Raw genomic sequence first — 72089 nt, 5'->3', positions numbered from 1 at the left:
GCAAAACAGGGCAAATCTAATAAAAGAAGCATGAAAAGAACTCCCTCCAGAAGTGCTCTGGTTCAGAGACATCTTTGCCTCATTTATCTTTTAAGTTTCTTAGAGGGAGATGTTGTTTTACCTGTAAGTGCCATATATATATTGATGCTGCTGTATGTAATAATAATAATAATAATAATAACAACAACAACAAACACAAGTCAGGCACTGTGATTTACGGCTACTAAATGGCTACTAGGTCTGACAAATATCTGCTTCCTCCATGATCAGAGGTAGTCTGCCTCTGAATATCCGTCTCTGGAAACCAACAGTGGAAGAGGGTTATTTGCCCACAAATCCCGCTTGTAGGCTTTCCTGAGGTTTGGTTGGCCATTGTAAGAAACAGGATGGTGGCCTAGATAGGCCTTCGTTCTTATGAGCTGCAGCCATTTGGTGTAAAAAGGAACAACTAACTATTTCATCTCTATTCCACGCCCACCAGATAGACCTTTGAGCTGCACATAAATTCGTATAGGTAAGAGGTTAACATTCTTTGCCTATTTAATACTCTTTACCTATAAAACACCTCTTCCTCTGGGCTTTGTCTCCAAACACCTGGAACTGTTGTTTTACTCTTTCTATTCAAGGACAGCCATTGGGATAAATGAGACCATTTCTACAAAGCTTTTTTCAGATTAAGTGGTGATCCCCTGGAGGGCTATGCCTGAATGCCTGCAAATTCATGTTTCATTCAACACTGTTTCATTACGCCCAAGAATTGCACTTCATTTTTTAAAAAAACCTCTCTTGTTCAGATAGAGTGTCCAATGATTTCATGTATGATATTTGGATGGATTTAACTTTTAAATGACTTATTTAAGCCCCCACTCCCCCACCTCACACACAACACACCCTCTCCTCAGACTCTGGATTCTGAACAATTGAAAAAGCATCAAAGAAGAGCATCAACTGATGACCTTAATGTGCGGGCAAGACATAGTCCCAGACAGGCAGCAAAACTACCATTTATGGCTGGTGGGCTTCATTGAACTCTCTCTCTCTCTCTCTCTCTCTCTCTCTCTCTCTCTCTCTCTCTCTCTCTCTCTCTCTCTCTCTCTCTGTGTGTGTGTGTGTGTGTGTGTGTGTGTGTGTGTGTGTGTGTGTGAGAGAGAGAGAGAGAGAGAGAGAGAGAGAGAGAGAGAGAGAGAGAGAGTATTACAAGTTGTGCACCAGAGTCTGGTCCTTTCCTGCCAACGTCATTCTACATTCATGAAACCACAGCAGTATAAATAATCTGAAAGCTCCCTCCCTCCACATCTGTTCCATTCCATTATGAAGGAAAGTGGGAAATGCTTCTTAAGATAATAAAATGGACTTTGTCAAGGAATGAAGGACAGAGATTGATTATCTTTTGAAAGGCATGTTGAAGGGCATATCACCAAGTCCCTTGTGTGGTCCACATTGGCTAGCATTGATTTAGGATGCTGCCGAGCGACTCCAGTTCTGTTCCACTTTGGGCAGCAACGTCTCTTGGAATGTAATGGCTGCAGACAGAACCCTGATCTGATTACAGGAGGGGGCGACCAGCTCTAATGTTCATATCTCAAAACTTTGTCTCAGCATTTTTGAAGAGGGGGAGGTATTGGCAGGCTGCTGGTCAGCATGGCCAAGGTGACCTGCTCCTACCACAACTTACATACAGCTTTTTGATGTTTCCTATGAAGACCATGAAAACTGAGATGGGCATTGAATTCTGTTTTAAGGAATCACTGTATCTCTTTAATAATAAATTAAAAATAAATAAAATAAACCCCCTTTTTCTCTCAGTTTTTGCCTTGCAGTATAATTTATCCCTTGACTAGCATGACGATTGGCTAGAACACCCAGACAGCCAATTCAGTGGAAAAATCATTAAGATTAAGTGCAAGTCGTCCCAGCTAAGCACTATTTCAGGCTGGATTTCCCCCCTCTCCTTCCAAGCCTTAAAATAGTTTTTGAAAAATGGCTTTGCATTTCAGTGGAGAAAATTACTCTGCCCACCCTAGTTCTTGACTTTTCAACCTTTAAATGGATAAAAAAAAATGACTGCAAGAGAAATCGAGCACACACACACATTCCATGGTGAATGCAATCAGTTGTGCAATAGTCCTGTCCCTGTCATAGGCCACATAACAAAGTAAAAACTGATTGAGTTAAACACTTGCCTCAAAGAGAATGCAAACGAAAGAGCAGTAAAAGCCTGTGAAGACACCCCTATTTGTTGGATGGAGACCACACGGATGCCATCTTGTAAAACCCAGATTACATTTCTAGGCTACCCATGAGGGAACCTACATTCCAAGACAAGGCAGCCATCTTACAAGATGGGACCCTCCTGGGAACCTGGTTAGGATGAGCATATGAAAAGGAGGACAAGACTCCTGTATCTTTAACGGTTGTATAGAAAAGGGAATTTCAACAGGTGTCATTTATATGCATGCAGCTACCAGGACTTGCTCCTACTCTTCACCTTTCAGGAGTGGCCTGTCCATATAGGTGAACTAGGTGGTCATTTACAGCACCAAGTTAAGTGGGGCATCAAATTCAAGGGGGGGGGAATACAAATTTTAAAAAATATAAATAAGATAATGAAGATGTCATTATTTCAATTCCTGTGCCCATATAGATGGAATATGACCAAGGCTGTGGAGATGAGTGAGATGGTGGGGGTTAGCTCAGGTGCCTTTGGGACCCAATCCTCCCTCAGGTGGTGTGGGATATCCTCTTGCTTAGCTGCTGCTCCTAGTTAGAGGAGGAAGGGAGGACCTCCCTCAAGAGCAGCAGTTTCCTTTGCCCTCAGAGGACTGAGCGTAGGGGCTAGTGGTGCCTCGTTGGCCATGATGCACCAAAGATGCAACTGGGACCCTTTTTCCAGGGACCTCTGTTGGATGTTGTGGATGGGTTTTCTGTTCCTTTGCGGATCAGATGGCTGTGTTTGCCTCCTTTGTTGTGTTTATCAGACCCTCAGTGCTGAAAACAACAACGAGCATTTGAGCGCATTTTATTATAAATGATAATATTGCTGGTTCCAAAGACGCAGTGGGGTGGGTGGGGGTTTGCCTCTTCATTAAATGGAAAGTAGGAGCAAAATGTTTCCCAGTTTGCCAAAAAACCCAGCTACATCTGAGGGACACAGATTGCATGGATCACCTAGGGCGCCAGTTGCTGGCAGTTAATCTAGGCCGCCCCTTTCACCTTGGCAACCTGGTTGTTCACCTGTCTCCCTCTTTGATCCATACAATGGCGGTAGAGAGAAAGAAGAGCAGTAGGTGCCCGTTTGCTCCCTGACTCTCTGTGTATCAACCAAGCAAGTGGTAGCAATGATGGGGAAGAGGAGGAGGAGCACTAGAAGCTAATGAAAACAACGGTAAGAAGGTAGACTCACTGATGGAAGGGGACCATGGAGAGTGTTTTGCCTGAGGGCCCTCAGAAACCTGGGCCTACTGCTTTATAATGGTTTATAACTGTCTTGACAACTATTCAGGCCCAGGACACATTACATATACCGTTTTCAAACCATTTTCAAACCATTATACCCTGCTTGGTGGAGATCTGGCCCTGGCACCATTGAACAGGATGCCACTGGACAGGATGGACTGTAGTTCTCTGTGTGTATCTCAAGGGGCTTACTTTCAATAAATTTAGCCCTGGCAAAGTCTCGCAGTAATTCCATTACCATTTCTCCAGAAAAAATAAGTAAGTTCAAAACAAATGACTACTCTAATGTAAGTGCACCATATGTTTGCAGTCATTATCAGTTGTACTGAAAGCAAATATTTAACCATGATTTTCTCCAAATTAAATTACCCTGGATTAGATTAGAGTTTGAAATAGCTATATAATTACTGAGCCATTGTCATAAGCATGACAGAAAGAAATGAGAAGGTATTTCAGCTCGCTAATAAACAGAAAGCTGCAGCTCTCACAAAAGAAAACAAAAATATTTCAGAGGTAACGTTTTTGAAAAAAAGCAAAGTGTGTAAACCTTCCTTTTTACACAAGAGGCTTTGTTAATATCAGCAGGATTATTTATGTGATTTCAGACAAACAGTAGGTTAGTTCAGTTATGAGTAAAGAGGTTCTTACAGTTTCAGATTCATTAAAACCTACATTTCAGTGGCAGTAAACAACATCAAATTTGTTTTACCAATACAAGCTTATTTTCTGCATTGTGTGTGAAATCAAGTTGTTCTTTACTCAAAATAAAAAAGGTCTAAGTAATTGCATGTTCCCTTAGGTACATAATGGTGCATGCTAAAATTGCTTATTTGTAACTGAATTGGAATTGCCAGTATGAGAGTTTTCAGTCTGGGTTTCATTTATTTATTCCTTCTCACTCAAACTGATTTCTTAGCCCTGGCTGTCCAAGGTGAGCTGCCTCCAAACTCTTGTTGGCTTTATGTAGGGTGACCATATGGAAAGGAGGACAGGGCTCCTGTATCGTTAACAGTTGTATAGAAAAGGGAATTTTAACAGGTGTCATTTGTATGCATGCAGCACCTGGTGAAATGCCCTCTTCATCATAACAGTTAAAGCTGCAGGCGCTATACTAGAGTGACCAGATGCAAAAAAGGGTAGGGCTCCTTCAGCTTTAACTGTTGTGATGAAGAGGAAATTTAACCAGGTGCTGCATGATGCATACAAATGACATCTGCTGAAATGCCCTTTTCTATACAAATATTAAAGATACAGGAGCACTATCCTTTCCATATGGCCACCTTATCTTATGGAATTGATTTTGCCACTCCCCCCAGTTAGGAAATTGTTTGGGGATTTCTCATATGCATTTAGATTCATATATATTAACTACAATTGAGGACTGTTTGCTTCACACACAGTAGAATTCTAAACAGTGCCACCCTATGCACATCTACTCAGAAGTACATACAATTGAGTATAATGCCACTTACTCCCAGGTAAATGTGCATAGGATTGCAGCATTAGTCTGATTCACACTTCACGTAGGGTGACCATATGAATAAGAAGTCAGAGCTCCTGTATCTTTTAACAGTTGCATAGAAAACAGTTGCATAGAATTTCAGCAGGTGACCTTTGAAATCATACAGCACCTGGTGAAATTCCATCTTCAGCACAACAGTTAAAGCTGCAGGAGTCCTGCCTCTTTTGTACTGTAATTGTGTAGAAAGGCTCTTAATGGAAATTAAAGATGTGTTGGCCACCTGCTACTTGCCCCCTATTTTTAAGTGGTTGGTGCAGTTGTCAAAGTGTTGACAAATAGCCGCCCAGAGAGCTTCGACTATTGGGCGGTATAAAAATGTAATAAATAAATAAATAAATAAATAAAGGTGGAACTTTTTCCTGCATCAAATAGTGAACTGAGGTGGTTGAATGCTAACAGGATTGGAGCCAAAATGAATCCGCTGAGAAACAAGAGGGAGGTATCAGCATGCTCAGGGGGAACCCTGAGGTTTGCCGAAGCCCGACAAACCTTTAAAGATACTGAAGGGAACAAAACTAACACATAAACAAAAGCACCCCCATGAGCCATAGAATGTTGAGAGTCATTTTTGGGCAGGGACAGAAAACCATGGTAAAGGAATGGAATGGCTTCTGATAACTCCTTATAATTCACACTATCCATGCCCTCATCTTGACGACGTCGGGAATGCTGTGAGGTTCGCCGCCACCACGTTGACATTCCTTCCGACCATCTAGATCAGAAGGAGCGCAGTTGAGGACTTTCCGGGTGCTGTTGCTGCCGCGCCCACCCACCTGCGCACTCACGCGGCAGGTCCAGGGCACCTGGGAGCATCCACGCCCCTTCTTCTAAGGTCAGTGGGATTTTTCAAAAAAAAAAAAAATTGGACTGACTTGTGTTGTTGTTTTTTAAGCTGTAAATGCGAAGGATCTCATTTACAGCTAAATGTGGGGGGAATAATGGGGGAGGAATGAGCTGCTCCCTCCCTGGTGGGATTTTCAACTTCCCCTTAAAAAAAATTTTTTTTCCTTAACAAGGCTCTGCAGAGGCGCAGAGCCTCACTCCAAGCTTAAAAAGTCGGGGTAAGTCCCTGACTTCTTTAGTGCGGAGCTTTGGGGCTTTGCCCCTGGATCGTTTTGGGCTGGTGGCTGCGTCATGTAGATTACCTGCTGCCACTTCGAAGCTACCATGGGGGGAAACGCTCATGTAGATGAGCCCTGGGGTGATGGCATAGCTGGCTGGAACCCTGAACAGGAACATTCCTGTTAGGAGGTGAGGATACACTATGTTTTGTTGGTGGTACAATTAATCTGCATGAATCAGTATGTTTCATGTTTCTGATGGCTATTATCTATTTGTTTGTGTGTATCCTCCTCTTTTGCCAGAGAGCTGAGTTTCCAAGCAGTATAACATCCAGGACCAGATTCACCACTTGAACCTACTATGCTCAACATCTAAGTTCCCCCTTTGGGTGCCTCCTCTGAGGGAGGCTCAGAAGATGTCTACAAGAGAGAGGGACTTCTCGGTGGTAGCTGCCTAATTCTGGAATGATTTCCCCAATGAGGCCCACCTGGCACCAACATTGTTATATTTTCTGCACCATGTCAAGCACTTTCTCTTTTCTCAGGCATTTGGCAATGTACAATAAGTTTAATTTGAACCTGGATTTGTCTTATGGTCATAGTTGATTGTTTGAAGTTGTTTTAAGATATATGTTGTCTCTGTATGCACTGTTTGCATGTGGTTTTTTAAGTAAATGGTTTAATACTTTGTACAGAGTATTTCAATGGTTTTTAAACTTTGCAAACTGCCCAGAAAGCTGCTGCTATGGCATGGTATAGAAATAATAATAATATGAATAATAATAATAATAATAATAATAATAATAATAATAATAATAATAATAATATCATGTAAAGCACAATTTTACACAGAAATAACTCTCACTGTACTCAATGGGGCTTACTCCCAGGTAAGTGTGTGTAGGATTTCAGCCTCAGCATCCTCCAGACTAATTTCTCACAGGGTAAATTTGTAGCCATGTGCTTGATAAGCTTGCCACTAGCTAAATTTGGAGATGTCATACAACATTCAATTTAGGGGGGAAATAAATTCAAATTGTCTGCAAGCAAATTTCCCCTCAGTTCCCCTATCTATTAATTACCTAAGCAAATTGATTCTGAAATGCAGCGATAAGCTAATCTGAGTGATCAATAGGGGGAAAAATGAGTTAACTTATCTTTCCAGATGCAGAAGATAATCTTACATTGAAAAGCTGTTGCTGATGGCAGTAATCCAATTATCAAGCAAGTTTTGATGGATCACTGCTACATGGGAGAAGAGTTATGGCAATCTGTGAAACAGCAGCAGCTCCAGAGAATACAAGCCCAAGTAATACCTGACCATTGTGTATTTTGTAATTCTCATGTTGACTCCTGAGGATAAAAGAAGCAAAATAAGTAAGGGATGCCCCTTATGCTGCCAGAGCCACCTGGTGTTGCAGATGAGTTACACATTTATCCAGAATTGTAAAGACAATCATATGAAGTCTAGAGTTAAGTTTCAGTTACCGTACAAAAGAAGATCTCATAAGCAATAAAAGCAAAGCATTTCAGGTACAATGGATTTCTAATAGAGAACCAATAACCTAGACAAGGGTGAACAACTGTTTCTGAAGGTTTTTGTGAATGATTGGGTAATGAAATAAGCTATCCCAAGATGTGGAACTTACTTTTCTGTTGGTTTGTAATCTCCTTGAGTTTAATTTATCACAGAAAGGCAAAATATAAATGCCCAAGTAAATAGATAGGAAAAGCATCTAGTAGTAGTTTAAGCCTGATGAAACTTGCAATTTGCACTTAATCAAGTGTTTATAAAGTGTTCAAAGCATCATAGAACCATCGAATAGTAGAGTTGGAAGGGGGCCTATAAGGCTACTGAGTCTAACCCCCTGCTCAATGCATGAATCCACATTAAAGCATCCCTGACAGATGGCTGTCCAGCTGCCTCTTGAATCCCTCTAGTGAGAGAGAGACCATGACCTCTCTAGGTAGTTGGCTCCATTGTCGTACTGCTCTAACAGTCAGGGAGATTTTCTTGCTGTCTAGCCAGAATCTGGCTTCCTGTAACTTGAGCCCAATATTCTGTGTCCTGCACTCTGGGGTGATGGAGAAGAGGTCCTGGCCCTCCTCTGTGTGACAACCTTTCAAGTACTTGTCCTCTGTGTGACAACTGTCCTAGGTGCTATCTTCATGGCAGGGGAAGTGGGGTTACATTTGCAGGAACCACTGGGACATTGGTTCTGTAAAAAAAACAACTTTGTATTTTGGGACTTTGAATGAGCATTTGATCTAATTTCCCCACCTTAGAAACAGCTGTTTCCCATTTTAGTAAAAGCATAGTATATAGGTCCATTGTGTGTGGAGACATTTCTGGTTAAAGCCCCCCCCCCCCCCCCCGGACCTGCATTGGTTGTTACACATGCATGCATAGAAGTTACATATTCTTGCAAAGAAAATCTAGATTGAGCAGGGCAATCTAGATTGAGCAAGGCTCAATTCTCTCTATTTACTCTTCGTATGGTAACACCATCATGAGGTGACTTTCACCTATCCTTCTCTCATAATGGACATGTCTTCTGAATTGTACCCCCCTAAAGTGTAATCTAAAATATACCATTTTCTGAAGAATGCTCCTGTAAGGCACAGTAAATATCAGTTCTCCATCTGGAATAATTTAAAATAAAGTGCCATCCCTGCTCAAATGTCAGGTTGAAATCTCCTTGTGGTAATTTTACTTCAGTAAAAATGAATGAGAGAACCTAGCCTGGGGCATGCCACATGTTGTACTAGACATAACTAGATTTATTGTAATTTCTTAATGAGGAAAAATGTGATAATAATAAGAGACGAAGCACATTTGTTTAGGCTACGAACACAATCATACTGAGACAGATTAAGATTATGAGATAATTAAATGGTGAGAACTGCTCATTGAGAATGTTTGGGTCATAGGATGGGAAACCCCGAGGCTACATTCACTCCAGGAGAATCTGCCAGGTGTCAAATGCCAGCAGTCAGCAGGGCCAGAGCCAGAAGGAGGCAGCCAGAGCTACCTCACCCTTCTCTTTCTTGTGAATACGCACCCATCCATTCTTTCTCTTCTTCCCTCACTAGCTGCAGTCATTGGCTCCAATTTTGGTGGGTCTCTGAATCCATTATGGGTTCAGTCAGAACCAGCCAGAACTAACAACATAAGAAGAATCATGCTAGATCCGAACAAGGGTCCATCTAGTCCAGCACTCTGTTCAAACAGTGGCCAACCAGCTGTGGACCAGGACATTTCCTTAGTGGAATCATTAGTGTCTTCTCAGAAGTAAGTTCCATTGAGTGTAATGGTCTTACTCCCAGGTAAGTGTGTAGGGGATTGTAGCCTTTTTAAAAACTGCCTGGAACTTTGGAAGGGGCAGAGTGAGAGACGTTACTGAAAATTTCCTCTTTTCCAGCACAATAATCCTACAATTAACAACTTGCTTACTCTCTGTGTGCGCGCGCCATGCCCCTGCTAGAAGAATCCTCCTTAGAGGAGGAAGCAGAGTCCCCAGAAACCAAGGAGACACATCTGGTCTGGTTCAGACAACACCCTAAACCATGCTGCTTAACCACAAAATGGTTAAGGGAATCCCTTAACCATTTTGTGGTTAAGCAGCATGGTTTAGGGTGTTGTCTGAACTAGGCCACTGGATGGGGCTCAGTAGCCTTTGAAAATAAAAGCCAGCAGTGAGAACTTGCTGGGGAGTCTTATCATGAAAGAAAAGCATTAATATTTTTAAAAAAACACATTTAAAATTTGGGAAAGTGCTTAAGCGCCCAACAGAGCTCTTCTATTTTTCCATGGCTAGAACATGTAGTTTTGTCAAGATGTAGGTAGTAGTCACTTGTTTTTTTTACTGCCTGGGGTTGGTTGTAGTTAAGTAAGATCCCCCTCCCAGTGATGAAAGCCAAGGGAAAGCTAATCTATCCCCTGCATCATTTCCATCCCATAGAAATAAAGCTTCCACCCACACTCTTTCTTTTGTAAAAGTCTGCAATCCAATGCTTGGGTGCAAGATCCTTATTAAGAATGGGAGACTGAGTAGAGGCACTTCAATATTATAGAATGGAAGGAAAGCTGCACAAACCACCAAATGATTGGTGGTCAGGGAAATGGGAGAGGCCAGGTGAAGGCACGGCAATTGGGGAAACCCTGAGGGCTGCATTTGGACTGCAGGCGGGTCAGATTTAGCTCCTACATCTGAGGTTCTCTACCCCTGCCTTAGACAGTGCTTCTTTATGTAATGCCTGCCATACTCAAATGCTCATCAACTCCCTTCTCTGAACCCTAATGCAATGCACACCTCAAACACGTTTGAGAAAAATCTAGAACACGATAGTCCTCGTGTACCTGCTCTATTGATTCGAAAGGAAGTCCTCATTTAACTATGTGACGGAGGAGGATTAGTAGTCCCCTGAATGATAAGCCTGTTACCTTTGTCTGATTTTCATTTTGACGGCGCTGCACTGATTAAAGAATGGCAGCTATAAATAGAACAAGGCAGATGCCAAGCGATGCTAGTGCCGGGGCTCCCAATGTATTTTGACTTCATTGCAGATTGCATTGCTTTATTGTTCAGTGGTGCATAGAGAGATGCATTTCCCTTAACTGTTTTCCACAGATAACAGCATAAAAGAACAAGGCAACGCTCTGCTCCCCCCACTTTTCTGGAAGGCGAGAGGTTCCAGAAGTGTAGGGCTTAACCTGAGTTTGAAGCCAGGATGCTGGGGTTGGGGGGCGGGGCGGAGGCTTTGAAGCGGCGTGCCTGGAAGTGGCTTCCTGGCGTGCCATATTGAAGCCTCCGCTTCCAACCCCAGCGTCCTGGCTTCGAAGGAGCCAAGACGCTGGGGTTGGGCGGAGGCCAGGGCAGTGGCTTTGGAACAGTGCACCCGGAAGCCGCTCTAGGAGAGCAGCTTCTGGGTACGCTGTTCAGTGCCCTCGTTTGCTTGGCGCTCTAGGCCGCCACCTGAGTTGCCTCTATGGCAGCACCGGGCCTGCCTGCAATCAAACACAAAATTTATTAGCAGTACCCATATAATGGTATCTTTCCTTTGTAATTCTGTTGCATTTACCTACCATTTTTCCAACTTTTTCCTGACTGGAAAAAATTGGCTAAGGAAGAAAAAGTGGTGTAAAGGTTTGGGGCCTAGTGAGGGAAGGTATTAAAACCAGGTCTTAGAGGCCTGGAGTTTTTCTATTGGGAGGAGGTATCTCTGAAAGGAGTAGTTTCATTTCTCCAGTTAAGAGTCATCTCCCAGTTAAGTTTCATTTCTTCAAGATTTAAGCAGTACTTGAGGGGGAAAGGGTACAAAAGATTGAGAAAGCCAGCCAGGAGGGGGAGAGAAAGACCAGACAATGAGGAAGGAGTAGACAGATGTAGCTTGAAGAAGTCTAGATGCAGCTTAGGGTAAAAGAACGTGTGTTTTTGCAACTTTCATTTTCTTTTTAATGCCTTTTATGTTACTGAGCTCTACTGAATAAATACTTTTATTGTAATTTGGTTGTAAACTGTTGTGTTAAGCCACAAGTGTCTGGAGTGTCACTCACCCTATGTCTGCAGCCTAAACCCCACATTACTGGGAAGCTAAAAAGAAGGAAGGTGAGACTCTTAAGGAGGCAGAGATCCTTAAGGAGTTGCTCCAGAGGTCCAGGTCACAGGAAGGAACCCTGACAGATGGAATAGCTGCACAAAACTTTTTGATTATTAATGGCAGGAGCCTTTTGGCTGGAAGCACCCCAAGACCCTGACCAGGTATCACCTTTAGCCAAATCCAGAATGCTAGTCCTAGTCAAAGATATCTGATTTCACTTCTAAAGCATTATAAAGTAGGATCAACCAGCAGAGGCCCCAATGTTAATATAGCCTTGCCTTGGAGAGTACCAATAGCCAGTTTATAACTGAGCAGCAGAAGAAGCATACAGAGAATGAGGACTTGCTGGTAACCCACTTTGAGAGACTGTGGGAGGCCTGATCCACCACACCTTATCCTTTCCCTTTCAAAAGTGCCCCTCCTGTGAAACTAGTAAAAGATCCACAGTCAGTTTCCTCATAAAGAAATTAAGAAAAAGTTGGCCTGAGTTTGATCCCAGCGGAAGCTGGTTTCAGGCAGCCGGCTCAGATCGACTCAGTCTTCCATCCTCCCGAGGTCGGTAAAATGAGTACCCAGTTAGCTGGAGGAAAGGTAATAATGTCCCGGGGAAGGCAACGGCAAACCACCCCGCTATAAGGCCTGCCAAGAAAATGTCAGCGAAAGCTGGCGTCCCTCCAAGAGTCAGTAATGACTCAGTGCTTGCACGAGAGGTTCCTTTCCTTTCCTTTCCTTCCTGTTCATCTGGGCTCATTCCTAAGGATGAATGATAGGAGCCTTGACCCAGAGTGTAACCCTCAAGGCTGCATCATACATTACAATACACTTATGTTGTGATAATTGCCATGTAGAGAAACATACGTGTTTGCTGTAACATGGAGAGTGTGACTTCATACTGCAAATGCATTCACTGGACAACTTCTGAAAGTGACAGCCGCTGAAATTATGAGCTGTGGCAGTAAAAACACTTGTTTCACATTGTACACATCACAGTGAACTATTATTTTCCTAGAGAGATATTATTTTTATGAATGGAAATTGCAATGTGCAAAACAGCCCCTCTGTCTGTGTGGGTGGCTGGCTGGGTTGGTGGACAAAACAGAAAATGAAAAAAAGTCTTTTAAAGAGGGACTTTATCATCCCAAAGGCATCCCTCACCTCCAAGGAAAGCAACATCATGTTGTTGTTGCTGTTCATGGTCATCATAGTAGTAGAAATATTTATATCCTGCCTTTCCTTGAAAATGCTCAAGGTAGCCAACAGCTCAAGGTAGCTAACAAAAAGTACCATTTTTTTTCCCCAAAGACAGCAGAATAAAAATGACAAGCAGCCATGAAAACAGGAAGAGGTGATGGTTGCTACCAGCATTACAGAGGCTTGATTTAAGGAAGCAAAGTAAGCGGTGACTAAAGGGAAGCAATGAATAGGGAGCCCAGCCAGCCCCACAGGCCAATGCAAGGGTGTTTGTGTGCTGTTTTTATTCACTGAGCAGAGGGAAAGGAAATTCCTGCCACAATTTTTGTCTGAGTGACAATAGCATGAAGTTTTAATCTGATTCCGTTGTGGTGCATTAGTGTCACAAAAGATTTCGCCTCGTCCTGCCTGAGGCAGCATATGAGGAGATGTTGCACAAGATGGAGCCCTCATACAAGGGCAGACTTGCGAAGTCTGTTTGTGCAGACATAGATGTCTCTCCTATGCCTGAACGCATAGATAAAACGTGAATTGGTGATGCCCTGGCCCGGATGAGGGTGCTTCCAGAGGGATGTTTCCAAGCACTACCAGCCAAAAGGCATGGTGCAACGATACCATTCCCCCCACCCAACTGATTTATTTTTGTGGTAAGAAAAAGAATGGATGTAATGGAGGCTGGTGACCTCACACCTTGGATAGCTACTTTAGAGTTCTGACAGAAACCCGGAGCAGATTCACCGCCCCACTGTCATAGGATAAATCAGCCTCAACCGGATGGAAGGAATGGGGGAAAGGCATGGGAGGGTCACGGATAGAAAATAACGATGTTTAAACCCATCATAACATTCCATAAATGATGCAGGGTAATTTCACAATAAAAGCTTAGGCCTTAGCTAGATCTAAGGTTTATCCTGGGATCGTCTCTGCCTGCTCCCGGGATATCCTGCGTGTCATTTACATGAACAGGGATGACCCCGGGACAATCCCAGGATAAACCATAGGTCTAGCTAAGGCCCTAGTCAGGAAACACCCTATGAAATGGAGTTGTGGAACCTACTATGGACAGAATTGCACCACCACCACGAAGACATAGGGTGTACAGTGGTGGTAGAGGGCTTAATTACTCCCCACCAGGTCTACCACTGGCGCCATCCCCTGACATCTCTCCTTTCTTTTTCTTTTTTCTCTGTGCTGGAAGGAGGCACAGAACTCCGCCTCCCTCCAATGTGGAGAAAGGGGCCCAGGCCCAGGCTGAGATCAGACAAAGTAGCAGGGATTTGGGGTGGTGGGACTTGCCCACACAAGTTCTTGGAGTGGATGTAAACATGTATTTTCTGAAACTTTTGATTCTATAAAATCGTGAGTTTTCTTTTTTGTTCTCAGGTGCCTCTAACTCAGCACTGTTTGGGGTCAAGAAGGGCTTTCTCTATAAGTGAAATTGGCTAGTGAACTGTGCTGTTTTTCGCCATGTACAAAACTTGATTAAACAGATTTATTTAATAGCATTTGTATTCTGCGAGCAACTCTGTCATGCTTTCTCTAGATATTAATTTCTTTGTTGTTGGAAGACTAAGAACATTTCTACATGAGGCTGTTGATTGGTTATTAATCCACTGTATCTACGTTTGGTTTCATTGCAGAATTGAGATCTGACTACTACACAAGAGGGTTTCTTTTCCTGCTTTTCTGTTACATAACAGCTAGGAGACACTGCGGTATAGTGGAGTAGTGCAAATACACAAGAAGAAATCATGCTTTCTTTCACTTTCACAATTTGCTTTCACTTTCACAATTAAATGCCACATTTTCCAAACAACTTGCTGAATGTGCTTGTTAGACAGAGAAGCAAAACTGGGGTGTGTGTGTGTCATGTCATCATTTAAAAAATCATAAACAACTGTGGGTGGGGAATGACGAATGCACTATAAATGGCTCATGTAGAAAAGCTCTAATATTTGCATATGAACTAATCAATATTCCAGGTTGGGAGTGGCTGTTTGATTAGTGCAGGGCTGGAAGATTTCTACATTTTTTATTGTAGCACCACCACAGTTTATTATTTACAGGAAATTTCTGCTTTTTTACAAATTGGGTAAGATTTTGAAGAGTACACAGCCAGTTCTTTCAAGTCTATAATAGCCAGAAGTTCCAACAGCCACCTCAAGCATTTATTTGAGGAGATGGAAGAGAAATCTAACCATTACCAGCATTATGGCCAGGTTTTCTACAGTTTGATTCCATGTCTAAGACATGTGAAACTAGGTTCAAGGAATACCTGGTAATTTATGTTGATAATATATAACTGAGAGCTGAAGCCTCTTGAATAGGTGTATTCCATTTGGAAGTATTAAACTTTCAAGGAAGTGGTTTATGCCATTTCATAAAAGGTTTAACTGTTTGGCTAAGGGAAACATCCAACTATCGCTGTGCTAGAGAGTTTGTGTATTTCTGTGGTGGAACATGATAGTGTTCTGTGAGTGGTGGTGGGGGATCCCAATTTGCAGGCATTCACCATCTTCTTCAGAACTGCTATTTGTTACAATGTTTTGACACCCTCTAGTGGCTGCCATGAAACTCTAGAGCTGAGTGCTTTTGAAGAATTGTGAATGAGACTGCAGATACAAAAGGGAGGAAGGGAGAGAAAGAGAAATGAAAGCCACTTGCTGTGTAAGAGATGCTATTTCACTGTTTCCTGAAAAGCAGACCATCCACTGCTAAGCTAATCAGGGAGTGCAGGAGTCCTCAGTTCCCTTAATTGCTTCATCCTGTTTACTGCCATGGTCATGAATCTTAATACAGTAATGAGGTGAAAATCAGAATGCATAATCTGATCCATAATCTTGTGTTTCTGGAATAAAAGAGGCAACAGCTGTTTAGATACATGTTCTGACCTCTTGCCTGCCCTACCAGCGTAACACCAAAATTCCTCGTTGTCAAAATATCCTGCTAGCTTAGTAGCGGAATTCTGTTATGTTGTCTGGAACCAGTAGATTTGTTACTAAATCCCTAATAGTAGCCGAAAATCAAGTGTTGATGCTGTCGAGATGTTATGACCACATAATTTTAAGTCAGTGTTTGCCTTCGACTGTTACTGTTGGGATATGGAGGGAGGAATGCAGTGGAGGCTGGTGGCTCTGATGTCCGTGGGGCGGTTAATCCACGCTGGGTTTGAGGCAGAAGTCTAAAGGATCTATCCAAGGTGCTGAAATCCACTGGGGCTAGGGTTCAGTGCCTTGGATAGATCTTTTAGACTTCTGACTGATTCACCAGCACCACTGACGTCAGATCCACCAGCCTCCACTCTAGAAAAGGAAGGCATTTGGGGCTTGGCCGAGGAGGATCAAATGAGTACACATCTAGATCCTGATCCCGCCCACCACCACCACCGAGTCCCACTACCCCTGCCTGTGTGGAATTAAGTCAGAAAGAAAGCAATCATAACAAATGCATTAAAATCAATGAAGAGTCTTCTTACCTCACTTCCAGCCATGATGGACGGTAGGCTGCCATTTAACTCTGTTGTCAAACAAGGCACTCCAACCATGAAAAAGAAAAACAAGTGGGAAAGACACATAATAAATAGTGACATTCTCACTCGCTTTGCTTTTTGCACACCACCACAAAGACTGGAAAAGACTCACCCAGGAAACTCAGTCCCTGGGCTTGTCTTGATTAGGGGTTTGCCCCGGGGTGGATCCAGAGTGGTGGCAGATCATCTATATGATGCTGCCGCCATCGTGGAGCCATCCGGCAGAAAACCCTTGAAGCTCCGCTTTTAAAAAGTCATCTACTTACTCTGACTTTTTCCTTGGAGCAAGGCACAGACGCGCATTTGCTGTCTGTTGCCTTGCTCCGGTGTTGCAGCGGAGGCATGGCTGGGGCAAGGGCACCCCCTGACTGGGCACCACGCCATCCGCTGGGGAGGGAGGCGGTCCACCAAGTGGAATGGCTGCTGGTTCACCTCCACGGATCTTGGGGAGCTTCCCAGCAATAAATACAGAATTCAAAAAAATGGACCATGGGGCACCAGGACAGTGAGGAGGTGGCGGTCCATCTCCACGCCTCTATAGAACCATGAAATTGTGTGCTTACACACAAATGTTAAAAATACCGGCACTAAAACACTGGTAAAAAAAGGGTTCTCCCTTTCTTTTCAGCCATGGGGAGGAGGAGGAGGGAAACACTGGAAAATATTGGGGGTGCAGGAACAGCTCACTCAGGCCGTCTGCACCCCGTGAAGTTCCAAAGAATTTTTTTAAAAAAGTGGAGCAAGGCTCAGGTAACTTGCGAAGCATCGAATATGTTTAAAAAAAGAATGGAGGAGGCGTGGGCCCCCGTCCCGAGCTGCCGTGCATGTTTGCACCTCCTCTTCCATAAAACCAAACTAGCTCCTTCGCATCATGCAGACAACATGACAAATGGGTTGGGGGGCTGGGGTTGAGGGATCACGGGACCAATGTGCCTCCGTCAAGACATAGCCCCGATATCAAGGCAGCAACATGGGGTGCGTTACTCTGTTCTTAAATCTAGAAAACAGAGCACAGAGCTCTATTACCGGGGGGCAGGGGAGAGTAAAGGCAAAGGGGACAGAGCATTAGGAAAGGCATTTCAACCTTTTTGAAGAGGACAAACACACACACATGCTGGAAAAATCACCAAATGATCAGTAGTTGGAGAAAAAAAGGGGGCCAGGGGAAGAGGTGGGGCTTGCTGTTTTAAATTTGTATTTTAAATTTGTATTTTTGCATTGCTGCTGTTTTTATCTTGGTTGTGCCTTTATATTGTATTTTATATTATGGTTTTATACTGTAGTTTTATACTTGAATTGTCTTCATTTTGTAAACCGCCCTGAGAGCTTCGGCTATTGGGCGGTAAAGAAATGCAATAAATGAAAAAATAAATAAATAAATTCTGGGGAACCCCAGGTGGGCCAAATTTGGCCCACATCCTGAGGTTCAACACCCCCTGCTATAGTGTATTATCAGGATCTTCAGAATCTGAAGAACATGAGCTTTTCTACGAGAGGCAATTTGTTGTGTGCTTGTCATTCCCCACTCATGATTGATTACAGGTTCTTTAGATGATGTCATGACCATCCAATTTTGCTTCTGTTTGTAAACAGTACTTTAGGCAAGCATTTCTAGAGCAGTGAAAATGGGGTATTCTGATGGTGAAAAAAAATGCTGATTTGACTCATGTACTTGTGCTATTCTGCTACCCCACAATGTCACCTAGAGGTTATTTAGTGGAAAAGCTCTTCCTGTAGTGCTCTGCAATGAATCCAGAAGTAGATACAGTGAACTAACAGCTGTGAGAAAAACATGGTCTAGGCTTGCTTTTGGAATACCCGAGCGATCTGTTATTTTCTGTCAGAAATGTGCAGTACCCTGATCTGGGACCAGTGACTGAAACAAGCCTGGGCCGAGGTGTGATGAGGCTTCATAACCCCTGGCTCAAGACCGAGCAGTGGAAGAGACAACATTTCACTTCTTCTTCTTTGTCCCTTTTAAAAGGAACAGCAGCAAACAACACTTGAGAGTAGAGGCATCTGGAAAGCAACATTTCTGGGTCTCCTGATTATAGGCTTTTGAATTTGTTTAATTAACCCAAATGCTCCCTTTGGGGCAAGTAACAACGTCACAGCCATCGTTGACGTCCATATATGGTGTGTACTTGCCTCTTAATGCAAAGCACTACTGCAATCCTTTCAAGCTGATATTTTTTTTCATTAACATGAAGTTCTGATTCACTTCTAAGGTTAATATGGGATTAATCATCTAAGGTAAGTTTTTTAAAATACAAGGACTTGAGATTAGAAACATGACCTAAAACTCTCTGAAGAGAAAAGAAAAAAGGTAGCACTTTGATTCAGAATATATGAAATATGATGAGAGCAAGAATAGCCGTGGCTTTGAAGTCTTAATGAAAATACTGACTACTGCTGTTCCACTAACTTGTCACAACTGAACTAAATGAAATACTTACCTTTCAATTCTTTTTTTCTTTTTCTTTTTAAAACATAATTGTGACCACTTTTATTTTGAAGGAAGAGCACCCACACCAGATTCCTCCAGAAAATCGCTCCTTCCTGACAGAGAAACAGGTAATGTATGATGTAAAAGCAGCATGATTTATGTCATTCTAAAATGGTGGTGGATATGTATATCATCATTTGGAGAGGAGGCTGTTAAACATAGTCTTGCTCTAAAAAAGACCATCTTACCAACGGGATCATTTGCCCTACCATCTGGGGCAAATATTATACAAGCCCAAGGGGTTGAGATTCACCAAGGCTGGGTAAAACAAACAAACAAACAAGCAAACTACACACAGGCGACACAGATTCTGTCTCTTTTACCCTCATCATGCAGTACACACTTGTGTCACAAACACAAACAGTTTTAGTCATTTTAAGAAAATTTTAAGAATTAAATATTAAATTTAATACTAAATAAAGGGCCATAAATCATCTGCTATCTTGGGGGGTGGGGCTTAGGAGATTGAGAGTAGGTAGACTTTTTTGCTACTGATATACATAAGGTGACCATATGAAAAGGAGGACAGGGCTCCTGTATCTTTAACAATTGTATAGAAAAGGGAATTTCAGCAGGTGTCATTTGTATGCATGCAGCACCTGTTGAAATTCCCTCTTCATCATAACAGTTAAAGCTGCAGGATCCCCATCCTCTTTTGTAGAGTGACCAGATACAAAAGAAGGCAAGAGGCAGCTTAGGCTCACTCGCCCTCCCCCTGCCCAGGCTTCCGGCAACCAATCATAGGTCACCTTCCACCTGGGAACGCCTCCACATTGACACCGGAGTGGGGTTAGACAGTGGAAGGGCCATGTTCACCTCGCTCCAGTGTATGCAGAGCTTCATGGGAAAGCCCTGTGGTGGCTGTGAGGTGGCTGCTGCATCATATAACTGATACAGCACCACTCAACAGCCACTGCGGGCTTTTAACTCGTATAGACAGCCACTATGTCTACTTATGGCAAAACAGACACTCTCATGTTCTCCACATGGTGAACAATCTTTTACACCATTCCTCCTGCTACACCGAGATGATAACCAACCCCATAGAAGTGAAGATGGGAATGAAACAACAATGCCTTACAAACAAATGCAGAAAACATAGTCTGAAATTATGAGGAATACCAGAGGGTTTGGAAAAAAATGTAATTTGGTACCTTTGGGAAAGCTTATTTTCCTGGATGTCTTCAACTGGGTAATAAGTATGATGTGAGAGTTGAGAACACATACAAATTAATTCGGCCTTTTTATGTAGAAGAGAAATCAAGGGAGATACTGATAAAGTTAATACACTTTCAAGGCAGGAACTACACTACTGCTTTATAAGAGTTTATAACGGTATTGACAACTCTTGGAGCCCATGACACATTCCATATACCATTTTCAAACCACTTTCAAAGTGTTATATCCTACTTGGTGTATATCTGCCCAAGTAAGAGAAGCCATTAGCCTCGTGTGGCGCAGAGCGGTAAAGCAGCAGTTTCTGCAGCTGAAACTCTCCCCACGGCCTGAGTTCGATCCCAGCGGAAGCTGGTTTCAGGCAGCCGGCTTGGGTCGACTCAGCCTTCCATCCTCCCGAGGTCGGTAAAATGAGTACCCAGTTAGCTGGGGGAAAGGTAATAATGTCCCGGGGAAGGCAATGGCAAACCACCCCGCTATAAGGCCTGCCAAGAAAACGTCAGTGAAAGCTGGCGTCCCTCCAAGAGTCAGTAATGACTCAGTGCTTGCACGAGGGATTCCTTTCCTTTCCTAAGAGAAACCATTACAGGGACAGTGAGAAATTCACAATAGAAGCCATCTGGGTTGAAATGATGGTGAGTCTACACGACCCAGATGGGATTTTATGTTTCTTGCTAGAAGCCTTAGAGAAAGTAATGTTCAGTATAACAGCTCAGTTCCTTATTTGTTACTGGCTTTATTAAAAGAGAAACCAATGGCCATTAAGACAGTGGAAGAAGTCCATCAAATAGAAGAATCTTTAAAAACATTTCAAAGCACCGTGCACAGAATCAAATGTATGCGAGCAGACATCTGTTCATGTGACAGGACTTGCTTCTCATGTCCTCCTCCTGCAGCCCTCCTCCCCAAATCCTCTCCGGAGGGTCTCCAAACTCCCCCTGCTCTGGAGGGTCCCATCTGCAGGGGAAGGGAGAAATCACAGTCTCTCTGTCAGCAGAAGGACTTAATTGGATCCTACTTTTTGGCCAGAGCTACACCAAGCAGGATATGACACTTTCAAAATAGTTTGAAAACTGTATATGGAGTGTGTTATAAACTGTTATAAACCATTTTAAAGCAGTAGTGTAGATCCTGCCTTTGTCAAATGTACATAGGTGAACATAAACTTGTAACTCAGTCTGTAAGTCTCATCATTTGATTAAGAGTGGGGGCAATGCTCCTTGGCTCAAAAATAGGATAGTTGAAGTTGTTGGGTTATTGTGCCAGAACTTTTCTCTCTCTGGAACTCTGTTTGTGCTCAGAAACAAACACACATCACGCAGGTCTTACACAGCAGAGCTGGTTTATTTCCTTCAGGCTTCTGTGCAGTTCAATTCAGATCAGTTCAGATCAGCACACTGAGGCATACACAGAGAGTGATCAGAGAGCAGTGATCAGTTCCATTTTACACAAGTGAGAAACTATATACAGATCTACACAATTCTTATCTACATTACATACAGCTGTGATGAGGCTAACTTAGAATCTTGGCAAGGTTCCCAGAACAGCCTCTATCTCAAGGTAATTGCCCACAGATAGTCTTTCTCTATTTAACCCTGAAATAGCCATACACACACAATTTTAATGACTAAGCAAGTATTTCTTTTCATATACTTAACAGTCCTCCTCTTGCGCATGTTGTTTAAATTGTGTTACAATCTGAGACCCAGCTTTAAAAGCATCTCTTTGTGTTTTACCATTGATACTGGTTTTGTGAATAAATCAGCCAACATCATTTCAGATGGACAATATTCAAGCTTAATCCAGCCCTTCTGAATTATATCTTTCACATGAGAATAACGAACATCCACATGTTTAGTTCTTGGTTTACACTTTTCAGATGTAGCCATACTAATACATGCCTGATTATCCTCAAATATGGTTACTGGTGTCTCAATTTCCAACCTTAGATCAGCAAATAATTGTTTATACCACTCAATCTCATTACAAGCCAGAGATAAGCTGATATATTCTGCTTCTGCACTAGAGGTTGCTACACAATTTTGTTTTCTTGTATACCAATCAATCAAGGATTGATTGTAAAAGAATGCTGCTCCACTGGTAGACTTTCTATCAATTGCGTTAGCCCAGTCAGCATCTGCATAAACACAGAAATTTCCATCTTTGTGTGTAGATATTTCCAATTTGTAATTGATTGTACCTTTTAGATATCTCAATACACGTTTTACAGCTGTCCAATCAGTTACAGAAGGTTTTGTCATTTTTCTGCTTAAAAGATTTACAGCAAATGTAATATCTGGTCTACTTAGGTTTGCTAGATAAAGTAAACTTCCAATCACACTCTGATATTTCTGTATGTCTTCCATTTCAGTACTGTCTGTCTGATTTTGAAAATCAGTGACCATAGGAGTGGCAACAATTTTACAATTCTCCATGCTGTGTTCTTCCAGCAATTTTTTAATTTTGCCACTTTGTTCAATCAGAAATGACCCTGTGTTAGAATCTTTTGAAATTTGCATTCCCAAATAACTTTTCACTGAACCAAGGTCTTTTAACTCAAAATGTCTTTGCAGCTGGTTTACAAATGTGTTTTTCTGTTCTTCTTCATTAAAAACCAGTAACAAATCATCTACATAAATCAGCAAATACACTACATTTGAACCATCCTGTTTTGTGTACAAACAATGATCAGCTTTGCTTTGTTTAAAACCCATTTTGATCAATACATTGTCCAGTTTCTTATTCCAACACCTTGCTGCTTGCCTCAAACCATATATGGATTTTTTCAATTTACAAACTAACCCTGGATTTTTAACAAAACCTTTTGGTTGAGTCATGTAAATTTCCTCAGTTAAATCTCCATATAAGAAAGCTGTTTTGATGTCAAAATGAAATACATTCAATTGTTTTTCTGCTGCAATTTTTAACAAAAGTTTTACACTTGAGTATTTTGTTGTAGGTGCATAAACTTCTTCAAAATCTATTAGATATTTTTGAGCAAATCCTCTTGCTACCAATCTTGCTCTGTAACGTTCCACCTGTCCTTTCTCATTTTGTTTTACTTTGAATACCCATTTACAGGTAATGGCTTTACGACCTTCAGGTAAAGGTACTAGCTCCCACGTTTCATTTTTTTCCATTGCTCTGATTTCCTCTGACATTGCTTCATGCCAGCCCTGAGCTTCTGTAGGTTCCATTTCCTGAATTTCCTCAAATGAAGTAGGTTCATAGGCTATTAGTAAAGCTCTATGAGAAACCTGTTTGCTTTGGTATTCATCTGAGTAACGAATTGGAGCTTTGCGTTCCCTTTCTGATCGTCTTGGCATAGTTACAGGCATAGTTTCCTCCTCTACAGTTTCTTCCCCCTCCCTCTCTTGCTGAGATTGTTCAGGAATTTCTTCTGTTTCTACAGCTTTCTGTTCTACAGGCAAACTTACATACTGTTTTGTTTCCTGCATTTGTTCATGAAAAACTACATCTCTGCTCACAATTACACTTTTGTGATATGGAGACCACAAACGATAGCCTTTTGTTTGTGTATCATATCCCAACAGTTTACATTCCAAACCTCTTTGAGCTAGCTTTCCTGGTCTGTTTTCTTTCTGAATATGAGCAAAACATTTACTTCCAAAAACCCTTATATGTGACACTCTAGGTTTTCTTTTGTAAAACATTTCATATGGAGTTTTTTCATGTACAGAGTGGTAAAGCCTGTTTAACAAATAATTTGAGGTGGACAAAGCTTCTGCCCAGAACAGGTTAGACAATCCTGACTCTTTCAATAGAGCTCTTAACATGTTCTGCAAGGTTCTGTTTTTCCTTTCTGCAACTCCATTTTGAAATGGTGAATATGGAGCAGTAAGGTCATGTTGTATACCCTCATCACTGAGGAATTTTTTAAATTGGTTGCTAAGAAATTCACCTCCCCGGTCCGTTCTTAGATTAGCTATAGGTTCTTTAAATCTATTTTTACTCCACTTAACAAACGCTTTGAACTTTCCAAAAGTTTCACTCTTCTGTTTTAACACATACACAAATCCAAATCTACTGTAATCATCAACAATAGACAAGAAAGATCTGTTTCCTCCTTGACTTGTCTCAAAAGGACCTGCAAGATCTGCATGAATTAATTCAAAAATTCTTTTTGTTGTTCTCTCACTATGTTTTGGAATGTTTGACTTATGACACTTGGTTTCACTGCATACCTTACATTCTACATAGTTAGAACATGGTTTGATTTTCACCCCTTCACACAATTCTGGAATCTTAGAAATTGTTTTATAGTTAGCATGACCAAACCTTTTATGAGTTAAATGGATACACTCTTGGTGTGGTTTGCAATTGGCTATTGTTTTTGTTGTGACTTTGCTGGCTACAACTTCATTTTCTGTACAAGTATTAATCACATACAAAGATTCTTTCATTATTCCTTGCACACACACCTTGTTTCCCTGTTTTATAGTACAATTTTCTTCAGTAAAACAAACCTCATACCCCATTTCTGTTAACTGAAACACACTTAGAAGGTTTGTTTCCAATTCTGGTACATATAAAACACTTTGTAGTTCAACTCCCAGACAATCAAAATATACATTACCCACACCACAAATCTGGATTTTTGTTCCATTTGCAAGGGTAACACACTTTTGCTCTGAAGTAGAAGTTTCCAAGGTTACAAATGAAAGTTTGTCTTTTGCCATACTTATTGAAGCCCCAGAGTCCAAAAACCAAGGATTCATTGTCTCTTTGACTCTTGCTAGAAGACACTTCTTTGTTGATTCAGCTTCATTCATGTTGTTTTCTTCTCTCCACTTTGCTGTTGACTGCTTTTTCTTCTTGTTGTTGCAATCCCGCCTTAAGTGTCCTGTGGAACCACAGTTAAAGCATTTCCTTGCCTTTAATGCAGCCACCACATCAGAAGATTTATGGCTTTGTTGAAATTCAGCCACAGGAAGTTTAAGGCTCTGTTGTTTTGAAGCTTGTCTTCTTTCATAGGTTTCCAGTAGTTTTCCAGCTACATACTCGAGGGTTAAATTTTTCTCCTCTTGACTTTCCATCATGGTGACAACCGCGTCGTACGATGAATCAAGACTTGACAAAATCACATAGACTTGGTGTATAGTTGTAAACTCCATCCCTCGTGCCCTGAGTTGATTGAAGATTTCTCTCATGCTTTTCAAATGGTTTGACATAGACTCCCCTGGTTTCAGCTTCATTCCATACAGCTTCCGGGTTAGAATTATTTTACTGCCCGCTGTTTCTCTTTGATATACAGCTTGTAGTGCATTCCAGCACTCTTTTGATGTATTCAAAAACTGAATGAAGGAAATTTGAGAGTCTTCCACAGCTAATGCAATAACTGCCATTGCTTTTGCATCGTCCTTAAACCATTTAGCATTCTGTGGATCTGCTCTATCTGGTGGATCCTCTGTGACTACATACCACAGTTCAGCCTGAATCAGATACATTTGCATTTTGTAAGACCATAATGCATAGTTAGAGTCATTCAGCTTTTCCAACAATTGATGCAAACCAGACATATTAGCTCCTGCCATTTCCTCTGCTTTAGGAATTTGTATCTCACCGTCCTCCTGCTCAGAGTCCTCCTCAGAGTCAGCCGACTGAGATTTTTCCTCACTTTGCAGCACTGGCTTCAGCTTGATGTCTTCCTTCATCAACAGTTTTCTGTTTTAGCAGACTCCTGGTTCTGATACTGCACCGTTCCCACCAAGTTCTGGTTCTTCTGCCTGGGTTAGGCTGGCGTAGGCTGGTCTAGGCTAGACTGGTCTAGACTGGGCCCATAACCTTTGTTGGGTTATTGTGCCAGAACTTTTCTCTCTCTGGAACTCTGTTTGTGCTCAGAAACAAACACACATCACGCAGGTCTTACACAGCAGAGCTGGTTTATTTCCTTCAGGCTTCTGTGCAGTTCAATTCAGATCAGTTCAGATCAGCACACTGAGGCATACACAGAGAGTGATCAGAGAGCAGTGATCAGTTCCATTTTACACAAGTGAGAAACTATATACAGATCTACACAATTCTTATCTACATTACATACAGCTGTGATGAGGCTAACTTAGAATCTTGGCAAGGTTCCCAGAACAGCCTCTATCTCAAGGTAATTGCCCACAGATAGTCTTTCTCTATTTAACCCTGAAATAGCCATACACACACAATTTTAATGACTAAGCAAGTATTTCTTTTCATATACTTAACAGAAGTAGAATAAGGAAGAAAACTATAACCCTGTTCAGATGACAACACGCTAAGCCATGGTGATTAAGCATTTTGAGCTAAACGTTATGGTTTAGTGTGTCATGTGAACCATTCCTAACCACAGTTTAAACATGCTCACTAACCATTTACTGCAAAAGGGTTAGTGGCCTAACCATGGCTTAGTGTGTCATGTGAACAAGCCCTATAATGAGTTGGATCCAGGCTGATTCATACTTGGATTAGACCAATTGAAATCAATGGGACTTAGTTTAAGTCCCACTGATGTCAGTGAGTCTACTAAGTATGACTTAAGTCCAGATACACATTGATTCTGATGATGGAAGTGAATGGAATGGTTGCTCAAGGTACTTGACATCGTGGAAATGGATAACCTAACACATCAAGATATGGAGGGGAAATGGTTTTGCAGTCTCAGCAACAATTGATTCTTTAAAATTGGAAATAGTCATGGTGGTTATCTAAAGCCTGGAAGACATCTTTTGTAAGGATTTTTTAAAAGAAGAAAATCACATAATCCTTCTTCCTCCAATCTTTATCAAGTTTGTCCTCACAATGACTCTGGGGTATGTATTAAACCTGCGGGCTTTTTACAGATGGCTTCCTGTGATAGCTCTTCCTGATAATTCATGTGCAGATAAAAGTTGGTTCTGTGCATTTCGGTTCAGCAGGGAAAGACGACCATCATTCATGCCCAAGCAGACACTTTCTCTGTATGTATGAGTTGCCTGCTCTTTGTGGAAGTAGGAGATAATTTTAAGAGGCACAGCTTGACCTGCCTATAAAGAGGAAATTTCAGCAGACTGAAGGAAACACAATTTGCATCGTAAGGGAGATGCTAAAGAAAGGCAAGCTATATTTCAAATCAGCTGTTTTGGCTTCTTCCCTGCCACCAGTCCCCAGAGAAGACTTTTATTTGAATGTGCATATGAGAATTTAATTAAACTTAGCCTGGTTTTAATAAACTGAGGCACTGTGGTGGTTCTGTGAGGTTGAAGTGCAAGGAAGCACAATTGGTTCAAATAAAATAAGTTTTAATAGGAAATGGACTTGAAAATATTATGAGCTGTCTTTGCTTTGCCTTGCATTAAAAGACTGAACACTACATTCCCTCAGGGAAAGGAACATATAAGTTATCTTAACAGTGATGTCATTGGACATGATATGAATGCAAGGGAAGTGGGAAGCACTTTGTGGAGTAGACAGTATGGTGTAATAGTTAGAGGGTCTGACTAGAACTCAGAAGGCCCAGATTCAACTCTCTCCCCTGCTACGAATCTCACTGGGTGATCTTTGGCCAGTTACTATTTTTCAGACTAATTTACCTCACAGGATAGTCATGAGAATAAAATGGTGAAGTGCGAGAAGGAAATACAGGATATAAATATAATAAATAAATAAATATTTCCTGTTCTTCCACATCTCTGTTACATATAGGATTTTTTTCACCTTCTTTACCTGAAAGATGTGCAAACTACAGTTGCGAGGGATAGCTTGATATCTCTTTGGTCTGGAAGATACAAAAATTCTATTTCTCGTGTGAGGGTTAAGGAGGAACAGAAAGTTCAAGGAACTTGCTGTCTAATGCCAACTTTGCAAGAGAAAGGATTGATCATAAATAGCAATTGTTATAAATGTAAGTAGATAGATTGTTAAGATGAACGTTGTGCTTGCTACAGCTGTTTTCTTGGTTGTAGACCAAGGCCACAGCTAGACCTAAGGTTTATCCTGGGATCATCCAGGGTTCGCCCCTGCCTGAGCACTGGATCCCCTGTGTGTAACCTAGATGAACAGGTTTGACCCCTGGACGATCCAGGGATAAACCTTAGGTCTAGCTATGGCCCAAGTAAGTACCAAGAACCGCTGTAGATGGCTGTCCTGTTTGATTTACTCAGCTTTTGATTTGCCATGAGCAGTATCTGTATTTTTGAAGAATTTCACCACCCAGCATATGTTGAAGAGCTCTGGTGATGGTTAACTGGGAGCAGGCAGCAACAAAGACACACAAAAAGAAGTGGCTCCTATTAGCAGGGCAGCCATGTGCATCAGCAGTGATTTGGCCAAATGGTACCTATACCTGTGCCCTAAACGTACAGATAAGTCTCACTGAGTAGAAAGGGATTCAATGACTTTCTAACGGATAATCCATAGGATACTTTACTATGAGTTGTCTCAGCTGCCTTCACTGGCTACTGGCCCTCAGTACCAATCATAATGGATGGTGTCCTTTATCCTGCCCAGTCACTGAGGTCTTCTGAAGAGGCATTCCTGGTGGCCCCACATGGATCAGAGATCTGCTTGGAAACCACGAGTAGGGCCTTTGGCATGTTCAATACAGATCAGGCATGCACCTAGCTTATTGTGTTTTTCAGCATTTGCTGAAGACTTCCTTTTTAAACAAACATTTCCTGACTGATGAGAAAATTCCAGCCACTGTATTTATTTATTTATCTATTTATTGTATTCAGTGTTTAAGTTGTATGCCCCTCTTAAATCCTTTCATGTAGCGCAGTTTATAAATCCTATAATAAAGAAAGAAAGAAAGAAAGAAAGAAAGAAAGAAAGAAAGAAAGAAAGAAAGAAAGGTTCACCTCAGTGTGGTTCACTTACTGTGGCAGAGTCATTTCCAGTTTTTTATCCTGTAAAAACGTTACTGAAGGTTCTAACGTTGAGGTAGAGTTGGCAAAGGTCTGATGAACTCAGAGATAAAATAAACAGACCTAGCCTTTGGAAGGGATCCATAAATTGCTGGAGGTTGACGAGTAAGTGATCTGGGCGAAAGGTTCCTGGTGGGAGGAAGCCAAGAACTCTGAACGTTGCTCTTTCTCATTCAGTGCATTGATTGGCCCCTTCTATGCTTATCCTTCTCAATCTCGTTAAGCCTTTGGTGTATTTTTCAAGGGAAGCATTGGTCCCTTGGGGACTTGGGGTACTTTCCTGCACTTGAAGCCCTGTGACTATGGCCTTCTCCTCCCTCACGGCAGTTTTTGTAGCAATAATCTGCATCTTGATTGGAATAATACTGAAAGGCAGCAAGAAAAGCAGCAACAAGGAGCAGAGCAAAACCAACAAGAAGGCAGAGGCTCGCCCGTGGGTGGATGAAGACCTAAAAGACAGCACTGACCTTCATGTAGAGGAAGAAGGTATGCAAAACAAAAGAGAGGAGAGGACAGTTCAGCACTTGAATGCCAAAGTTCTTCTAATCTGGACCGAAAGGGAAAAGTCTGTTCCTTTAGATCAGAATCCCCTAGCCTGGTAGCCTCTGGATGTTTTGGATTAGAACTCTCATTGTTCATGACCCATGGCCATGCTGACTGGGGCTGTAGAGAGTTGTAATTCAAACATCTAGAGGGTACCTGGTTCAGAAAAAATGGTTTAAAGCAAGGGTTGGTGGGTCATGATTTGGAAGTCAGCTGTGGCTCCTAAGCAGTTTATGCCATGAGGTGGTTGAGGAAGTCAGTAAAAACTTCCTGCTAGTGTACATTAGATAGAACATGGCTCTGCCTGATGGGCTCTGAGAGGAGAAAAACAAAGCGGCAATGCCAGCATCGCTGAGGTCTGTGGGGCCTCCTATGAGGTCATCGAACATCTTTAGGAGGTGATGGGAATGCCACGGGCTGTGGGAAAGAGAGGTCACCCCTGCGTTGGTGTGTGCCTCACTAATCAAAAGTGCTCACATTCTACACGTCAGTGATTAACAGCGCAATCCTATGCATGTCTACTGAGAACTAAGTCCCATGGAGTTCACTGGGGCTTACTCCTAAATAAGTGGACATAGGATCGCAGCCTAAACTACATTAGAGAGATTTGAAGCGTTGTGCAAATAGAGACCCTATCCAGATACAGCTTCTAGATATGTCCGGCCATAGCTGAACTGGGGCTTTTCTTCTTGCTTTAACTAATAAAGAAGCACAAAGAGTTGGGGATTATGTACTGAAAATACTAATAGGTCTGTTTATTGCAGACAATGCACATTCAAGATGCAAGACAGTTTCATGTACCATCCAATGCCTGCCACAGTGTCAGACTTTAAAAAGATGTTAAATAGTAATGGTGGATAACCTTATCCCTAAAAGAAACACCAAATGCAAACAGATGTTCAAACTAGGGAAAGTGTCCAAAGCTAAATAAGGAGCCTCAGTTTCAGATACTGCTTTATGCATTCTATTTTTCTACAACATCTGCTTTTTGCTTCTTTTTTATCTTCTCAGTCTATTGATTGAAACAATCCAAACTGAAAATGCTGTCCTTAATATTCACCTTCAGGTTAGAATCATCTTCAGAGGGGCAATGCTTTGTAAAAAGAACTCAGTGGGGAAAACCCCAGTTTACATAGGCTATGGTATGAACAAACAACCCCCAAACATACCTCTCATCCTTTATGCATTTCCCCTCCCCCACTTTGTTTCTTATCAACAAAATATGAATTTCTTCTTGCGCAGCACTTGATTAAATTCCAGGGTCTCTGCCAATCAAGCACCTTTTATCTCTAAGGAAATTAAAACAGCGAAGCAAATTCTTCCATGAGAAAATGCTATCCGTGATTGCAATGCCACAGCCTCCAAAGACACTGAACAGTGCCTTCCAAGCAATATATTGTGCTGCATAATGGTTGATGCAGGAAAGTGGCTGCTCAGAACAGCCACTGATGTTTTTCTGTGCTCACCACAGCTGCCGGCTTGTGCCAGACAGATGGCCTGATCTGTTTACAACAGGCTGTGTTCACAAGATTGTGGTTTGGGTTGGGTTGCATTATATGTTAATGGGCTGGATCCAGATTCTTTTTCTCCAGACCAGGACCGGCACTACCTTTAGGCAGAGTGAGGAATCTGCCTCAGACAGCAGAACAGATAGAACTGTATGGGTGATGTGATCTCCTGTGCACTCCCTAAGCTCCCTTGCTGTCTTCAACTGTAGTTGAGGATGTTGGCCTTTTGCCCAGTTTGTTTCACTTTAGTCCATGGAGATGGAAGGAAGCACCATTGTGTCCAGGAAAATGTTTTCGGCGGTGCCTGCTCAAGAAGGGGCATTGCCTGAACGGAGTTCAAATCAGAATGCTCCCCCAACAGAAATGGGGGGAAGGTGATCTTCATGGATTCTCCCTTCCTCTACAGCCCCCAGTGTCAGCTCCTCCACTCTTCTGCAGGGTCCCCCAATCCTACAGCAGATGGGGGCATAGGGGGCTGCAGAGGAGATGGGAATTGATGAAGTTTGCTGTCTCCTCCATTCCATCAGCAGGATTCCTATGGGTTGTTAACAACTATGGCTTGTTAACCATGAATAACCCAGGAAAGGACCCATGGTTTGTTGTTGGGTTGTGAACTCTGGGTTGTTCATGTTAACAACCCATAGTTAAACCATAGTTCACACATAATGATAACCCATGATTCAACAGCAACCCCAGATTCAATGACAATCTGTGCTCAACCTACACTCAACCCATATTCTGAGGCCTTTGCTAGACCACGCTATATCCTGGGGTGATACCTGGGATCGTCCCTGTGTGTCCAGGGGATCCTGGGCTCAGGCAGGGATCAACTCTCCCTGGCCCTGGGATATAGCCTACCCTTTGGCCCTGCTTTTTCTTGCGGTCTCAGGCTCAGCCCGAGACCGCAAGCATGTGGCCCATTTCCGCGGCTTTTCCCGGCTCCACGCGATTACTCGCGTGGAGCCGGGACCTGCGCCCATCAGGGGCAGGGTGGGGGGAATTATTATTATTATTTTAAAAAATACTTACTTTTTGTCGCTCATGTGCAGCCGGCCCTTTAAAAGTTAAAAAAAATGGCGGGCGCGACTGCTCTCTTATTGAGGTCGCCTTGCCTGATGTATAAACGAGGGCAGGATCTCGCGTTATTCAGAATGCGAGATCACCCCTCCTCCATCCTGGAATACGCGGCAGGTCTAGCAAAGGCCTGGGTTTTGTTATGTGCAAACCAAGTCAGTGTATGTCAGTATAGAGCCAAGCCAAAGCTTCCATGTTGCCAGTTCAAGCCCCAGAGTTCCTGAAGCAGTTCCTATGACTGATTTTGATAGCTAGATAAATGAAGATGTATGGCAGCCTTCCCCAACATGTGCCCTCCACATGTTTTAGGTCTATGAATTCCATTAGCCCCAGGCCAGGATGCCAGTTTTGAGGATTGTGGGAATTGTAGTCCAAAACATCTGGCAGGCACCAAGTTGGGGAAGGCTGATGTGTGGTATTCTCCTTTGCCATTTCAATAGTTCTAGGCTTGGGATGTAAAGGTGGCAATATGAACCAAATGAATCAAAGCCACACAACCAAGAGTGCTTCCAGATGAAGCTTTTATTGTGCAATTGCCCTGCCTCATTCATTGTGCAGATAATGGAGTCTTCAATTTCTAACTCTCCCATGTTTTCCCACTGCTTCTTTTGTCTTTTTCATGCCAGAAAAAAACTCCATCAAGGAGGAAAAGTTGGAATATCTGCAGGAGCCCTCTATCTAGAAATATTCTTAGTATATTGACTAAGCCTATATGATGCAGTGTTATATTTTGCATTTCTTTACCTGCATTCAGACTTGCTCAGCCTCACAGGATTAGGATAAGGAGAGGGAAAGTGAGATACTTAGATCATTACATACTTCTGACCCAGCAGTCCCTTACATTGAGTCTACTGAGCTGCTTGGGTGAATTCTCTAGAGGCCCTTGATAGAGTTAAATAGACTGGGAAATGTTAAACTTGCTACAAAGCAATTTTTATGATTTTGTCTGCAACTAAAGAAAACCTTCCTTTGCAACATCAGCAAATCTCTAAATGAAAAGGGTGAAGAACATACCAGTTTAGTGTTATAATGTCATGGCTCTAGGTCAATTTTATTTTTCTATTTCTAACACACCATTTTTCTCTTTTATATTATTTTGAGAAAAGTGCTTTTCTTGGGGATTTGTAGACACTAATTATTTGACATGTTGCACCCTGAACGACAGTGGATCAACGGCGTGTTTGGTCACCAAACTAAGATGATCAGTGTTTCAATACCATTAGCAGTGACAATAAAATGTATTTATTTTACTCTGGAATGAAGAAAACAAAACAAAACAAAACCATGGCCACACATAGCCTCTGTTTGCCTTTGTGAAAAGGATGTTCTGTAACTGGCCACAGCTATCGTGGCAGTCATTTTGTGGATGGGCAAGCTCCCCAGGCAGCCATTTTGTGAGAATACTCATGACTCCAGCAAAGGAGATCGTTACCTTGTCGTGGTGCTGGAGCTTGAGCACCTCAAGGATGCCATGAGCTAAACTGTGAAGGGACACCCAAGACGGGAAGGTCAAAATTCCAAATGTGCCCACCAACTCGGGGATCCTGAGAATACATAGTTAAATACACTGTGACCCCACTAGTGTAATTTATAGCATTTACTATAGCTAGTAGCATTTACTTGAGCTTTTCCACTATACCACAATGCCACCTAGAGGTTATGTAGTGGAAAAACAGGAAAGGAAATGCTCCTTGTGTAGTGCTTGGATCTCAATTCTGTGTTGAAACCGTAAGTAGATAAGCAGATCAACAGCAAGTTAAAAGCCTTGTGTAGAAAAGCTGTTGGTAACATTGGACTTGGTTGTATCTAAATGGAGTCAGAAGTTTCTTGATGCCATTCTGTTCTTGTTGGAGAGAGATAATGAAGTTTTTGTTTAGTTTCTTAACTGATATGTCCTCTAAGCCTTCCATCACAGTAGTATACTGGTTCTATACATAGGTGATCATATTTAGTTGTCTTCCACAAAACAGCTAGCTGTACAAACATAGATTTACGAATATAAAATATAATGGCCACAATCTAATACAGAGTTATTGCTTGACAGCACAATTTTATACATATCTACTCAGAAATAAACCCCATTGATTAGATTTACTCCCAGAGTAAGTACAACTGAACTCAGTGAGAGTTACTTCCAAGTAGACGTTGATAGGATTGTGCTGCACATCTCTGTTAGATTGTGGCCCTCCCAAGCTATAACCACCCTGCAAAACAGAATGCAAAAACTGGAGATCCTTGCATTTTCTCATTGTGTCAGAACAGCTCTGATAAGATTTGAATTTCAGACTGGTTAATGCTAGCTACTAATATTACTCATGCAACATATGTGTGCCACTCCTTTTCCTAATGGATTTTAAACAGCTTACACATTAATGGAGATATCTCTCTAATATTTTAATGGTTTTGCAATGGCTCTGGAAAGAGTGTTTACAAAGCTGACCGTCATTGATTTTATAAGGAGCCAAGGTCAGAATTGCAACCCTCCTTCTGCAATTGGCTTGCTTAGAAAACACAACCGATAACATGTACTTTTTTCCCCAAGCTAGGAATCCAGATAATCCTACAAGCACTGGATGCCTCACATACAAAGAAAGATAGGACTATAGCATTATAAGAAAGATAGGACTACCTCAAAAAATGGTGGGCTCTCCCCTCCTACTCCGTAGGAACAGTAAGAAGCTGCCTTATATTGAATCAGACAATTGGTCCATCTAGTCCAGTATTGTCAGCAGTGACTGGCAATGGCTCTCCAGGATATCAAGCAGTTTTTCCAGTCCTGCCTGGAAATACTGGGGATTGAACCTTCTTGGGACAGAAGGACCTTCTTGGTTCTTGGGACAGGGGAAGCCAATCTATGGGGCTCCTTTGGTCAGAGAGGTACAATGAGTGGAATGGACTAGAAATAGAGGCATTGAGCAACAAATGTGTTGTAGAGGGCCTGAGTAAGAAGGGGGAAATCATAGTAGTACTGTGCTTGTAATATATAGAAATAGTCAAGGATGCATTCTGTCAGGCTATCAGGCAGGGCAATGAAGAACACTGCACACTGTGGTAAAGAAAGTACTGGAAGGCTGAATAAAAAGGTTAATGTTACAATGATAAGATGATGTCAGGCTGTTTATGAGAGACCAGAGATAGAACAGTGATGAAGAATCATATGCATTGTAGAAGAAGAAGCTGGTAGGAGGCATGCAGAGAGAGCACAGGGGCAGATACAGACCCAGTAACTGAGGAAAGACAACAGCTACATGCAGCAGACATGGCACAATGAAAAGTGTTTAAGGATAGGATAAGGGACTTGTATTTCAAACCATTGTCCAGAAGTAGCTTATTTTTACTTAAGCCCCATAAATAAAGTTAGGTGGAAAAAATAATAGCAATGACTTCTTACAATCAAGGTTCTGGAAATTTAGCAAAGAAAAAACTTTGTCAATGTGCAACTAATGGTTAATACTGTCAAAATCTAGGAATTGCCTTTTTCTGTGGGGGAAAAGTTGATGAAATTCTTTACCCTGATATCAAACAGGTTTGTCTCTCCCTTCATTCAGTTAAGCAAACCCCTCAATGAAAGTGTGTAACTTTCCCTTCTGCTTTCCCCTCCCCTCTCAGATGATGGTGAATGGCAAGGATTAGACGACAGCATTGCTCACGTCCCTTTTTCAACTGAGCATTACTCTGAAGAAGACATGGTCAAAAGATCAAAGGATTTTTACGAGCTTCTCAATAAGAGAAGATCTGTCAGGTTTATAAGCGACGAGCCGGTTCCAAGGGAGGTAATTGACAATGTAATCAAAGCAGCAGGTACTGCATTGTGTGAATGGATCCCCTGTGAATGACTAAACCTTTGGGCAGCCATCTTGTTAGATTTAGCTGCAAATTTGTCAGTCATCTCTAGGGATCAGTGAGAAATTCACGCAGTTCGCATTCCAAGGCAAACTTACCCAAATTTGCTCTTTATCTTTGCAAAAACAAACAAAAACAAAGCACACACAAAAATGCAAATCTTGGCAATAATACAGATACATGATGCTTTATTTATTAGGAGGAAATGTGTACATTTGCAAAAATGCATACATTTGGAAAACATGCATACAGAAGTACAGAGGTTTTTTTTAAAAAAAATGTGCACAAAAATGCATGCAAATTTTCATGAGGACTAAAAAAAAAATGCACTCCAGTGTGGAATTGGGATGAAATGAATTTAGCATGTGAAAAATGAGTTTGTTGTTTATTCGTTCAATCATTTCCGACTCTTCGTGACTTCATGGACCAGCCCACGCCAGAGCTTGAGTGAAATCAAGCTTGACATATTCACCCATCCCTAATCACCACTATAGTGATAGTAATCATGCTTGCAGTAGGAGTCAGCAATGTTAGTGAAGAAGAAGAGGAGCTGAGACTTCACACCATGATCCCTGACTGGTTTCAGTGGCCCTCAACAGCCATGTACCTGTTCTTACATGTCCTCATGCGTACCTGTTCTGTGACAAGCCGTGGACCATATAGGAAGAGCCACAGCCCAGAAATGGGGTAATGCTGTTGTTAAGATCTGCAGCATAAGCTCCTCCCACATGGCCTGAGGTTTCCCACATTACTCTGGTGGCCTGGACAGGTGTTGCAGCAAGTCCCACACCACGAGCTTCATGTAAGAAAGGGGCCTGTGCTAGTATGCCTAGACTTTCTTGGAAACATCTGGGAGTAGAATCAAGATAGGGGTTTTGTAATGTTGAAGAATGATAAGTATGGATGTTTGCTAGCCATACCATGCACGCTTTGTAAGGCTGTCACCCAATTAAAGTAGTCATAGTTGATCTAATCATCTGAGCTTTAATAAATTAGGCAGTAACCCTAGACCCTCTTACCTGGGAGCACTCCACTAGAATTTGATGGGTCTGAGTAGACACTCAGAGGACTGCACCCTTAGTTGATTAAATCTGCATAAACTGTTTATATGCATAACGTAATAGTTTGGAAGAAAAATATGTATAATTTATCAGTTTTTATGTGGTGCATGTATAAATCACAGCATTTTAGAAAAGGCTCTTCCCTCCGTGTGAAACTAAGTAAGAATGTTTCTCTGAACATAGTGCCAGTCACATGCTGTTTATCCTTGTTCTTCTTTTAAAATCAATAACCTTAAAAAATAAAGTCATCCCTTTCGTTGGGGGCTCCTTTTTAGTTGATCAAAATTTTTTAAATATGGTCAACCAAGGAATTAATAGACTAAATATTACAGCCTTAGTGCTTGCGGTATCTAATTTGCCTTTTATAAGAACCTGTGAGATCCACCAATTGTAGCCTGGTGCAAAAGGCATAAACTTAGAATTAAAGACTTCTGAGCCCCAGAACTTGTTTGACCAGAACAGGAAGGGAACTTACTGTCCTTCCACACACAAATCCATTCCTGGTTACCCCAATGTTTTCATCATTTCAGCAGTATAATAGGGAGGAGGCAAGGAAGCCATGTTGTTGCTGCTGTTGTTAAACAATTGAGAGTGAGAAATCCTTGCCAATCTACTGCAAATCACCAAGAGATCCACCAAATGATCCACATTTATCTTCTGCTCACCCCTGATGTATGTAAAGTCAAATACTGCTACATTATATGCGGCTGTTCATGAGTAATACTTCTGCTATGTGCATTCAATATGACAAAGATTGGGCTTCCCATTGCTCTAAGACTCCCAATAAATGAAAAAAAATCATTGAGATTGAAGAAGTAGGCTGAGATCTGATGGGTGTCCAAAGGTTTAAAACTCATTTTCTATATACAGCACCTTTCTTTCATATGAATGTTTCTTTTTCATTTGATTAAAGGAACATCTCCTAGTGGGGCGCACACTGAGCCTTGGACCTTTGTGGTAGTGCAAGATGTAGAAATAAAACATAAGATCCGGGAGATCATTGAAGAGGAAGAAGAAATAAACTACAAGAAAAGAATGGGAGATAGATGGGTTAATGACTTGAAAAGACTGAGGTACCATTGATGCTGACTGCTCCAGCTTACATTGCTAAAAGAAGGGTATTACTATATACTGTTTGGGTAAGCCCATGATCTAAAGGTGTGAGATCTATCTTGGACAGGATATTATAAATATATCCACCCAACTCAAGATGCTGGTTTTTATCTCGAAAGCCTTACTCAGCTTAGAACTGCAATACATAAAGAAGCACCTGTCCCAATATGAGCCTACCCATACACTATGATAAACATCTGAGGCTTCCTCAAGGGAGAAGGCCTTCTCAGTGGTAGCCCCTGACAGTGGAATGCTCTCGCAGTGAGGTCTGCCTGGCACTAACATTATTATCATTTTGTAACCAGGTTAAGACTTTCCTCTGTTCCCAGGCATTTGAAAGCATAGGCTGGGGGTTTTCAGGTTTTTTTTTTTTTCTAATCAGGCCTTGTAGTTTTATTGTTAATTTTTAGAAAACTTTTTTGCAAACTGTTTTATTTATTTTTTTAGGATTAAAGATTTTATATTATATTTTTTCATACTGTGAACTACCCAGAGATCTTTGTCTATTGGGCAGTCTAGAAATGTAATAAATGAATGAATGAATGAATCCAGGTGCAATTCAAGGTAATAGAATCATAGAATCATAGAGTTGGAAGGGGCCTATAAGGCCATTGAGTCCAACTCCCCACTCAATACAGGAATCCACCTCAACACATCCATGACAGATGGCTGTCCAGCTGCCTCTTGAATGCCTTTAGTGTGGGAGACCCCACAACCTCCCTAGGCAATTGGTTCCATTGTCATACTGCTCTAACAGTCAGGAAGTTTTTCCTGATGTCCAGACAAAATCTGGCTTCCTGTAGCTTGAGCTCATTATTCTGTGTCCTGCACTCTGAAATGATGAAGAGATCCTGACAACCTTCCAAGTACTTGAAGAGTGCTATCATGTCTCCCCTCAGTCTTGGTTCTAACTTTCGGAGCCTGAAACACTGGGCCCAGGCATCATTTTGGGGTGGGGGTGGAGATTAATACCAATGTAGGACATGGATGTCCTCCCATACTTAGACAATGGATGTGGCTCAGTGGCATTAAGAGCTTTAAGATAAAATATGCTGGGTTTGGGGGAGCTCTGACTACACCCATTCTTGCCTCTGGCTCCACCCCATTTTGACACTGGCCCTGCCCACCATTGGAACGTGGCCCTCGACAACGTTTCCAAAATTGAATTCAGTCCTCTACTACTCCTGATTTATGTTTCATTTTTATCTGATTTATTATGTGATTTTATTTATCCATTTTAGTGCTCCATTATTTTATTATTCTAATGATATGTAAGCACTTTTAAAGCACAGTCCTATCCTGTATATGCTTACTTGGAAGTAAGTGCCACAGTTTTCAATGGGATTTAGTCCCAAGTAAGTTTGTATAGGATTTCAGCCTAAGAAACTATTGTCTGAAGGATGGCATATATATTCTCTAAATAAAGAAAATACCAGGATATTAATGATTTGGGGTTAAAATTTATGCATACTGTTTTAAAGTTTAGGATGAAAGTTTCCAGATTAGATGAGGCGCCTCTGGGATGAATGTTGAGAAATTGCCAAATTTTAAAAGCCTACCTTAAACAGCCTACTTAACTGTTTAAATATACATTTAGCAAATATTCAGTTTCTAATATATTACCTCCTTTCTGAAGCTGAAATGGGATGCCCAAGAGAACACTTTTAATATCAGAATTTGAGTGTTCACTGTACAAATATAGACCTTTCTGTCTATCTAGGCCCCTTATCAAGCCAAGAAAAATAAAAGCAACAAAGCAAAATGTAGCCTGTGTGTGGTCTTTTCTGAGATTCTGACCACATACTTTGTACATGCTCCTCTCTAGAAAAATGACACACACTGTCGCCTGGCAGCTTTTCATAGAACATTTTTGTGGAAAAAATTCAACCAAGGTTTTTGTTTTTTAACCCAGATGCAGAGTTATCATATATTTTCAGGATTTTTATAGCCACTGCAAATATTTTACGTGAGGCTACCAGTACATAACCCTTTAAAAATAATCCTGTTGTAGGACCAACTGGATCAAAGAATACTTGGATGCAGCTCCCTACCTGATCCTTATTTTCAAGCAGGTGTATGGAACGCTTCCAGATGGGAAAAAGAAAACCCACTATTACAATGAGATCAGTGTTTCTATTGCCTGCGGCATTCTCCTCACTGCACTACAGGTATGTATGCAATTTGGGTAAGAGCAAGACCAGCGTGAAACATAGAAAATGTGCAGCAGTATTCAAGACAGCATCCTCCAGATAACTAGCACAAGCTTTCACCTTGCTATAAGGTGAGTTTGGGGCTACACTGGCTGTGATGGGGAAGGAAGAGATCCCTCACCCCATGTGCCCAAATATGCTAGTGTAGAAACACAAATGGGAGAGGAGAATCCAAAGGTGACCACATTGAGAAGCATATGCTGAGGCGCAAGTGCTGTGGCACTCCTGTTCATTCCGCCATGCCTACAGGACCCACTGCTTGCGCAATGGCGAGTTAAGTGCTTCGTAAAGAAACCCTAGAAATGAGTGGAAATGCTAATTTGTGGATCCAGACAGATCAGTAGAGCTCCCTTCTGTGAGTTCCACTGACATGCCCTAACCCAAAAAAGCAGTTGGTCCTGCTGGTGTGCAGGAGCACAGGATACTGGCCTGACTCCTTGCATCTGAAACCAGCTTGTTGTTTTTGCTGCAACAGACTGACAAGGTTACCCCTCTGGAAATATGCATAGTGTACTCCAGATCTTCAAATGTATTTTAAAGATATTTTTATTAACTGCATAAACATATTATATATAAAACCAACTGAAATAGACTAATTAAACTTAGTATAACTAAACGTAACATAAGAAGAGCCATGCCAGATCAGACCAAAGGCCTAATTCAGCATTCTTTTTGCACATTGACCAAGTAAATGCCCATGGCTCCCCGCAGGACATGACTGCAAAGTATCCTCCTCTTCATGTTCCCCAGCAACTGGCATTGAGAGTTTCCTCTGTTACTGGACATAATATATAGCTACCATGATTAGTAGCCATTGCTAGCATATTATCTATGAATTTGTCTAATCCACCTTTAAAGCCATTGGACTGAAACTTAAGCATTATTTATTTATTTATTTATTTCATTTATATACTGCTCCATAGCCAAAGCTCTCTGGGCGGTTTACAAAAGTTAACACCTTATGAAACAACAAAAAAGAAATGATCTGTTGTTGATTGAAGAACATATCATTCTATTTCACTTCAAGAGGAAATGATTAAATTTCAGGTTGAGTGGATATAAAACCATCCAGTGCCACCACTTTCTAACCAATACAAATTCAAATGTGTGATGGAGGCGTGTGGTTCAGGCCTCTAACAACTACAGATAATTTCAGATGTTAATTTAGGAAATCTATGGAAAACTAGCTGTACTTGTGATATGGATTTATGGTGACTTGCATTGGTGACATGTATTATGTTAATTTTAATACTGAATATTATGTCAATATATGTTGATATTTAACAGTGTGTGTGTGTGTGTGTCGCATGTGTGTGTGCATGTGTTTTACATATCCTGATGATAGTATTTCTTTAAAGTGTGATGGAAACTTGAAACACATGGGTACCTAGGAAGTTTATTGAGCACAGGTAATGAGCGTGAAGAATGCTATTCTTACAGTATTCCTACAGTATTTCAGTATTTCTCTCCTTTCCTTTGTTTTAGAATGTGGGCCTGGTGACAGTTACCTCCACACCCCTGAATTGTGGCCCACGCCTACGAGTGTTGCTCAAGCGCCCAGTGAATGAAAAACTTCTTTTGCTGTTGCCTGTTGGGTACCCCAGTAAAGATGCTACTGTGCCAGACTTGACACGAAAGCCACTGGATGATATTATGGTGGTTATATAAATGTGGAACAGTTGGGAAGAAACCTTTGGCCATATATTGCTATTGAGAGAAATCCAGTGGAGGCTGGTGACTCTGATGTCAGTGGGGTGTCCACTCTGAGTTTCAGTCAGAACCAGTCAGAGCTCTAAAAGATCTATCCATAGCTCAGAGCTCTGACTGGTTCTGACTGAAACCAGGAGCGAATTCCCCACCCTGCTGACATTGGAACCACCAGCCTTCACTGGAGATGTTCATTTTCCTTGACTATTTACAATGCCCCCATTGAAACCCGCAGCAGCTTCCTCTATAAACAGATTCTTAAGCTCACATGAACCCATAAACACATGGAAAATGCTGTGAATAACACACTGAATGTACTTATAGACATGCTTACATGATATTGCCACAATTCTCATAACATGTAACTGCTTCATAGGTGGCATCCACCAAAAGTTGTAGTCATGGCCAAAGGCATCCACTTACAAGAAGGCTGCAATGAACCTCAATTGATACATAGTACACACTCTTCAGCTACATTTTATGTGCGTCTCTCCAGCATTTTATATCCAGACACCTTCAAAGCACTAATAATGACAACCAGCAGTAAGCAGTCAGAATAAGTAAACTTCATCGGGGTAGTTATTGATGAGGATTATCGATTATTCCAAGGACACACATGCAATGGCATTTAAATGGTCTCCCTCACTTTAATTACTGCACTCCCTGCTTTGAATTGCAGAATACTCTTTCTTAACATGTTTGGTGCTTTTCTGTATGCGTGTGTTAGATTAGGACAGTCAGTACCCTATGCTCACTCTGAATATAAATATGATTTTTAAATTGCTTGGTGAATCAGATTGTCTGCCTTAAGTTTAGAACAGGAAGCAAATATTTACAGGGCTAGTGTTTCAATATTGGATGAGAAACAGAAATAGGGAAGTGGGTTCTGGAGTATAACCCTTTCCCTCCTGACCAAATAACCACAAAAAAGCACCCACAGTACAGCTGGGATAAATCTGTTTTAAGCTGGAGAGCTAGCACAGAGCAAGGCATGATGAAGCTCCAGCACCTCTCTTGCTAGAAAATAACTACTAGACATGTTTAGTGCCACCTCCAGATTTTGGAGAGCTCTTGATCAAGGCTCCCTCAAGGGCCTCCATCCCTCAATGAGTCGACCTTCTCATCCCCATTGTCACCAGCTGCTCTTGCTCCTCACCTGTTTTGTCTTCATTGCTACCACTTGCTTTCTTGGCAGGCAGAAGGCCAGGAAGAAGTAGGCAGGGGGCACCTACTGCTTCTCGCCATCACTACTGTTATCTGTGGCAGAGCGAGAGGCAGGTGAACAAGTAGGTTGGAATGGCGAAGAGGAGCAGAAACTCCAAAGGGCTCATGTCAGTGGGCCCCTGCTAGGATGTGGGTCTTGAGCAGCTGCCCAACTATGCCTACTCCTTGATGCGAGCTTTGTATGTACTCTTTTGTTCAGCTCCCAACTTGCCCATTTTCCCAGGACAGACACCAGTCCAGGATCTGTTTCATTGCAAGGAGAGTGTGCTGGAGGGGTGGAGGCTGTTTATATAGAGGGGGGTGAAGCCTGTTTATATAGAGCCAGTGTGGTGTAGTGGCTAAAGTGTTGGACTGGGAGTTGGGAGATCCAGGTTTAGTCCCCACTCAGCCACAGAAACCCACTGGGTGACTTTGGGCCAGTCACAGACTCTCAGCCCAACCCACCTAACAAGGTTGTTGTTGTGAGGATAAAGTGGAGAGGAGGAGGATTATGTACGCCACCTTGGGTTCCTTGGAGGAAAAAAGGCGTGATATAAATGCAATAATACATACATACATACATTTACAAATATGCATGTTACACATTTGAGATCTGGCAAGTATCAAGACATACCATAACTACTTGGAAGTAAATGCCACTTGATTCCATCTGATTAACTTCCATTTAAATGTGCATAGGACTGCAGCCACAGTCACTGTGTCTTGAGATTTGCTTGTGTTGCGGCACTCCCAAGTTCTGCTCTGAACAAACAGAAGTACAATATGAAATATTTCTGGTGGGGAAAGCTAAATGTTCTGGTATTTTTCAAGATTTCAAAGAACAAAACATTTAGGCTGCAGACCTGAGCACTCTCACTATGGAGGAAGTAGGGACAGCCCTCCCATGAGACAGGATGATACTTTCACCTCTTTGAAAGGGGGTGGATTGGACCCCCATCTACTCTCTGGAAGACCACCTGCTGTCTGCCCACTCAGTGATGCACCATGCCTCTCAATGCCTTGTGTCACAGCATGACAACAGCTCATATAGTCCTCCAGAGAGCACCCCAGGCACCAAATGCCTCACTCTGAGGGGATCCTTCCTCAGGGCAAAGCATTGTGGGTGAAGTGACCATGGAGACCACCTTACTGGATTGGGGCAATGATTTGTAATGTAGACTGCTTGAAGAACACCCATCCAAATGCAGGGACCACAGTAAAAGCTCATTTATTGGCCTAGACTGGTGTGGGCATTTTCTCCCCTGCCTTTCCCCCTCTTTTACAATGCTTTTTATAATGAAATAAATGAAAAATAGACATTTGCTACATTGGTGCTGCTTCAAACTGGCAATATTCAGGCACGAGAGCAATGCTAACAAGCAAATAAAATTTAAACATAAAACTTCCTTGCTTTTGTATTTCCTCCTGCAGGAACTTCTTAGATAAAATGAAACAATCCATTTGAAATTGTCTTACATGTGTTCATTAAAGACTTTCCATTTCTGTGATTGGAATAACTCTGTACTTTGAACTGAGATTAGCTCAAGACCTGATGGCAGGGATGTTCCATGAATGTGTAAACATGGAAAGGAGATCACTGGGTTGTGTAAACGTTACTTATCTGGGGAGGGGGGGGCACATTCTTTTGATTTCTAGCCTAAAGGTGCATGAACAAGATCAAACACACTTTTATTGCTTTGCTTCCATATTCATAGTCACTAGTAATAAAACTGCCATATGTGTTCTTTATTTTATTCATTTTTTATTTTAGAAAATTTCTACCCCATCTTTCAGCTTCCAAAGAGGATCCCAAGGCAGCTTTTAGAGTAAGGGCTTCTTTAGATTAAATTGAAATTGTGTTTGCTTACTGTCCTGCTTCTCTTCTGCAATTGTAATGAGCCGAATTACACAATGGCAACCACGTGGCCTGAAATTTAAATCTTCCCTGCTCATAGTATTGAATAGGACAGCACCCTCTAGTAGGTGTTTTGTAGCACAACTTCAGCTGTACACACTAGGAAATCCCAGGCGATTCCAGGAGAATCGGGATATCCATTTTTAATCCTGTGTTAATGTATAGGATCCCCCCTTTTAATCTGTTACAGTTTTTAAAAAATTAAACATGTTTTTAACTTTACTATAGGTTTAATTCTATTTTAACTTTTGTAATTTATATGTTTTAATTGTCCTTTTTTTAATCTTATAAACTGCCTTGAGTCCCAGTACTGGGGAAAAGGTAGGATATAAATAATAATAAATAATAATAAAAACAACAACAATGGAATGACTAGGGGAAGGAGCAGGAAAGGTTCAGAAGGCTCATGATGTCATCAAAATGACCCGCAACTTCCATGAGTGGCCAGCTACGAGTATGCTATAAATCACTTATTTAAAGAAGCCCTAAAAGATAGATATATTTTCTTTATTTATTTATTACATTTCTATACTGCCCAATAGCCGGAGCTCTCTGGGCGGTTCACAAAAATTAAAACAATTCAAAGTATAAAACAACAGTATAAAACCATAATATAAAATACAATATAAAAGCTCAACCAGATAAAAACAGCAGCAATGCAAAATTACAAATTTAAAACACCAAGTTAAAATTTATTTATAGACTGTTAAAATGCTGGGAGAATAAAAAGGTCTTCACCTGGCATCTAAAAGCATATAATGTAGGTGCCAAGCGAATCTCCTTAGGGAGTTCATTCCACAGCCGGGGTGCCACAGCAGAGAAGGCCCTCCTCCTGGTAGCCACCTGCCTCACTTCCTTTGGCAGGGGCTCGCGGAGAAGGACCCCTGAGGATGACATTAGGGTCCGGGCAGGTACATACGGGAGGAGGCGTTCCTTCATACATATATGATGGAATGGAGCCAAATTTGATTCCGACCTGGTTTACATCTAACACAAATAAATCCATGAAATATACTCATTTAACACAGGGGTGCAGAACCTGAGGCTTGGAGGCTAAATCTGGCCTGCCCAGGGTTCCAATTTGGCCCTCCAGGGTTCCCCAGATTGCCATGCCCCTTCCCCATACCCCAACCCCTTTTATCTGACCACCAATCGTTCTGTAGTTTCCCAGGTATTGTGCAGTTTTTTCCCACATTCTGAAAAGTCAAAATGCCTCTCCTAAGCCTTAGCTACTGGCAGTAAAACCTTTAAGCTAAAATGGGGGGGGGGCATTTTTGGCCCCATCCCTTTGCTTTTCGTCTTGTCCACCACTGGAATACAGCCCCAAGAGCTTCTCTTAATTGGAATTCCACCCTCAGATAGAAAAAGTTTCTGCATCCATGGTTTAACTGATGGTTAACCCGTGGTTTGTTGCCCAACCAGGATCTATCTGGCAGACAATTGAACAAAGCATGGTTTCTTTTCTCAATCCCTGGGTTGTTTGTTTCCCTCCTCTTTTGCCTGCTCCCTCCCAGTATCCCAAATGCCTCTGTGGCACTGCTGTAGTGGCATGTAGAATGGCTGGCTTGTTTTATCTACTCTTGCCTGTTGCCTCTGTAGCCTGGCGAAACAATCCATGAGCATCCCATGGTTCTGGGCCACACGTAACAACAACTCATAATTTAAATAACCCAGAGTTCACAACCCAACAACAACAAAAATCATTTTTTTCTTTCTGGATTGTTTTGGGTAATAAACCATGGTTTGTTAGTGCAGCTAGATTTGCACATCACTAAACACAGAATTCAACAACCCATGGGTTAAGTAAACCATGGGTTAACGTTATGTGCGACCTAGGTCTATGGCTGCAAACTTATATCCATTTACCTTCGAGTAAGTCCCATGGACCTCAATGAAATAAGACTGAGTAGGTATGTATAGTTGCACTGTAAGTCACACTTAGAATGCTCCTATTGAAATCAATGAGACTTAAATAAGTAATTTTAAATCAGTCTGTTAGTAACCACTAAAACACTTTTCCTGTGAGAAATGTTTTAATTAAAGAAAGGTATTGCACTATAACAGCATAATGCTAAAATGCTAACTTAAATAAAATTTAAAAAACGTTCTGTTCACTGCCAGACTTTTTTTTAAAAAACACACACCACACAATTAAAAAATGCATTATTGTTGTATTAAAGTAATATAATACCATAATAGCAAAATTAGCACCATAGTATTATGATGCTATAATTTAGCATTATGTTTTAATACGATACCTCCCTTTTTCCTTCCATGAAAAGAGATGTAAAACTACAACATTATAATGCTATTATTACACACACACACTGTAGCCTTTTGATGTAATAGCATGATGCCTCTTTTTCATTTAAAAAAACCAAAACCCTATCTCTCCAGAAACGTTTTAGCAATACCTAAAAAATCATTAAAAACAAATCATAAATAGCACCCACTATTTACATGCGAACTGAGTTGTGATGGCTTGACTTTTCCAATATGTCGCTGCCCACATCAGAAACCTGCCCTTTTAAAATGATGGAAGAGTAGTACTAAAGGCACCTACATCATTGTGCTCCTCTTCCATCCTTATTTTTAAAGGCAAGACTTTCTTCTGAGAAAACACAGAAGAACCACCGGGAAAATGCACAATGCCAATGATTAGATGATAGCATTGTGGGGATGCCCTGTAACAAGTGAGTGAACAAAGCATTTGAGGCTGCTGCTGTGCTCTCTGGCCACAGGGGTGGACACCACTGCCTCTGCCTCAAAAGAACAACCTGGCATTGGGCAGTGGTGCCGGAACACAAGAACCTGTGTAGGAGGTGAGCAGGGAGGCATGATGGTGGAACTGAGTAAAGGTGGCACTGACCAGGAGACTTGAGACATTTGAGGGGGTGAAAGAATGGCGGCTTCTTCCTTCTCCGAAGGGAAAGGGCCAGAGGGGGCTATGAAGGAAGAGAGGTAAAACATCCTTCTTCTCTGGGAATAGAGAGGAAGGTGATAAGGGAAGGAAGCAATTATAAGATAAGGTGACCATGCAGCACCTGGTGAAATTGCCTCTTCATTATAACAGTTAAAACTGCAGGAGCCCTGCTCTCTTTTGTATCTGGTCAAGAGGGCAGGGCTCCTGCAGCTTCAGCTGTTGTGGATGAAGAGGGAATTTCACCAGGTGCTGCATGCATACAAATGACACCTGCTGAAATGCCCTTTTCTATACAACTGTTAAAGATACAGGAGCCCTTTCCTCCTTTCCATATGGTCACCTTATATAAGGGGAAGTTAATGTAAAAGCAGCAGGAAGAAGGGATGAAAGCAATTGGCAGTTGGGCATACAGTAAAAGAGGTGTGTGGAAGGAGAAAGAGAGAAGAAATGACAGGAGATAAGTAAGAAGACTTTGGGAGGTGGGAGAAAGTAAAAAAAACCAAAAACCCTCTTCTCAATTTAGCGCTGTCTGAACAACATACAGACTGGGAATGACTAGCAGGGGTCAGTTTGCATTGTAGGCATTAATAACACCAGCTGAGCACAGGCAATCCATCACATAATTCTGCAGTGGCTACCATGACAAATGAGTGTGTGTATTCTTTGGTTTAACTTTGCTGAAGGTTGAAATAAATTACAGAGGTAAGTAAGGAGTACAACACTGGTGCAACGGAATTAGAAAGCAAGCTTACTTCCCAATGATGTTCAGGAAGGCAGCTTATTTGACAAACCAAGGCTTTGATTTTGTTTAAAAGTTTCAGCAACATCCCACCCGTCCTGCCAAATGCAGATGAGAATGGCAGGCATGGGGAAGGGGGGGGGACACATTCCCCCCGGAAAAAAACTTGGAAGTGAATTATTCAGGCTATTGTTTTTGTGGAATGTTTAGTTTGGTCATGATCCAGCTGAGCTTAAGATCCACTGACTTCAATGGGAGAGATTTTAAACAGGTGCTTTATCTCCCATTGCTACAAATGGAACTTAAAATAGTTTACATTTGGCAGAATTTAATGGACACTGCAATTTACCATATTAGGAAAGACATTATCAGTCAGGAATTTTTTTTTAACCCTCCCAAATCCCTGTCTGGAAATATGTATGTATGTATGTATGTATGTATGTATGTATGTTAGAAAGAAGATTATTTTAGCCAGGATAGCTAATCATGCTGGGGGCAATGTTTCAAAAGATTTGCTGTACCTTGTGCTGGGCAATGACATCATCAGAAGCAGCACTGAGTCTTGTGAAAGCTGCACTACCTTGAGGCTAGAACAGACATTTTTTGAAATGTATATTTAACAGCTATATCTTCTTTTTATTTATTCTACAGCAGGCATGGGGCTCCTGATCTGCATCTTTAAAAACAAACAAACCCTATCCTCCATGCTAGGAACACAACCCGGATCAGGGGCACAGCACCTACTCTAGAATAAAAATCTAAAAAGATATAGCTACGGAAACTACATTTAAGGTAATGATTAATTTCACATAACACAGTAACCCATGATGCGGGCTTTTTTCCAGACCAACCCATGATGGGTTAATGTGCTGTCTGTGGGATGTTTCTTCCCACGATGGGTTATTTCCCATAAATAAGCCACCCTGAGAACCTACAGTCTGCAGTAAGAGTTATTTTACCTGAGGTAGATTTAACATGTTGTCTGTCATGCTGTGTGGGTTATGGAGATCGCCTACAGAGCAACTCAGCAAGAGTAGCCAAAAACATGCTAGAACCACTCTGCTCCTCTCAAGCAATCCCAAGTCCCACTTCAAAGGAATCTGGGACACCTGCCCGTCTGGAAGAGGAGGGGTGAGGGAGGTTGAAATAAACTACTCTGTGTAGTTTGTTTGCCTGATCATCTGATGGGCATAACTACCTCCCTTTTGTAGCTTGCCACCCACCATGGGTTAGCATGATGTGTGAACGCTGCCAATGTCTTTTTTGGCTCTTGCTCTCTCTGGCACTCGTTTCTTTTCTGCTGCTTTCTTGGGGGATGAATCAGTGTGTAGTAGTGGTGATACCTTTGGGGAGAATATTGAGGGGTGCGAGCCACTAGTCTGGAATGAAAGCAAGAACTAGCTCTATTCAGACATTCAGAAATTGTATCTGTGGACGGCCGCACACGAAATAAATCTGTTGCAGAAAATGTTTGGAGACTAAACTGCACTAACTACCAGAAATGACCATTGCCTTTGGGCATAATCCATCTTTTGCCACCGCTAACTATATACACACACCCTTGCTCATAAGGGATGTGGCAAGGGAGAACCTCTTGGATGCCTTTGTTCAGGTTTATTTCTAGGCCCTGTAGTCATGGATACCCCTGCTGTGATGGAAAAAAGGAAGCAGCCAACCTCTAAATGCACTAAATATGTTGGGGGGGATGGGGGGGAGGAGGAAGGGAAACACTACTGCTGTGGTGGGTTTTTCTTCTTAGCTATGAGAATCTTTGAACAAAAGACAACTATTTGGGAAGGATTTCTGTAAGCAGGCTTGAAAAGAAAAGCTCTTCAGGTGCCACATTTCTCTGTAATGGTAATCCTCTCATGTAATAGGCCTTGCTGAACAAGGGAGAATGCAGAAATGCTGTTGTAAGGAGAACTTGGATTAAAAAAAAAATTCTACCTACAATAACAAGCCTAACATGATTCCATAATAAGCCTGGGTGTGACAGAAAGATGTAGGAGCCACAGGCTGTTGGAGCAGGTGGGTGGACTGTAATAACCTGTGAAAATTGGGTCACTTTCCATAAATTAAATCATGTCAAAGTACAAACATGGCTGCCGTTCACAAAGGAAATTATGAGATTTTTCTTTTAAATGCCACCTTTCAATGTTATATGTTGTTAGTAACTAAAGAAGTGTTCAGTAACTAAAGATGCACTGCTGGCTGGGGAGTGCTGGGAATTGTAAGTCTTTTTTCTGTTTAAATATGAGAGGATTGCACCCATAAATAGCTGATATAGTTTAGACAGAATGAAATATGTGGTGTAGTGGCTAAGGTATTGGACTGGATTTTTTTTGTGTATATGGGGCTCACCTGTGACTACATTGTGGTCTTTTTGGCACCAGGTGAAGATCTCTTTTATTTTCCCAGCCTTTATAGCCCTTCATTTTTTACAATTGTGTTAGTGTGTTTTTAGATCTTTTCATTGCTGCTGGCTTTTATCTTGGTTACTACTTTGGTTTTATTCTGTTTTAAACTAATGGTTTTATATGATATTTTACTATGTTATTATATTTTATGGTTTTAAGTAGGGCTGTGCTCCACTTCTCTTCGGTTTGGAGAAGCAGTAGCGAGGCAGCCTGATTCGCCTCCAGAAAAGGCGGAGGCGAAGAGAGTCGGGGCGGGGGCTGCGGATTGAGGCGAAGAGGATTGCCTCAATCCGGAGCTCTGGATGCAGGTAAGTGGGGGTGGGTGGAGGACTTATCTGGCGCTGGTGCCACAGGCCCTGCGGCAACGATGATGGAGCCAGGTAAGGGGGCAGGGAGGAGGGAGGCTTATCTGTGTCCGTTGCGGGCTTCAATTGAGGCCCCGGCTGAAGCCACAAATGAAGGCCGAGGCCTCTTCTGTCTTCAATCCGGGGCCTCAATTGAAGCCCGCAACAGATGCAAGTAAGCAGGCTGGGGGTGGCTTACCCGTCCATGTGGCGACAGCGGTGAAGCCGGATCTCGTTCCCCAAAGCAGAGCGGGGAACACGCGGTTCGGCCCGAAGCGGATCGGGCCCAATCCAGATTTTCCGGATCAGGCCATGAAGCAGATTGGGAGGTCCACGCACAGCCCTAGTTTTAAGCTTTGTCTTATAACCACACAGAGTGTTTCAGCTATTGGGCAGCATAGAAATGCAATAAACAAATAAATAAATAAAATAGAATGTTGAACTCACTATGGAGTGCAAGTCTCCTGCCCTTGGCCATTTTAAGACATAAATGTGAATATTTAGCTAAAATACAGTACTTATCAGGGTTGGCCCTACCATTAAGCATAATGAGGCTGTTGCCTCAGTGGCAGTTTCTGGGAAGTGGCAGCAAATTGTTGGGAGGAGAGAATTGTTTGCCAAGTGACCTGCCTTGGGCCCCCTAAGACCCTGTTCAGACAACATGCTAAGCCATGGTGATTAAGCATTTTGAGCTAAACATTATGGCTTAGTGTCTCATGTGAATCATTCCTAACCATGGTGGCTACATAACCACAGTTTAAACATGCTCAATAACCATTTGCTGCAAAAAGGTTAGTGGTCTAATCATGGCTTAGTGTGTTGTCTGAACAAGTCCTAAGTTAGCCTGCTGCCTTCAGGTGTGGTGAAGATGCCGTCCCATTGCCCACGTAGGGTGACCAGATCTCCCAGAAAACCCCAGAGACCTCAGAAAAATGGAGATCTCCGGGGCAACCGGGTCTGGGCCCCAATTTACTGGGGAAAAGGGCTGGAAGACGCAATCCTGGACTTTCAGGAATGCGTCGTCAAGTCCCTCCCCCAGCGCTGATCTAGCCTTCTCCTGGGCTGGTGAGATCACCAGCCCAGGAGTAGGAGAAAAAGGAAGAAGCAAGCAGCAAGAAGAAGCAAGCAGGAGAAGGAGGAAGAGGAGGAGAAGGAGAAGCAAGTAGGAGGTAAGACTGAGGTGTGTGTGGGGGGGAGAGTGTTTGGGTGAATCGCGTGCATGGGGTGTTTGAGTGAATGAATGTGTGTGTGGCATGTGTTTTGGAGTGGGTTATCGTGAGTGTGTGTGTGTGTGCGCACGCACATGTGCTGGCAGTGTGTGAGTGTATTGATGTCTGAATGGGATGCCTGCTGTAGTTTTCTGTGAATTGGGGGGGGGGATGATTTGGAGGTGATATTCCTATTAATGCATTTTGACCCATAGACCTTCCTCTTCAATTTGTTTGCTATAATTGGCATGACCTATATTTTGTAACAATGGCTGATAATTGTTCATCCTTCTTAAAAATCATTTTAAAAATCAATAGGGTTGCCATTATTATTATCATCATCATCATCATCTATCTCTCTTTCCTTGCTCGTGGTGGTTTTTCTAGATGAACATGATGGGCTTTGCCAAGCAATGATGTCTTTTACCGATTCAGAAATTTCCTGACTATTGAACATGTTTTAAGTATGACTGCTTTCTGGATGTTGGCATGCATATATTTTGGTAAGCCTAATTTCTGAAGGTTTTCTGTAAAAATATATATGATGATGTGGTGCTGGTAACTGATGTGACTAACAGAATAATTGTAACTTTCCCCTGCTTTTGTACATGGAATAGGAGAGCATGTCATCTTGTTCTTTGCCTCATGTAGCCAGGGCAGGCCCTGCTGCTTATTATTTCTGATGTTTGGGGAAGCTATACTTTCTGTTTGTAGAAGACCTCCCACTAATACTAGATGTATGGGACCTGCTATTATTGTGTTGGAGAATGATAGAACACCCTGAAAAAATCCTGTGGTATATTTATTTATTTATTTATTGCATTTCTATACCGCCCAATAGCTGAAGCTCTCTGGGCAGTTCACAAAAATTATTATTTATTTATTATGAACTCCCTACAAGGGCAGAACATGTACTTCTGTAATCTTTGTTTTTTAATGGAGCCCAGAACTGTTGTTGTTTAAAATGGATACTGTATACTGTTGTTTTTATATTTTTTGATGGTTTTAAATTTTGTATACTTTTTAATGTCCACTGTTTTTTAACTTTTGTAAACCACCCAGAGAGCTTCGGCTATGGGGCAGTATATAAATTTAATAAATAAATAAATAAATGACCTATATCTGGCTAGCTTTCTCTCTCTCATTTTTGGGTATACCTCTGAGTCCTGTGTCCATAAAATTATGCGGGGAAAAATAGCTTTTGCATGACAGCAGTATGTTTATCTACTTAATCCAAGCACTGCAAATCTGCTTGGATTTAGCAGTGATGTAGTGAAGCATTAAACATATGAACCTGCATTTATATCGAGTCAAAAATTTGATCTCTTTAACTCAGTATTGTCTACACTATGATGGCTCATAGCCATGTGGCGCTTCAGAAGTTGTTGGACTGCAACACCCATCATCCCTCACCATTGGCTATCCTGGCTAGGGCTGATAGGAACTGCAGTCCAACAACATCAGATAGGCCACACATTCCCCAGCCTTGGTCTACACTGACTAGCAGAGGTTTTCTAGGGTTTCAGACCAGATTCTTTCTTAGCCCTGAATTCTGAACTAGGACCTTTTCTTCACAAGTCTGTTAACCACTTTTCTACTTTCGGTTTCACGACAAAATTGAGATCCAAGCACTACAAAAAAGAGCTTTTCCTTTCCTGTTTTTTGGCTACATAACCTCTAGGCAGAGCTATGCTATAGTGGAATAGCGCAAATACACCAAAAGAAACACTGTGTTCAGAAGTAATTCCCCATTTTCTCCATTCTAAAATAAACAAATAAATTAATTAATTGGAAAGTGCTCTGGAAAAACAGAAGCCAAACTGGAGGATCATTGTGTCATCTAAATAGCCCTTAAACAAGCGTGAGGAAGAAGTCACAAGTGCGCACCAAATGCCTCGTATGGAAAAGCTCTGTAAGTTGAACTAAAACAGATTGTTCTCAGGTGGATGAATAGATCTGCCACTTTGCAACTTGAACACTGGACACATGCCCTGATGCTTCAGGATTCAGAAAATAAGCCAGCCAACATGGGTCCACCTCCATATTCCTACCTTATCCCATATGGTGAGCAGGACTCCAGGTGCCAGGCCACACAGCAGGTGAAGGGAATTGCTGTCAATGGAACATAATGGTATGTGCCTGTGGCACGTTAGGAGGTGGGAAACCCAGAGGTCATTTAAATGAGGCTTTTACCTTTTGAGGCTTTTATCTGTTTTTGACAATATCCTTGCATCTTAAATGCTTATGATCACTACTGAACAAACCTCTTGCTGTATCTGTGGAAGGCTCAATCCACACCAGAAGTCCTAATCATCTAAATATTTTGGGTGTCTGTCTGCAGGTAATTAGTACAACCTAATTATACTGTACTTTGTTAACATGGAGAAGCATTTATGGATATTGGTTATTGTGCTTTTGAAAGGCAATTATCATAAGATTTATTTTAAAGGAGAGAGAAAGAGATTCTGAGGACTTTTATGCAACTCAAAGAACTATTTTCATTATCAGCACGGAATGTGCCACATGCACTGTGCCCAAAATATAACGGTGAGATGACATATATTATATACCACTAGGTGGCACAATTACTCTGCTTGAAATGCATATAGCATAAAAAAATCAAAGCCTGTGGAACTTGAGAGTATCCCACCAACCCAAACAACAACAGCCCATCAGCGTGGAATTGTGGCATGGCATACCCTTGACAAACATCCTTGTGTGCGTGTGCATGCATGCAATTCCTAGGCAGGCAGCAGAAATAGAAGGTTTATTGGGATCCTGATGAGGCACCATAAATAGGTGGTGGGCTATTTTCAGCTTGGTAAATCACATGTTGTATAGGCCTGCTTTAGAAAAGCTGATCTGCTGTTTTAATCAAACAATTCCTTGCACTTTCTTTATGACATTGTGCAGCAAACAGTGTAATTCCAGTAAGTTACCTGTAATACTTGGAAGTAGTGGAGGCTGGTGGCTCTGAAGTGAGTGGGGCAGTGATTTAGTCAGAACTCTAAAGGATCTGCCCAAGGTGCTTCTGCAGAGTTCTGACTAGTTCCGACCAAAGCCCAGAGTAGATTCATCATCCTGCTGATATTGCAGCCACCAGCCTCCTCTGCTTCCAAGTATTAAGGGTGACATTAAACCATTTCCTTGTGCAAAGGAAGGATTGGCTATCATTTCATATATGATGCCCTTTCACTTTTTATTTGTCGTTAGCTCCACTGCTTGGATTTTCCATACACAAAGAGCTGTCCAAGGCCAGAGAGTTGGACTTTGTATGAGAACTTCAATTTGTACTTTTCAATTTGTACAGCCTGATGATGTGGACAGGATCCTTGGAGAGGTGAGAGCCACTTGCTAGATCCTTGCCCTTCATGGCTTATAAAAGCAGCCAGAGGAGGACTGGCTGAGTGGGTAAGTGGAGTGGTCAATGCCTCCTTTTGCCAAGGCAGGGTGCCAACCTGCTGGAAGGAGCCAGTGGTGAGCCTCACATTGAAAAAGCCCTCCTTGAATCCCACCATATTGGATAATTACCAGCCAGTCTCCAATATTCCATTTTTGGAAAAGGTATTAGAGCATGTGGTGGCCTCCCAACTCCAGGGATTCCTGGATGAGATGGATTATCTAGATCCATTTCAATCTGGCTTCAGACCTGGTTATGGGACAGAAACAGCTTTGGTCACCTTGGTGGATGACCTACGCTGGGAACTGGACAAGGGAAGTGTGTCCCTGCTGGTTCTGCTGGACCTCTCTGCAGCATTTGATACCATCGACCATGGGATCCTTCTTGGCCGCCTTGCTGGGATGGGACTTGGAGGCACTGTTTTACAGTGGCTCCATTCCTTCCTGGACGGGCAGACCCAGAAGGTGGTGCTGGGGGAGTCCTGTTCAACTCCTTGGCCGTTGGCCTGTGGAGTCCCTCGTGGCTCTATTTTGCTATTTAATATATACATGAAACCATTGGGAGAGGTTGTCTGGAGTTTTGGGGTGCAGTGCCACCAGTACGCTGATGACACCCAACTCTACTACTCCTTTCCACCCATTTCCAAGGAAGCTGTTTCTGTGCTAAACTGGTGGCTGTCGGAAGTAATGGACTGGATGAGGGCAAACAAATTGAAGCTTAATCCTGACAAGACAGAGGTGTTCTTGGTCAATCGAAAGGTGGATCAGGGAATAGGGAATCAGCTTGTGCTGGATATGGTTACACTCCTCCTGAAGACACAAGTGTGTAGCTTGGGTACACTCTTGGATTCAGTCCTAGCCTGGATGCCCAGGTTTCGGCGGTGGCCAGGAGTGCATTTGCCCAGTTAAAGCTGGTGCGCCAGCTCTGCCTGTTCCTTGAGATGTCGGACTTGGCCATGGTGACACATGCCTTAGTTACATCCTGTTTGGATTACTGTAACACGCTCTACGTGGGGCTGCCTTTGAAGACTGTTTAGAAACTTCAGCTAGTTCAAAGAGCTGCAGCCAGATTGTTGAACAGGGCTGGTTACAGGGAGCATACAACTTCCCTGTTAAAACAGCTTCACTGGCTTCCGGTCTGTTTCCGGGCACAATTCAAAGTGCTGGTTATCACCTAAAAAGCCCTCTACGGCTCGGGTCCAGGTTATCTGAAAGACCGTATTCTCCCATATGAGCCTGCCCATGCTCTGAGATCTTCTAGGGAGGCCTTTCTCTCTCAGTCCTACCAACATCCCAGGCACACCTGATGGGTACACGGTAGAGGGCCTTCTCGGTGGCTGCTCCAAGCCTCTGTAACTCCCTTCCCAGGGAGGCTAGGCTGGCTCCCTCTGTGCTACACTTTCGGAGGCAGGCAAAAACTTTTTTGTTGCAGCAGGCTTTTGGAGCTAATCTGGACCTGTGTTAATGTATTGGATTTCCCCTCCCTTTTGATCTGTTACTGTTTTTAATTTTTATAACATGTTTTTAATTTTACTGTAGGTTTGCTGCTACTGTGTCAGCTCTGTGGAGAGCTACACAGCTGGAAGAAGTGGCCATGGGGAGCTCATGAGACCAGGGAGAGTTCTCACAGGAGCACAGCCACCACTTCTCCATAGAGCTAACATGGTGGTGGCAAAGGTGGGAGGGGTTGTGGTTCAGTGGTAGAGCATCTGCTTTGCATGTAGACGGTCCCAGGTTCAATTCCTAGCATCTCCAGGTAGGACAGGAAAAACTTCTTCCTTAAACCCTAGGAACTTCCATTGAGTTATCACGGCAAAGTACCTTTGAATAGTGAACATTTTTGTCACTCTATTAATGTCATCATCCATTGCATGTGTTGGGTGTGGGGTTTGTCCTGGGGCTGATACAGTTAATAGGGGGAGACTAGTAATTATAGAGATTTTTATGATTTTATTAGCTAAATAACAGAAGCCCTTCTACTGCAAATCACCTAGAGATCTACCCATCTCAGTCTCCTTACAGGGGGAACATTGCTGCACTGTCCTTCCTGCCCTCCCAAAATCCCCTCTTGCATATCAACTAGGCATAACACCATGCCGTTTTGGCTGTAGCAGCGTGAGGATGGTGTTACAATCTGCAGCACTTGACAGCAGTAAGGATAATGCCCATTCTATGCACTTTTGAGGACAGGCTCCACTTTAAATAAATGATGCCTGGGCCTACAACACAGCTATTATCAGCTACTATACCAACAGCTTTCATTAACCCATCAATCTGTTTAAGTTACTTGGGAACTCAAGAGCTAATTCAGTGCTTTTAGAGTTCTTTAGGTTGATGGATTTTATATTATTTGGCGTCAGAGAAAGACTGGCAAGGGAGGTTTTCTGAGATGCCAACTGCTTGGCTGGGAATGAAACAGTGCACCAAATGTTTAATTACTCCACCAATCCCCAGAGACAGAATGTTCTTGGAGGATTTTTAATTCAAAAGGGGGAGAGGAAGAGGGGAAAGCCTAGGGGTGACCACATTGTTGGGTAAGAAAACAGCATTTGTTTGTGTTTGAGTTCTTAGCTTTCAGATGAACTAGTTGAATACATTCCTCAACCTTCCCTATGATTTAATACTGGCCTTCCTTGTATTTTCTAACATTTCTTCCCAAGTGGCCATGGAGTATGAATAAGGACTATGTCTCCATTTACACTGATTGGCTGGAAATATGTCCTCTGGGGAAAGAAACACAGGGATGCAGATTCATAAAGAATGGAACAAAGAACAGGTCTGTCTTGTTAGCACAAACCACCTCCTGCATATGGGCTGGGCGGAGAGGGGGAGGTCACTTTCCTGTACAGTTTTGAAAGTTTGTACTTCCTTTTCTGTTCCAGTACTTTTTTTGTGGGGGGTGGGGATAGGTGTGTGCAATTGGATGGTATTGCTGTCTTTTGTGTATGTAGTTCTTATGCTGAATTATAAAAACATGAAGTAATAAAATAACACATCTTGAAAGTCTCCCTGCTCCCTGCTAGTGATGCACTGCTGTTTCTGATGTTGCCTCTGGACAGACATTATATCTCATGCCATTTTAAATTAAGTTTTGTGACAGATTAGCTAGAATTGAACACAGCTTCTTAGCATGGAGTCAGACTTGTATTATTTATTTATTTATTCTTTAACAGAAGTTTAGCTTGCCTTTCAGGGTATTTACTTCACAAGGAGGCTGGCAATATAATAAGAGAGAAAGAACAATATACTACAGGTGACTTTCAGTGTCATGTGAGTGGATTTCCCCTTGCTCTCATCCACCCTGCATCCTCCTCAGATCTGCTCTGGTGGGTCTCCAAGCTTCCACAACAGATTTTGGGGACACCTGGGGGAGGAGGGAGGCTGCAGAAGGGAAGGAGAATCCTTTCTGCCAACAGTGTCTGTTCTCACCCTCAAATTCCATATTATTAAAAGAATACAACAGGAGAACATTAAAACTTAACAGCAACAGAAAAAAACAATCATTAAAACACAGAAATGTAAGTTACCCAAATGTGCATTCGAACAAAAAGGTCTGTAAGGTGCTCCTAAAAGCCAACAAAGAAAGGACCATATGTAATTTCCCTGAGGATTTTCGCCTTCGGGACTGATAGGAGACTTTTACGATAAAGGAAATTATAACAATTATGGTTTTTTTTTTAAGATAGGTGGGTAATTTCTTTGACTAATGTCTTCTGGTGAGATTGTACAAGTTTTTTAATAAATAAATAAATAAATAAATCCAAAGCTCTTAGAAATCACTAAATTGGTTGAAAATGTATAAAACAATTTAATTCAAGCGTCTAACAGCCTTTCGTATTACCAAGGCTGTTTTGATTCCAAACCACACCCCCACAAAGGTGAGAGAGCAAAAAAAGGTCTGCTATGCAATCCACAAAAGCTTTATTCAGTGATAGACACCTCATAACACCTGAAAGGATTGTGAATGTTAGGAGCTGTCCTCTAAGCTTAATTAGCCTAACAAAGCAAGGCAGTTGCCTATCAAGTAAATGCAGTTTCCCACCATGCCTGACAGGCTTTTACCAGACCCCTCCTTCAGGGACGGTCTTCAAGTTGTAACCACTGCTAGCAGACCGCCTCCCACCTCCGCTCAACTCTGCCTACTTGACCCTGCGGCCGACTCTGCGAGCTGTCGATTCCCCCTTCAACAAAGACTGAGTTTCTAGGGAGAGGGAGAATGGCGAAGATGATGTCTGAGCCTCAGAAAAGTCCCTGGGAAGATTTCTCCTTGACTCCTAGAGAGTCTCGAAGAAATTTCCTCCCCACACCCTTCCTGTCTTGACTGGTCTTTTTCAGCCTTAGTCTGATTTGGCATCCACATGATGGAGACTGATCCTGATCCTGACAAAGCTGATGATTTCATAAAATACAAATGGCATTTACAACTGGTAACCTAAAATAGGAACCTCAAAAGAAAGTAGTGAAGTCATTTATTTACACTAACTACTCACATTTCCACCAATACAAAGAATCAAGTGAAGAACTCTTACAGATCCTGTTTAAGATGAAAGGAAATGAGCTTCTTTCTCTATGACTTACAGCACGTTGTAAAAACCAATGGGAAGGAAGCTGGTCATTTTGGTTCCTTTCAGCTGATCTATGACTAATGTGGAAGTAAGTGACAACATTCACTTAATATAAATGCTTGTCCATCACAGACACAGATGACAGAAACTCTCTAGAACTGGGAGGGTAGTGCACATAAAGACTAGCAACACAATCTTATGGATGGATGTCTGTTCACAAGTAAGCACCACTGACTTCAATCCTATATATACTTATTTCCCCAGAAAGCCTCTATATGGCCAGAGGAAAGAAAGTACTGGGGAGCAGGGAGAGAGATGGGAGGGGGGGAGAGAAGGGGAGAGAGAATGAGGAGAGAGCAACTAGAGGGATGGATTGCCCAGGAATAGAGGGGCAAAGGGTACCTTGCCCAGGGCCTCAACCTGTTACTGATTGCAGGTACATTGTTAGGCTTTTTTTTTTTCTCAGCCAGATGTCAGTTTCTCCTTCAGTGCTGACTTGAAACTTGCAAAGATTTTCCACTCAGCTATCTGATCTGTAGTTCACTGAGAATTAAATGTTGAATTTTGTGATATCTGCCACAAAATTATGCTAAATCTAATAGCTCCCAACAATGTATTAGACAATATAGTTGTTGCTAAATGTTCAATTCTGACTGCTTCTGAAAAGACAACCCAAGTATGTCTGGCCATATGCTGACATCTAGCAGGTCTACCCTCTATTGATTTTAAGTTTTTGTGGATTCTTTGCATTCATCTTCACAGCAGTTCAGTAATGCAGGGGGGAAATCACAGTAGAATAGTACATTTTAAAAATGTGTAATATTTATTGATGTAGTTCAAACGATTTAGGAACATAAGAAGTGCCCTGCTGGATCAGACTGAGGGTCCATTTAGTCCAGCACTCTGTTCACACAGTGGCCAACCAGCTGTCGACCAGGGACCAACAAGGCAAGACATGGTGCAACAGCACCCTCCCACCCACGTTCCCCAGCAATTGATGCACACAGGCTTACTGCCTTGGATACTGGAGGTAGCACATAACCATCAGGGCTAATAGCCATTGATAGTCTTCTCCAGGAATTTATCCAACCCCCTTTCAAAGCCATCCAAATTGGTGGCAATAACTACATCTTGTGGTAGTGAGTTCTATAATTTTTACAACATTTACTCATTTGGAGGCCTCCCTGATTTTGTTTTCCATCTCAAGGTCAGCCTGAGCATTTTGGTCTGAGGGAAAATAGCATGTTCCTAGCACTAAATTAGTTTTGGGGACCCGTATTGTCACCCACAGCACTTCTATGGAAGAGTCTGCCCCGTTTAGGTGCTCTATTCTACTTGACATAATGCCCTCTTTGATGTACTGAGCAACACCATCCCCAGTATGCCTTTCCCTGTTCTTCCTGTAGAGTTTATATCCAGGGATGAGGGTATCCCACTGGATCTCTCTGTTCCACCAGTTTCTGTAATGCCCACTATGTTCAGGTTCTCATTTGAAACCAAGCACTCCAATTCTCCCATTTTGGCTCAGAGGCTTCTAGCATTTGCATAGAAACACCTATACACAGTGTCCCTCCCCAGAGGTCTCTGACGTGTCCCTTTTTCACTTTTATTTTATTTATTTATTTATTGCATTTTTATACCGCCCAATAGTGAAGCTCCCTGGGTGGTTCACCAAAACTAAAACCATTCAAAGTATAAAACAAACAGTATAAAAACATGATATAAAATACACGTTACAAAGTGATTAAAAACATACCACACATGATTCAAACATCTTTAAAACATCCTTAAAACATTCTAAAATTTCACTGGATAGGCCTGCCAGAATAGATCGGTCTTTATTGCTTTTTTAAACTCTGAAAGACTGTCAAGTTGATGAATCTCCTCTGGCAGGCCATTCCACAATGTGGGGGCAGAAGAAGAAAAGGTCCTCTGGGTAACAGTTGTTAATCTAGTTTTTGCTAGCTGAAGTAGATTCTTCCCAGAGGACGTGAGTGTGTGGGGCAGATTGTACGGGAGAAGGCGATGCCACAGATAGCCTGGACCCAAACCATGTAGGGCTTTAAAGGTAATAAGCAACACTTTGTACTTCGCCCAGAAACTAATCGGCAGCCAGTGTAGAGATTTTAAAACTGGTGTAATGTGGTCACCTCTAGGCCACTTTAGCCTCTTTGATTGGCTATCATGTTCTCTCCTGTACTCATGGCCTATTTGCTCCCCTTCTACATTGGGACAATCAAAAACATGTTCAGATTCATCTCCTTCAGATGATTTAACCTGAACCGGATGCTTCCCAGCTCCTGTCAGCCTTCCCCAGGATTTAAAACCTGCTCTGCTACCGTTTTTATATTTAGTGCCAGCAGTCTGGTTCCATTTTGGAACCAGACTGCTGCTGCTTCTTTCCGTTTTTTTTAAAGATGCGGGCAGAACTTGAGTGAGGGTTGACTAAGACTATTATTGGATGCCCAGTAACCATGTGGAAAGTCATGAATGTCCCAGCACCCTACTCATGGTCATCCACCACCAAGCATAAGATAATATTTTCTGATAGCTGGAAAGTGTTCTCATTATTGAAAAGTTGCATTACTCAAAGAACATAAGTTCTATAATGTCTATTTTCACTCAGCTGCTCCCAGTTGAGTACATAAATTATGCAAGGATAGATCATGAGTAAAATCAGAAGATAGTTGAGAAAAACAACAAAAAGTCTTCAAGACAAAGCATTTATTATGGGATACGCTTTTGCGGAGACAGTCTACCTCATCAGATGTTGTGGTTACTTTAGCATGGATAAAAGAAGACATGTTTTAACTTTTTTCTAGCTGTGAATGTGATATGTCAGTGACCTACTTTTTTCTAAATGACAAATTATCTCCAATTAAAAGAACTACTTACTTAAGTAAATAACAAGAGTGAACGTCTTGGCCTTATACTTTTAACATGAATTTATTCATTTGCTAAATTTGCTGACAAAATTCTGCAGTTTACAGGAAGGTGAATTTGCTTGAGTAGAAGATTTAGATGACTGGGAAATTTCATCACCTTATTACCATGTTCAGTGAAAAATGTCATGTCAGGTGCCAGCTTTCCTATTGGCTGTCATAAAACTACAGATATACTTTTCATCATGAAGGTAATGAGGTAGAAAAGCAGGGAGTCCATGCTGGTGCTATGAATAAAACAAGGTTTGTTAGGCCACAATGAGATGGCTTCATTTTCAGCAAAGCAATTTGAACTATTTCTTCCTAGAATGTGGGGCAGTCTTGTTTCTTTCCATAATTAAGTTTTGAAAACTGTTGAGAAAAGGCAGTATGGCGCATACACAAATTATTGTTGAAAATAGCTGGCATGGAATCTATTTAACTAGTAACTGCGCATTATTTTAATTCTGATCCAATGGGAGTTCCCCCAACCAGTGCTAACTGCCACGGCAAGGGAGGGAGAGAGCAAGTTTCAGTAATGTTATGGCTGGGGAAAGAAGGCTTAAATCAGCCCTCCCTACATGCTGCATACCTGAGGACAACCCCCCTCCACCCCAACACACACCTGATATTTAATTTAAAAAAAAATCCAAGAAATAATTGATGATCTTGTCATTAACGTAATGTGCAGTTAGACCCTTGGATTAAAATGACAGCAATCTAAAGTTTTGCACTGCTACAACACTGACCTCTGGAAATGAGAGAAAATGGTGTCTAGTGTGCCTTAAGTTTGCAAGCGGCAATCTTCTTGCTTTAGAAGATCAACAGTTGCAGTCCTAGGAGTGTAATTGAACTCCCTAGGATTTCCATCTGACAAGGCCATGTCTACACCAGCCCGACAGTCCGGGCTAGTCATGGCCAACTCCCTGTGAATCCAAATGACACGCAGGGACTCCCAGGAGCAGGGGGACGGGCACAGGTTTTCCCAGGGATAAAGAAACCATCCCGAGACTGCAGGAGGTGTGGGTGCCCGCCCCATCTGCGGCACCAGAAATGAGCATGGAGCTGCACTGTGTGGCTCCGTGCCCATCAGGGGAGGGGGTGGCAGCAATTCTGTCATCCCTGCAATGGTGGTGGGTGGTTTAAGGGGCATGTGGTTATGTTTTCCCCCCCCAGTTTCTTTTTCGCTAGAATGGGGCCTCACTCTTGCGTGACCAGCCCCGCTCATAAGAAAAAAATGCCAGCCGTGACGTGCCTCTTTCCTCCCGGCACATCACGCACCACATGTGGACCCAGGGGGAGGATCTCAGAACCAGGAAATCCTGAGATCCTCCCCCGCTCCATCCCGGAAGGCCGGGAGGTGTAGAAAGGGCCTGAATGTGTATAGTATCATCTTATTACCAAAACCAGGTTGGTAAAATTAAGCAGAGCTATTTCCCAATTTCGTGGGAAGGGGAAAGTAGCTTCACTATTTCCGAGCCAATCCGACATTAATCACACTGATGTCTAATTAAAAAATGTGCAATATCTCTGACCAAGACTCCCATCTCTCTATTTTAGGCTGCTGATGTGAAGTGCTGTTTCTTCTAGGATGGTTTTGCGGAAGGTATCGTGGTCCATGGTCAGAGAGCCAGACAGCCCATCATGACCCCTGACCTGAATGTTCAGCTGCTATCTGGTATTAAGGGAAGGCCAAAGGATGTTGGCAGTGATTACCGCCACACCCTATTGTTCTTTTGAATGAGATTCCTTGTGGCACCTTCTACAGACCACAGCAATGGAAGTTTCAGAGGAGTTTTTAGCTGAAAACAGCTGCTTGGGCCAATTTCACACTCAATCATTCTCTATTCAAGAATGGGTGCACTTGCTGAGGGAGTGGAAAGTGTAGCAGGGCCCCCAAAAGCAATATATTTTGCAAACTCATTATCCCATGGACCAAATGAATGGAAGCTGAGACTTGTGAAAGTCTCTCAATGACACAAACTTGCCACCAAAGTAGCTATCTAGACAAGAAACAAGAGACATATTCAAGCAAATTTCATGTAGTTTGAAAGTATTCCCCTTTGATATGCAGGCAACAGATGCATGAGGAGTTCTGGGCAGCTGATCTGGAAAACAAGAAGCAATTCTCCAAAGCAGACTGGGCAGCTGCTTCATGTCCTTATGAAGCAGCAACCAATTAAGATGTTTTTTAAAATGGTTAATGGACATTTTAATGCCCAATGCCATGCATTTCTAGACGGTGAATTCTAAATAAAGGCGTCATTTTGGGGATCCTGAAGGAAAGGTAAAGTTTTTGGATGGATGGCAATTTAATAAACAAACGCTATCAGTCATTGATAGAAGGAAATTCTATATTTAAAAAAAATAAATATAGGAATATTGAATATTACCTATTATGCTAAACATATTAAAATGGCTTAAAAACACACAAAGAAGTCTGAAAATAAAGCTTTAATTTATTATACAGGGCGATCCTATGCATGCTTACTTGGAAGTAAGGGCCAAAAGAAATGTTGTTAAAGGTGCTGTTAACAAACATGCTTAGAACTGTTCATGTCTCTTTCTTTAGCAAAAAACAACAAGTGTATGTATCTATGTGATTGGATTAAGGCTGCAGTCCAGGTGAAAGGGAGGTTTAACTTTCCCCCAGGCCATTTTCTGCCCCAAATCCCTCCCCCCTGACACTGTAATTTGCCCGTGAAAGTGCTATTTGCAGCAAATAGCATGTTATGGGAGCAAACAATATTTTTGCAGAACAGCATGGGAGCAAAGGGTTAAGAAATGTCTTCCCCATACCACAGTCCAGATCTGAAAGGGAAGGGAGAGGACTGTGGCTGCTTTTGCTAAAGAAAGACGTGGCCAGTTTGAAGCACATTAGTTAAGCATGCTTTTAACATAATGTATTGTTAGGATATCAAGCCTTCTTATTTCCATTGAATTTCTTCTCCAATAAGTGTGATTAGGATTGCAGCCATATAGTTTGGGTGACCGTATGGGTGGATTTCTCTGGATTTGTTTGCATTTTTGCTCTATCCTGAGTGTCAGGGGGAATTCCCTATAATTTTCTATAATGCCTGAGAATGACATGCTTTCCCCTTTAAGGCCCCAACTGAAGTGGAGGAGGGGAAAGCGCACTTTCCCCTACTCTGCTCCAATCGGGGCCTTAGTGCAATCCAGTACATATCTACTCAGAGGTAAACTCCATTGAGTTCAATGGGACTGACTTCCAGATAAATGGGGCATAGGATTGCAGCCTTAAACATTTAAATCCAAAAGCTCCAGGAATAACTAGTATCTGTTTGGTTACTCTTCAAGAAGGCAACACAAGAATTTAAGACAGAACTCTCCAAGCAATCAACATTAAGTCCAGTAGAGGAAGGAAACAAAATTATACATCATTGTATTCTGGTGAGTGGAGATCACGCAAGCATGACTGATTTCAGAGAAGAATCATCTGGAAGGTATTATGAAGCAGAACCCCTCTTACACATCAAGAGTTGCAATAATGAGATTGACAGAAACATCCACGTTTAAAGCAAAAGGGGGTGTTGGTTACTGGCTTGCTTTGATATTTTTGTGTTTGCCTAGGAATGAAACTGCTTCCCATCAGGGCCGGTGCTACCATAGAGGCCACTCAGGCGGCCGCCTAGAGCGCCAAGCTAAGAGGGGCGCCAGGCACAGCGCAGCACTCACGCGCATTGGCTGTGAGCCAGCCCGGCCTGAGGATTCAGCTGGGCCTGGGCAGGTGAGTTGGCACCCTGCGCCTGCCCAGCCAAAGTGAAGCCAGGGATGCTGGGGTGGGGGTGGGGCAGCTCCACATTCGGACTTCCGGAACGCGCCCGGAAGAGAGAGAGAGAGAGAGAATGTATGGGTGAATGGGGTGCATGGGGTCTTTGAGTGAATGCATGTGTTCATGCGTGTGTTTGTTTGGAGTGAGTGATGCTGAGCGTGTGTGTGTGCGCGTGTGTGAGTTGGGAATGATTTGGAGGTGATATTCCTATTAAATAATGCATTTTAGACCCATAGACGTTCCTTTCCCATTTGTTTGCTATAATTCGCATGACGTATTTCTTGAACTTTAAAATAAATTTAGCAGTTTCAAGTTTTGTGCTTCTTATTTTTTTCCAGGAAACATATGTTCTTAAAAATCAAAGTTGGCATTTCTTTGGGGGTAGTGGGGTGGTGAAAGTAGCTCACCTTGCCTAGGGCACAAAATAGTCTGGCACCGGCCCTGCTTCCCATATAAGTTATAAAACTTATATCCCTTCTTTTCCATTTCATTGAAATGACACTAATTGCAGGGACAAAGAGGTGAGTGCACTACATGCAAACTAAAGGCCGATCTGAATTAAATCAATTTTTTAAGGTTCAAAAACAGTTTATTCCTGCACTATGACTCCAAGTCATAGTTTAAGAAGTAATTTACTTCTTAAACTGCATAAAACTTGAGAGGATTTGGAGCTGGGCTTGAAGTTTGCATAATAATTTTAACAACAACACCTCAATTCCATTTTCACAAGGAAATCATGTTAGCAGAAACCAACTCTATCATGAGCATTGTGGTGCTTAATAAATGCCATCAGATGAGCATTTTATCCCACACTCCTTACTGGCCATTCATGCATTTTCGCGGGTTCTTTTCACAGTGCCATCTGTCACCCATGTGCCTCCCGCTCCTTCTGCTTATTTTTCCGTCACAAGAAAAGACCTGGAAAATCTTATTCTTTTGGCTGTGATGAAACTTGCCGCCATTTCCTGCTGTGTGCAGGAGAAGCAGAGCGATAAAAACGCCCACTGAATGGGCCACGTGGGTGTTACTTGCTTCCTCTTTCTTCCCTGTGTGAAGAAAGAGGAAGCTGTTTGTCCCTGTTGTGGGACAGGAGCAGGAGCCAAAGTGATGGTAGGGAAATGCAATTCCCCTCCCCCCTATCTGATGACACTCTATCTGTGAATGGATGCTACAGATATAGCTACATCCATAGCTACAGGAAAGGCCTGAGACTCAAATATATAGACAGATTATGCTCATATTATAAAGAAAAGTCCACCACTTGGTCGCTCCAAAGCAATTCTCCCCGGTGTTTTTTTTTTTAAACCAGAGTGGGGACCGAGGGCTGAATTTCAATTTTGGAGAAACTCCTGGAAGCTGCATTCCAGTGGTGGGTGAGGTCATAGGAAAAGGGGGGGGTGATCAAAAGCAAAATACAACACACACACACACACACACACACACACACAGAGAGAGAGAGCATATTGTAGATTAAAGATCTCACTGTCACTAACTGAACCGTAGGAGGGGCAGGGGAAATTGCACAAAAGCCAGGAAACTACCAAAGAACAGGTGGTTGGGGGAAAGGTGTGAGGCCACAGTAAAAGAACATGGCCATTTGGGGGAATCCTGGAAGGTTAGATTGGGCCTCCAGATAGGTCAGGTTTTGCCCCCAAGCCTGAAAATCCCCACCCCTCTTCTAAATTTTAGAACATAAAAATTATAGCAAGGCATGCGGTGTTTCTTTTCTGCCTTCCAGTGGGCCTTTTTATGTCCCAAGAGGTCAATCAAACCACACCTCTTAGCACAGTCAGCTATTAACAAAGGTGCGGCCACCTTAACAATCCATCTTCCAGCAACCATCCTGTTAGCAAGAAAACATCTTGGCAAGAAAACATCCTATGGCCTAGGAGTCCTGTCTTAGGACAAAGAAAACGTACTAGTCATTTCGATTCAGTGCAGCAGTGTTGAAAGTCAGTCCAATTAACACCTCCAAATATGACACTACAAAAGCAGTTATAATACTTAACAACAATAACAATCACTAGGGCCACAGCAAGACCTAAGGTTTATCCTGGGATCATCCAGGGTAAGCCCCTGCCTGAGCACTGGATCCCCTGTGTGTCACCAAGATGAACAGGTTTGACCCCTGGACGATCCAGGGATAAACCTTAGGTCTAGCTATGGCCTTAGTTTCAGCAGTTTAAGGTGCAATTGTATGTTTAGTCAGAAAAAAAGTCCTACAGTAATAATAGATTTATTTCTTACCCGCCTCTTCATTTTTATCAAGGTGGGGAACAGCAGTAAGTATAAAATACATAAAATACTGATTAAAAACATGGTATACATAGTTAAAATATCCTAAAAGCATCCTAAAATTCCACTGGATGTGGAATGAGTGACCAGATTGTATGAAAGGTTTCAAAAAGGTTTTTAAATGTTATTTGAAACAAAGCTTATGAACTTTTAAAAATAAATTTTGATTGTTTTGTTTTTAAACTACCACAAAAGTCCCACGTGTCTGTTTGGCATTTATCATCTTAAGTTTACACATTTAACACCCACTCTGACAATCATTCACCTAAGCAGATATAACTCACAGCGCATTATTATATATATTAAAATCCTTCTCCATTTTAAACCCCTTTCTCCACATAGTTTGGAGGAAGGTGGGTTTTATCCCTTGCCTCAGGCGTATCAAGCGGTGGTGCTTAGCTTGAGCAGGGAGTAGCCTCGGCCGGGTCTGGTGTTCAGAGCCTGTGTCGCCCCATAATAAGTGGTGGCAGACGTGAGGCTTTCTTAAATGCTAAAAGACTGTTAAGTTGATGAATCTCCTCCGGCAGGCCATTCCACAGTCTGGGAGCAGCAGAAGAGAAGGTCTTCTGGGTAATACCTGTCAGCCTAGTTTTTGCTGGCTGAAGGAAATTCTTCTCAGAGGACCTGAATGTGCAGGGTGGATTGTATGGGAGAAGGTGATCCCGCAGGTAGCCTGGACCCAAATCATGTAGGGCTTTAAAGGTGATAACCAACACTTTATCCTTCGCCCGGAAACTAATTGGCAGCCAGTGAAAAGATTTTAAAAGAGATTTTACAACTCCCAGCCCAGCATTCTGGTGAAGGAATGCTGGGAGTTGTAGGACTTTTTTCTGTTTTAACATCCATAGGATCGTGCCCTGCGATAGTAGCACCAGCACTTTTTGACTAGCAGGGAGCCACCCCACCCTCCGAATCCTCTGTTTCCTCTAAGCTTAGCTGCAGTTTTCAAAGTAGCTGAGGGGAAATTAATTTTCCCAGCAACAAAATATTGTTTCTAGTTGTAATAAAAAGTATTTGGGGGTGGCTTGGTCTTGAATGGTCATCTTCTCGTGGAGATAAAACTGGTAGAACTGGTTTGTTGATATGGACCAATATAGTTTCCTGAACTTTTGGACTCTAGTTGAAGTTGTACCTATGGAGGCTGTCATGATGAGTGCCAACATTTACCTCTACACCAATGAAGAGGGCTTTCAAAATTAGTTTGCAATGTGGCATGGTTGATCTGCTGTTCAAAGAAGCAGAATTCAAATACGTCTTTAGGTGTACCCAAGCATTTGGGTCCCTTAAAAGTAGCACTTTGGATCCCAGCCTTTATCTCAGTAACCCTTACAAAACCCCTACAAGGTAAGTCAGTGTAAGTATTCTCTTATTGCAGGCAGGGATGCTGATGCTTGCACAAGGCCACCATTAGTTGAGATTTGAACCTGAGACTTTCTGAGTCACAGCTTGGACTCTTAGCTGTTATACCACACTAGCTTTATACAAAGTGCCTAAGTTTAATCTTAGCTTCTCCCAGTCTTGGCATTGCCAGATCTTGTATACTTCTGAAAAGTTGGATGTGAAGTTAGTAAACGCTTTATTTGGTTCAACATATGTTAAGGAAGTGGAAACAGATGGAGGCTCAGGCAGGGCGAGGAGAGAGCTGACAGGCAGGTTGTTATTTGTATGGGGAACAGTCCATATAGTCTGTTTGTACAGAGGCTTAGACCATGCGAGGCTTCAAGGCTTCACAATATCTCTGATTAATCTCCCCTGTCTTAACCCATTTTGTTCACAGCAATTGGACTACTGGCATATCCATTCTCTGTGATCAGTTACACAATGGCTTCTTCTTCCTTTCCTCTCTGCTTCTCTTCTCCCTTTCTTTCTTGAATGGCTGCAGTCTTTGTTTGGACTATCCAGCAGACACAATAGCCATGAAAGGGAAAGAAAATGGTCTCCCGTTCTAGTATTGTCTATTGCTATTCCCCAAGCCATTCAACACTGATATAAATCGGGGTGGGGGGGGGGGGGGTGGCAGCCCAGCAAACATGGTCAGAAGCAAGGGGAAAAAGCATCTGGGCCATCCAATCTGTGCCAAATTCAGAAAAGCAAACCAAGCATGAATTCTGATGAGAATAATGACTTGTGGGGGTGGGGGAAGGGAAGTGGGATGTCAAAGGTTACTCAACAAATGGGCTGACTGAGGGGTGGGCAGGACATAATAATAATAATAATAATAATAATAATAATAATAATAATAATAATAATAATAATAATAGAATTCAGATATTTTTTCCAGGGTTTTGTTTTTAATATCAGTGATTAATGGAAGAGCAGGTGGGTGGTTGTAAGCCTATGCGGCAGGGTCTTGCTATTTATTGTTTTACTCT

General features: G+C 42.1%; 1 protein-coding gene across 1 annotated transcript; it reads left to right on the top strand.

The window, feature by feature from the left end:
* The first annotated feature begins 29232 nt into the window (after positions 1–29232).
* On the top strand, positions 29233–44850 carry IYD (iodotyrosine deiodinase). Its single transcript, XM_063124540.1, has 5 exons — positions 29233–29422; positions 35671–35862; positions 37879–38038; positions 40090–40246; positions 41774–44850. The coding sequence occupies exons 1-5, from the start codon at positions 29239–29241 to the stop codon at positions 41954–41956; spliced, it is 876 nt and encodes a 291-aa protein (XP_062980610.1). The 5' UTR covers positions 29233–29238; the 3' UTR covers positions 41957–44850.
* The last annotated feature ends 27239 nt before the right edge of the window (positions 44851–72089 follow it).

The sequence above is a fragment of the Elgaria multicarinata genome, chromosome 4, assembly GCF_023053635.1.
Source record: "Elgaria multicarinata webbii isolate HBS135686 ecotype San Diego chromosome 4, rElgMul1.1.pri, whole genome shotgun sequence".
Lineage (NCBI taxonomy): Eukaryota > Metazoa > Chordata > Lepidosauria > Squamata > Anguidae > Elgaria > Elgaria multicarinata.
The sequence above is the reverse complement of the archived record's forward strand: the minus strand, read 5'-3'. Positions and strand labels throughout refer to the sequence as shown.

What these genes read in the sequence shown, in the direction of transcription:
- IYD (XM_063124540.1), top strand. Translation starts at nt 29,239, where the DNA reads ATGGCCTTCTCCTCCCTCACGGCAGTTTTTGTAGCAATAATCTGCATC. An exon ending in CCTTCATGTAGAGGAAGAAG is followed by an intron (nt 29,423 to 35,670) that starts GTATGCAAAACA and finishes CTCCCCTCTCAG; the next exon opens with ATGATGGTGAATGGCAAGGA. An exon ending in AATGACTTGAAAAGACTGAG is followed by an intron (nt 38,039 to 40,089) that starts GTACCATTGATG and finishes ATCCTGTTGTAG; the next exon opens with GACCAACTGGATCAAAGAAT.